At 35.9% G+C, this 72,089-nt stretch overlaps 1 protein-coding gene and 1 long non-coding RNA gene across 17 annotated transcripts; one reads left to right on the top strand and one right to left on the bottom strand.

The window, feature by feature from the left end:
- Nucleotides 1–23,437: 23,437 nt before the first annotated feature.
- LOC145114459 (uncharacterized) lies at nt 23,438–37,375 on the bottom strand. 16 transcript variants are annotated; one of them, XR_013711023.1, is made up of 53 exons: nt 37,018–37,375; nt 36,444–36,623; nt 36,142–36,186; nt 36,005–36,064; nt 35,740–35,791; nt 35,353–35,457; nt 35,122–35,269; nt 34,594–34,652; nt 34,397–34,478; nt 33,525–33,616; nt 32,599–32,678; nt 32,436–32,517; nt 32,265–32,346; nt 32,110–32,191; nt 31,820–31,899; nt 31,653–31,736; nt 31,487–31,568; nt 31,320–31,400; nt 31,021–31,093; nt 30,570–30,939; nt 29,927–29,999; nt 29,760–29,840; nt 29,596–29,677; nt 29,429–29,507; nt 29,269–29,350; nt 29,104–29,182; nt 28,937–28,994; nt 28,766–28,847; nt 28,265–28,322; nt 28,094–28,151; nt 27,927–28,008; nt 27,774–27,854; nt 27,628–27,670; nt 27,467–27,524; nt 27,300–27,381; nt 27,144–27,226; nt 26,999–27,041; nt 26,834–26,890; nt 26,668–26,749; nt 26,513–26,572; nt 26,215–26,294; nt 26,050–26,130; nt 25,574–25,653; nt 25,413–25,492; nt 25,253–25,324; nt 25,085–25,168; nt 24,927–24,999; nt 24,768–24,849; nt 24,598–24,657; nt 24,435–24,516; nt 24,267–24,347; nt 24,104–24,180; nt 23,438–23,903 (listed from the first exon to the last, which is right to left on the bottom strand). It is a non-coding gene; the product is annotated as an uncharacterized LOC145114459 (long non-coding RNA). The 16 variants fall into 16 exon arrangements; XR_013711032.1 differs by having other exon boundaries at nt 28,937–29,014; nt 32,599–33,616; XR_013711030.1 differs by having other exon boundaries at nt 28,265–28,339; nt 32,599–33,616.
- Nucleotides 37,376–45,291: 7,916 nt separating this feature from the next.
- LOC145114458 (photosystem II reaction center W protein, chloroplastic-like) lies at nt 45,292–46,455 on the top strand. The gene is made up of 2 exons (XM_079050471.1): nt 45,292–45,499; nt 46,005–46,455. Exons 1-2 carry the CDS (start codon nt 45,406–45,408, stop codon nt 46,325–46,327), a joined length of 417 nt encoding a protein of 138 aa, XP_078906597.1. The 5' UTR covers nt 45,292–45,405; the 3' UTR covers nt 46,328–46,455.
- Nucleotides 46,456–72,089: the final 25,634 nt, after the last annotated feature.

Raw genomic sequence — 72,089 nt, 5'->3', positions numbered from 1 at the left:
GGAATCATTCTAAGGTGGAGAGAATTGTAACGCCCGTGTTTCTGGGCTAATGTTGATGTAATAGTCTAGGTTAACCTTTGTAACTCATTTTGAAATAATAAGAATGTATTATTTGAGTATTATGTGATTTATGCCTAATTGTTGTGACTTAATTGAATTAAGGATAATTTAAGCGTTAAAAATAAAATGTTAGATAAACCCGATATCGATACATGAAGTTGTAGTGGTCGTGGCAAGGTTTCCGAATATATAAAGAATGCCGAAATCCGAGTTATACCGAAGAAGTTATGACATGTCGAAGTTTCGCGACAGAACCGGCACGACACTGTATGACGTAAAATACGAATTTAAGATAGAGCGATATCTAGCCTTAGTGATCTAAACATAAGTCGTAGAATTCGTTAAACCGAGAGCGTGCATAAAAAGAACGTCTAAATCTGACTTCGTATGAGGAAGTTATGATTTTTCTAAGTTTCGACTTAGCGGTATGCCCGAAACTCGAATATGAGATCAAGTGATTTTTGGCCGAAACAATCTAAACGAGAATCAAAAATCTCGTCGATATTAGTCCAACGGTGAAAAGACAGACGAAAACGGACGTCAGATGAAGAAGTTATGATTTTATAACGGAGTTTTCCTGTCCCGGCCTACTAAAAATAATATAATAAAAAAAATTCAAAATTTTCTGACGGAGTCTAAATGAAAGTTGTAGATCTTAGTCTCACCTACGCGTGGATATAAAGAACGTCGAAAACGGACCTCGTTTGAGGAAGATATGATTTTCTAAAGTTTTTAAATAATTAAAATATATAAATTTAATTATTTATTCGGATAATATCCGAAGAGCTGACTCACCTGATCTGATCTGAAGGGTACGCCCAGCGTACTAGGTGTACGCCCCGCGTACATGTCGACACCGAAGTACGCCCTGCGTACGAGGAAGTTACACGCAGCGTACGACTGTATTGTGCGGTCCGAAGAAGAGCCACGTTCCACCACCGAGACTTCGCCACCTGGCACCTTGTCCGAAGTACGCCCAACGTAGGGCCTCGGTACGCCCATCGTAGTCCGAGGTCTCACTGCTATAAATAGAAGGCCGAGGCTGCCGATCTTTTTTGCTCAAAACCTTTCTCGCTCTCTCTCTCTCCCATATTTCCTCGTTTTGCGTGCAAGAAATACCCCCGAAGCCCCGGTATCATCCCGAGACCCGAAGCAAGTCCCGAAGCCCCGAAGATCCCGAGAAGTAAAGTTTCCGAGCCGAAATTCTGCCCGCGAGAAGCCCGGTTTTCAAGAAAAGCATCCCGGTTTTATCGGAAACGATTGTTTTAAGAGACGAGGTGCTGTCCGATCATCGTCTTATCAAGTGAGTGTATATTCGTTTTCTTCTAACACATAGATATGAAGTATTCTTTATAAAATACGTGCTATGTGTTTATATATATTCTTTGTTTATTTGAACTAGTTGTTGAATGGATGTTTTGTACAGGTTTTAAGCTATATATAAATGTACATATTTTATCTACTAATATGTTGGGTATAACATGGGTAGACATTTGGTGTGTGATAAAATAAAATGATGAGAGGCCTCGATGTTGTTGTTGATCTAGTCATCTAGCAGAGTATGGATGACGACCACGGACTCTTTCTAGACAGTCCAGTGGAACGCTAGCAGGTTCATAACCTGTAGGTGTTGTGAATGATGTGTTCACCGGTGTACTCTATTCCCATCATGGTTGCCTTTAGGACATCTATTGTCAAGGAAACTCCTTTGCAGTAATGTACGTCCCGATGAAAATCCTAGATTAGGTCCATTGTAATAGTTGTTGTCATAGGGACGTAAAGTGAGGATAACGGGAATGGGTAATTGGGTTATTGTTGGTTGGTGAAATTAAATATAATTATTTATTGTGAGTTAAAAACCAATATGCTCACCAGGCTCCCAAGCCTGACCCACTCAGTTTTTCTTTGTATTACAGGTAGTGGCACGAGAGCATAAGTTGGATGACATTGTCAAGATATTTTTGGATTATAGACCAGTAGTTATATGTAACTGTTGTAAGGTCTATTTTGTATTGTTTATGCTTTTGGTCTGTATCGGAACATGACATCCCGAGGTTTTGCTATATAATGAAAATACATTTCTTTATGAAATGCTTTGATAAATTCTTATCATATTTTGTTTTGGGAACAAATTCCGCAACTCTTTTAATCAAGAGATTACTCTGATTTTATTTAAAAGCATAAATGAAACCGGTCTTTTCTGGCCGTGATTTTGGGGATGTCACAATAATTACACCTCTTTTAACATGTTACCTCTTAGCCAATGATGCAAATATTGGAGATGCTACAAGAAGTCCAACGATGAAAGCATATGAAATTACTCCATAATTTGACATCAATGTCAATTAAAATATCCAAATCAAGAAGAACATGAAAGTAAAGACTTGCTGAATTCCACTTCCATGAGAGCATACACCACTTTTTCGTACAAACTCTAGGACTTCCATCGATGCCATTGCTGGCAATGGGCACCTTGATCCACATAATTTATCATGTTGATCACACAGAATATCACAAGCAACCTGCACAAATACAATCAGTAAACTAGGGTTTTATTACAACTCTAATCGGAAGATGAAACCCTAATGGTTGCTTAGGAATCACAGAAACCCAACTATTAAGCATGATGAAATGTCAACAACACAAAGATTCGATTATAATCAATTTCGAATAAAAAATGGAAATTACATTGGTAACCTTGTGACTTTCCCTGATCCAAGTGTGAGTCATGTGAGTCTTGTGACTACCATTCACACCTACTCATACTCGTCCCAAGTATTGTCTCGCAGTTTTCCAAGTCACCATTCAAGAATTTCACATAATCATTTAACACATTAGATAACAAAACCAGGGTTTATATTATTTCTTAAAACGTTTACATAGGCGTTCAAGTTCACCCTATACTATGCCTCTAATAGGCTACACCACATGTTACTACGACTACTTCATATCTTGATCTTTGGATATGAAGTCCTCTTCCTCGCGTTGCCACCTTCTTTGTCAAGGATTTTCTGAGATGCTTTTTGGCTTTGGAGGTGCATTCGTTCTTGTTGCTTCATTTTTCTTCGGGCAGTCCCTAGATAAATGTCCTCCTTCCCTACATCCGTAACACACCCTCTTAGTAAATGTACATTCATCAGCGTAATGCCCAGTCTCTCCACACTTGAAACAAGTCACCTTCCTGACATATTTTCCAGAGTGTTTGTTTTTGCATTTCTCGCACCATTTTCCTTTACATCCTCCTTTGCTAGACTTTGAGAACATGTTACTCTTGTGGGACCTTGAAGACCCCTCAAATTTCTTCTTCTTTCCAATTTCAACCTTGTTGGCAGTCCTGTCATTGATCATTTCTTCAATAGACTTAGCAACCCAGATGGTCGCCTCAAGAGTAGGTGCCTGGCGTACTGGCACAGTAAGTTCGCTCTTATTTTGTTGAAGTAAACGCCTTGTCTCTTCCATCTGCTGATCCAACATCATCTGCATCATTGCTTGTAATCATGCCATCGTGATTGGCTCGGGTGCAGCTGCTACTTTTGGTGCATGCTCAATCACTTGTGGCTCAGGCTACGGGTTACCGTTTCCAAATCCGCTTTGAGTACTCATCATGTCGATCTATACAACAAATTCAGACGTTCGGTGTGCAGTGACAAGAATTTAGATAGGGGAATTAGACATATAAATTTCCTTATCACTCCGAAAAGTTATATGACAGTTCTAATATCGTAATTAAATGTTTAGAAATCTGAACACATAAAATTTTCAGATCCGGTCGGCAATAGACCATGGATCCGATCAAATAATAGCATCATAAAGCACATAAGGCTATAACATAAATCATTTAGCACATAAAAGCAATTTAGGCATCTAATCCTAAAGTAAGCTAGTGCTTGTGTCAATTTAGGTGTACTACCTAAAATATAATAGACACACTCCTCACGATCATCACTTAGCATTCTAAGTTTAAGTATAGAAATTTCATAAAATTCCTAGTTTGCTTAAACTAATGCTCTGATACCAACTGTGACATCCCCATTTTCACGGCCAGAAAAGACTGATTTGTTTATGCTTTTTTTTAAAATCGAAGTATTCATTTTTAAAAGAAAAATGTTGCGGAATTTGTTCCCAGAAAAACATGATAAATACATTATCAAATCATTTCCGAATAAATGTATTTTGTTCATTTTAAAACATTGGGATGTCATCGTCAATACAGAAACATAAGCATAAACAGACCTTACATTTATTTATACTAGTGATCTACATCTCTTTTAATCTCTCAGTGTAGTGTAGCTTCGTATCGATACCTGTGATACAAATAAGTTGAGTGGGTCGGGTTGGGAAACCTGGTGAGTACATAGGGTTTTCAACCCATAATAATATAATTATTATGTTTAATCATCAAACAATTAACCCAATTACCCATCCCCATTATCTTCTTTATTCTTAAGTATCGTCCCTAAGAATCATCTATCCCTTAACATTTATTCCTAAGGATTGACCTAAGGAATAGGCATGAAGTCCATCGTTGCCAGGGTTTATATAACAGACACTAAGTCCATAGTTGCCAGGGTTCATCCAACAGGCGCTAAGTCCATAGCTGCCAGAGTTTATCTCATTTATCGACAATATTATTTTAAGGAGTCCACCCACAATACATGTCAATGGGTTTTTAGAGTACACCGGGTGAACATATTGTTCACAACACCTACAAGTTGTGAACCTGCTAGTGTTCCACTGGACTGTCTAGAATAGTTTGTGGTTGTCATCCATACTCTGCTAGATGACGGAGCCAATGCTTGGGTCAAGGCTTCTCATCATTTTTCACCTCTCATCCTCATCTTTCATTTCTCATGATCTATATTATCTTTCATCAACCCATCTTTACCCATCGTAATTTATAGGTAGAAAATACATATACAGATTAAATTGAATAAAACATATACATTTTGTTCATCTAGCATAGATATCATAAACACAGAAAATATGCACACATAGCACGTAATTTATATGAAATACTTCATATATATGTGTAGGATGAAAGTAACTATGCACTCACTTGTAGCGTGCTTGATAGAATATAACTAGAAACAGTCAGCGGTTCGTGATCGTTGGCTCGAGACGTGGAACGCCTTCAACAAACGAGATAGAGGAAAAAAGGTTTGGTATAAGGAGAGAAAGGGTCGAGCTTGCTATTTATAAGTTGCCAAAAACATGTCCACGTCGTAGCGGATGGTTGAATCACTTCGTAGGCTTGCCATCTGCGTTCTAGCTTCGAAAGGTATCCGGATGACATTTCCACGTCGTGGCCTTTATGTCCACGTCGTGGAATCTTAACACATCACTTCCGTAGACTTAACACGTGTTTTTCTAGCCTCGATTAGTGTACTTGACTAATTTCACGTCGTGGACTTAATGTCCACGTCGTGGACTTGAGGCGGTTAGGGTTTCTGCCACGTGTCATGCCCTCAGACACCTACATCTTCGGAAGGTCATAACTATTGCATACGAGCTCCCTTTTTGACGTTATTTATATCCACGCGTAGGTGGAGACGTACTCTACAACTTTATTTTAGGTCACTAAGGCCAAAAAGAACTTTATCGTAAACTCACTTTTTACGATTCCCGGTGTCGTGCCGGTTTTGTTGCGAAACTTCGACTGGTCATAACTTCTTCGTTATAACTCGGATTTCAACGTTCTTTATATGTACGAAAACCTTGTGACATATAATACAACTTCGTTAAGATTATTTGTTCTAAATAATCCTCTATCAAAAAGTCATTTTTGACACTTATCGTCTCTAAATTGACTAGCCCGAATCTGCGGGCGTTACACATTTCGAGGACGAAATCTAATTTAAGTGGGGAAGAATTGTAACACCTTGTCCCGAATCATTTCCTTTTGGGTGCGGGTGGGGTAATTTAGATGATCCGGGCGTTCGATTGTGTTTTGGATCCAAAGGGTATTTTGGTAATATGTCAACTCGGGCTCTTATGGGAATGGGATGTTTGTTCATGAAATTGTAAGGAAAGTATGATTTGATTAAACCGTAGAGCATTTTATGACCTTTTCATGGATATAAGGATCGTCGAAATTGAATTTATAACTAAGAAGTTATGGCCTTCGGAGTTTTCAGGGTGTAATAAGAAACACTAGTATGCGGGGCGTACATTGTAACGCCCGAGTTTCGGGGCTAAGCATTATCAGATGATGTAAAGTCTAGATCAACTATTGTAACTCTTTTGAGATAATTAAGATGAAATATTTGAGTATTATATGAATTATGTGACTTTATATGCTTATTGCTTATTTATAAATGTGTAATAAATAAATAATAAAAATAAGCGTCAAAATTAAAGTGTGAGATAAACCCGATATCTCTACATAAAGTTGTAGTGGTCGAAACAAAGATTCCGAAAATATAAAGAACGCCGAAATCCGAGTTATAACGAAGAAGTTATGACCCGTCGAAGTTTCGCGACGGAACCGACACGGCACCGGTAAGCGTAAATAGTGAATTTATGATAGAGCGACTTTTAGCGTTAGAAATCTAAACGAAAGTCGTAGAAAATGTTAAACCAAGAGCGTCCATAAAAAAGAACGCCCAAATCTGACTTCGTATGAGGAAGTTATGATTTTTCGAAGTTTCGGCTTAGCAGTGTACAACCCGAAGTTTGAATATTAGATCAAGCGGTTTCTAGCCGACACAACCTAAACGAGAGTCGAAGATCTCGTTAATAGTAGCATAACGATAAAAAGACAGACTAAAACGGACGTCGGATGAAGAAGTTATGAATTTTTAACGGACCAATCCTGTCCCGGCCTGATAAAAATATAAATTTAAAATAAAGTCAAAATTAGCCGACGGAGTCTAAACGAAAGTTGTAGAGTACGTTCCCACCTACACATGGATATAAGGAACGTTGAAAACGGAGCTCTTATGCGAAAGTTATGAATTTTAGAAGTCGGGAAGCAAAATTGCGAATCTGCGAGAAGGGTGATGACGTGGCCGCATCTGAGCCGTTGCTTGTTGCCCAAGGCTTCGCTTCGGATTACAACACGTCGCCCCTCGCCTACGCCCAACGTCCGAGCTCGGGTACACGCTGCGTACAGCTGTTCTCCTCGGTCCAGAAGCGAACACGTCGCACCACCGAGACTCCGCCACCTGTCGACCTTATCCGAAGCTACGCCCAGCGTAGCATTTCCGAACGCGCCGCGTAGTCCGAGATCAGGCCCTATATAAAGGGTGCGAAGTTGCTCGGATTTCCACACCATTCTCACTTCTCTCTCTAACTTCTTTCTCTCTCTAACCCATTCCAACCCCCCTAAAGCCTAGGTAACCCCCCTAGCACCCGAAGGAAGCCCCGAGGCTCCCCGAGTCCCGAGAAAAAGGGTCTTTCGGTTCGGAAACGCTGCTCCAAGCAAAACCCGGTTTTCTATAAAACCCGCTGTAAGTGAGCTACGCCTACGCTATTTTTAATATAGCTTCTAATTAATTATAGTAACATTATTAGGACCTTAAAATAATTATTTGGGCTATTATTATGAGTTATATAGAGTGTTGTTTAACACTTATATAATAGTAATAATAACTAGACTATTAATTAGTCGCGGTTAACGTTAGACTAAACCCTAGTGGTATTGATACTAGGTTTTGTCGAGGGAAAATTATTTTGAGATAACGAAGCGCTGTCCGAGTTCGGAATCACCACCTTAACAGGTGAGTGCATAATTACTTTCATCTTACACATAGATATGAAATATTTTATATAAATTACGTGATGTGTGTGCATATTAACTGTATACTTGCTATCTATGCTGGATGAACGATTTTATACATGTTTTAAATGATTTAAACTGTATATGTATATTATATCTACAAAATGTGTTTGGTAAAACATGGGTAGATGTAATAGTTGATGTGTGACAAAATAAAATAATGAGAGGCCTCGTTATAGATGTTATTGATGATCCAGTCATCTAGCGGAGTATAGATGACAACCACAGACTATTCTAGACAGTCCAGTGGAACGCTAGCAGGCTCGCAACCTGTAGGTGTTTATTTGAACTGTGTGCTCACCAGCAGTACTCCATCCCCCACATGGTTGCCTTATTTGACATGAATTATTGAGGAACCCCCGAAGCATGTGTTGTCACCCCGATGAAAGTCCTTAGACTAGGTCCCTTGTGTTAGATGTTTTAGGGACGTAAAGTGAGGATAACGGGAAGGGGTAATCGGGTTTGATTGGTTTGATAAAGTTAATAAACTTATTTATTGTAGGTTGAAAACCCTATGTGCTCACCAGGCTCCCAAGCCTGACCCACTCAGTTTCTTGTATTACAGGTAGTGGCGCATGAGCATAGATGTTTGGATGAGAGATGAGGGATTTTAGGCCTGTAAATACGAAATAATGTAGTAAGGATTATGTTGTACTGTTTATGCTTTTGATCTGTATCGAACATGACATCCCGAGTCTTTTTAATGAAATACATTTCTATGGAAATGATTTGATAAATCTTTATCAAATTTTGTTTTGGGAACAAATTCCGCAACTCTTTTATTTAAAATTATTACTCTGATTTTTAAATAAAGCATAAACAAATCGGTCTTTTCTGGTCGTGAAAATTGGGGATGTCACAGTTGGTATCAGAGCATTAGTTTAAGCGAACTAGGAATTTGTAGGATTTCTAGACTTAAACTTAGAATGCTAAGCGATGATTGTAAGATGTGAGCACTAGCTTATTTTAGGAATTATGCCTAAAATGCTTTTATGTGCTAAATGCTTTGTGCCTGATATGCTGTTATTTGTTCGGATCTATGGTCTGTTGTCGACCGGATCTGGAAACCTTATGTGTTTAGGATTCTAAATTTACGACTACGATATTAGAACTAACATGTAAACGTTTCGGAGTGATAATGACGGTTTAAACGACTATCCTAAATAAATATCTAAATTCACCTTATTCGGTGTATAGATCGAAATGGCAAGAACCCGCAGTGGAGCCGGGAATGCAAATGGGAACAGAAACCAACCTCAAGTGATTGAGAAAATACCGATTGTGGTAGCCGCTCCTGAGCCAATAACGATGGCCGGAGTGCAAGCGATGATCCAGATGATGTTGGATCGTCAAATGGAGGAAACCAGACGTTTGCTCCAACAAAATCGAGAGGAAGCTACCATACCGATCGAAGAGCCCGAGTTGAACGAAGGGCAGTCTGAGGAGGGGAACTTATAGCAGGACCGTTGGTCAAGCTGATCCTCCAGTGAATAGGAGGAACAACCAAGATAACGGATTCGAGAGGAATGGATGCAAGTACAAGTATTTTCTGACTTGCAAGCCATCGACTTTCACTGGAAAGGAAGATCCGATCGGATTCATGGATTGGATCTCGGAGATGGAGCTAGCCTTCATGACGTGTGGTTGCAGAGGCAAGTTGTAAACCACGTTTGCAGTACGCCAGTTCAGAGGAGGCGCGGTGCATTGGTGGAACACCCTGGGGAAGACTTTAAGCCCCAATGAGCCCCTGCAACTAACATGGGCAGAATTTTTGGTGCAGTTCAAACGTAAGTATTGCTCAGCCCAAAACGTGCTTGAGCTAGAGAACCAATTCCTAACCCCGAAGAAAGGAAGCATATCCATTGATGAGTACACCAACAACTTCATAGAGAAGATGAAGTTCGCCTTGCGTCTTGTTCCAGATGAGCTGACGAAAATCGACAAGTACGCAAAGGGACTTCCATGGGAGTACGTGGTGCCAGTGCGTCAGGCACATACTCTGGAGGCAGCTATCTGGGCTGCCAAATCTGTGGAGGAAATGATCAAGGGAAGAGTCGCCAGCAAGGTTGAGGTTGGCGAGAAGAGGAAATTTGAAGGGTCTGCTAAACCCAACAATAAGAAGAGCAAGTTTGGTTTAAAGAAGTTCGGGGGAGGAGGAAATGAATCGAAATGGTGCGAGAAGTGTAAGAAGAAGCACTTCGGGAAATGTAGCGAGGAGGTGACCTGCTACAAGTGTGGGAAGACAGGGCATTACGCCAATGAGTGCACCGCCAGCAAAAGGGTGTGCTACGAGTGCCGTGAAGAAGGGCACATTGCTAAGGATTGCCCGAAGAAGAAAGATGCGGCAAGGCCCAACATTCCACCGAAGCCGAAGGTGAGAGCCTTCCAGATGACGCTCGAGGCTGCGAAGGAGGCAGCAGACGTCGCTTCAGGTACCTTTCTTGTAAATGGTTTGCTTGCCAATATACTGTTTGATTCCGGAGCCAACTACTCCTTTGTATCGCATAAATTTGGTGGGAAACTAGCATTGCCTGTAGAAAAACTTGATAATGCCCTGATTGTAGAAGTTGCCAGTGGCAAGTTCGTACCTGTTAGTAATCGTATTAAGAACGTCGTCATCGACTTAAACGAAAACGAATTCCACGAAGAGCTGTTGCCCATAGAGTTGAACGGTTTCGACATCGTTTTGGGAATGGACTGGCTTAGCGCCAACGATGCAGAGATTCTTTGCAGGAAGAAGATAGTAAGGGTAAATCCCCCTGGAAAAGAGTCATTCATGGTGTACGGGGACAAATACAGAGTAAATTCTGGAATCATCTCCCTAATGAAAGCCAGGAAATGTTTGTCCAATGGATGTGCATCGTACTTGGCATTTGTTATCGACGCTAAGAAGGAAAAGAAGGAGGTGCAGAGTATACCAGTGGTGTGTGATTATCCGGAAGTCTTTCCCGAAGATCTTCCCAGATTACCGCCTGATAGACAAGTGGAGTTTCGAATAGACTTGTTACCAGGGACGACACCAATAGCAAAATCACCATACCGATTAGCACCGACAGAGATGAAGGAGCTCATGACGCAACTTCAGGAGTTGTTGGACAACAGTTTTATCAGAACTAGTTCATCACCCTGGGGAGCTCCAGTGTTATTCGTGAAAAAGAAGGATGGAAGCATGAGAATGTGTATAGACTACCGAGAGCTGAACAAGGCAAAGGTAAAGAACAAGTATCCATTGCCAAGGATTGATGACCTATTCGATCAGCTGCAGGGTTCGAGCTATTTCTCCAAGATCGATCTCAGGTCAGGATATCATCAGCTAAAGGTAAGAGAGCAGTATATTGAGAAAACTGCATTCAGAACAAGATATGGACACTACGAGTTCTTGGTTATGTCATTCAGACTAACCAATGCTCCAGTAGCGTTCATGGATTAGATGAATAGGGTTTGTAAACCATTCCTTGATAAATCCGTGATAGTGTTCATAGATGACATTCTGATTTACTCAAGAAGCCAGGAAGAGCATGGCAAGCATCTACGAGAAGTGTTGGAAGTGTTAAAGAAGGAGAAGCTTTACGCTAAGTTCTCCAAATGCGATTTTTGGATCCGAGAAGTCCAATTCTTGGGTCATGTGGTTAACCAGGAGGGGATAATGGTTGACCCAACAAAGATCGAAGCTGTGATGAAGTGGGAACGACCAAAAAGTCCCACGGAGATTCGAAGCTTTCTAGGATTAGCTGGACGATTTATCCAAGGCTTTTCTTCGATAGCTGCTCCATTAACAACTTTGACCCACAAAGGAGCTACTTATACATGGAGTGAGAAGCACGAAGAAGCATTCGAGAAGCTGAAGAAGAAATTATGTGAAGCACCGATTCTTTCTCTACCCGACGGAGTTGAAGATTTCGCTGTGTATAGCGATGCGTCGGGAGTCGGGTTAGGATGTGTTCTAACTCAAAGAGAAAAGGTTATAACATACGCATCTCGACAATTAAAGGAGCATGAAAAGAACTACCCCACTCATGATCTGGAGTTGGCAGCGGTAGTATTTGCCCTAAAGATATGGAGGCATTACCTCTATGGCACGAAGTGCAAGCTTTTCACTGATCATAAGAGTCTCCAGTATCTCTTTAATCAGAAGGAATTGAACATGAGACAACAACGCTGGCTGGAGTTACTCAAGGACTATGACTGTGAGATACTTTACCACCCTGGTAAAGCAAATGTTGTCGCTGATGCTCTCAGTCGAAAAGTCAAACTTGAGAGAAAAAGGCCAAGAGCGTTGAGAATAGAAGTTGTCTCGACGATTGTGGAAAGTATCAGGAAAGATCAAGAAGAAGCTTCAGAGAAGAATGACCGAAAGGAAGAACGTTTGGGCAAAACTTTAGTGTTCGGTACAAACAGTCAAGGACTGAAGGTATTCCAAGATCGGATTTGGGTACCTAAGACAGGAGGAGTAAGAGAACTTTTGATGAAAGAAGCGCACAAGACCATGTACTCGATTCATCCTGGTAGCACAAAAATGTATAGGGACCTAAAACCCTACTACTGGTGGCCGACGATGAAACTCGATGTTGCGAAGTATGTCGTTGAGTGTGTGACATGTACAAGAGTTAAGGCACAACATCAGAAACCATCTGGGAGTTTAGAACCTTTACCTGTACCCATGGGTAAATGGGAAGACATCACCATGGATTTTGTGACTAAACTACCTAGAACGAAGAACGGTCACGACATGATTTGGGTGGTCGTGGATCGTTTCACTAAGAGTGCACACTTCATAGCAGCCAACGAGAGGTGGTCTATGGATAAGCTCACAAATGCTTACGTGAAGGAGATAGTAAGACTTCACGGTGTTCCTCTAACGATTGTATCAGATCGTGACAGTCGTTTCACATCAAGGTTCTGGAGAAGTCTACAAAAGGAATTGGGTACGAAGTTGTGTTTGAGTACAACTTACCATCCGCAGACTGATGGCCAGAGCGAAAGAACGATTCAAACGCTGGAAGATATGCTAAGAGCATGTACCCTGGAGTTCCAAGGGAACTGGGACGAGCACTTACCTCTAGTAGAGTTTTCCTATAACAATAATTTCCACTCGAGCATCAAGATGGAGCCTTATCAAGCTTTGTACGGACAGAAGTGTCGTATGCCGTCTTGTTGGCTTGAGGCTGGAGAAAAGCAGTTTATGGGCCCCGAGATAGTCCATGAAACTGCTGAGAAGCTGAAGGTGGTTAGGGAAAGAATGTTAGCAGCTCGTGATCGTCAGAAGAGCTATGCTGACAAGAAAAGACAACCGATGACTTTTGAAGTTGGGGATTCGGTTTTGCTTAAAGTCTCACCGTGGAAGGGACTTATAAGATTCGGGAAACGAGGAAAGTTGAGTCCGAGGTTTATTGGACCATTCAAATTTCTTCAGAAGATTGGGAACCAAACTTGCAAGCTCGAATTACCCGAAGAACTAGATGGTATTCATAACACCTTCTATGTGTGTTATTTGAGGAAGTTCACAGGAGAAGTTCCCGACATAATTTCGATCTCAGAGTTAAGAATGGATGAGAATAAGAGGCTAATCGAAGAGCCCGAGGCAATTGTTGACCGTAAGACTAAGAAGTTACGACGCAAGATGTTCGACTTAGTGCTAGTCCGATGGAAACATTCGAATGGGCCGAATCTCACTTGGGAAACAGAGGGTGACATGATGAGTCGCTATCCACATCTGTTTGCTGACGCATGATTCCGGGACGGAATCATCCTAAGGGGGAGAGAATTGTAACGCCCGGGTTTCGGGGCTAAGCATTATCAGATGATGTAATAGTCTAGGTCAACTATTGTAACTCTTTTGAGATAATAAAGATGAAATATTTGAGTATTATGTGAATTATGTGCCTTTATATGCTTATTGCTTATTTATAAATGTGTAATAAATAAAGAATAAAAATAAGCGTCAAAATTAAAGTGTGAGATAAACCCGATATCTCTACATAAAGTTGTAGTGGTCGAAACAAAGATTCTGGGGATATAAAGAACGCCGAAATCCGAGTTATAACGAAGAAGTTATGACCCGTCGAAGTTTCGCGACGGAACCGGCACGGCACCGGGAAGCGTAAATAGTGAATTTACGATAGAGCGATTTTTAGCCTTAGCAATCTAAATGAAAGTCATAGAAAACTTTAAACCAAGAGTGTCCCTAAAAAGAACGCCCAAATCTGACTTCGTATTAGGAAGTTATGATTTTTCGAAGTTTCGGCTTAGCAGTGTACAGCCCGAAGTTCGAATATTAGATCGAGCGGTTTGTAGTTGACACAACCTAAACGAGAGTCGAAGATCTCGTTAATAGTAGCATAACGATAAAAAGACAGACGAAAACGGACGTCGGATGAAGAGGTTATGAATTTTTAACGGACCAATCCTGTCCCGGCCTGATAAAAATATAAATTTAAAATAAAGTCAAAATTAGCCGAAGGAGTCTAAACGAAAGTTGTAGAGTACGTTCCCGCCTACACATGGATATAAGGAACGTCGAAAACGAAGCTCGTATGCGAAAGTTATGAATTTTAGAAGTCGGGAAGCAAAATTGTGAATCTGCGAGAAGGGTGATGACGTGGCCGCATCTGAGCCGTTGCTTGTTGCCCAAGGCTTCGCTTCGGATTACAACACGTCGCCCCTCACCTACGCCCAGCGTCCGAGCTCGGGTACACGCTGCGTACAGCTGTTCTCCTCGGCCCAGAAGCGAACACGTCGCACCACCGAGACTCCGCCACCTGTCGACCTTATCTGAAGCTACGCCCAGCGTAGCATTTCCGAACGCGCCGCATAGTCCGAGATCAGGCCTTATATAAAGGGTGCGAAGTTGCTCGGATTTCCACACCATTCTCATTTCTCTCTCTAACTTCTTTCTCTCTCTAACCCATTCCAACCCCCCTAAAGCCTAGGTAACCCCCTAGCACCCGAAGGAAGCCCCGAGGCTCCCCGAGTCCCGAGAAAAAGGGTCTTTCGGTTCGGAAACGCTGCTCCAAGCAAAGCCCGGTTTTCTATAAAACCCGCTGTAAGTGAGCTACGCCTACGCTATTTTTAATATAGCTTCTAATTAATTATAGTAACATTATTAGGACCTTAAAATAATTATTTGGGCTATTATTATGAGTTATATAGAGTGTTGTTTAACGCTTATATAATAGTAATAATAGCTAGATTATTAATTAGTCGCGGTTAACGTTAGACTAAACCCTAGTGGTATTGATACTAGGTTTTGTTGAGGGAAAATTGTTTTGAGATAACGAAGCGCTGTCCGAGTTCGGAATCACCCTAGTGGATTTAGACTTAGGGGGACTCGACGAGTTAGTTGTTCATCCGACTCGGCGAGTTGGGTCGTGGTCCCCCAACCTTTTCTGTTACTGAGCGAACTCGTTGAGTTTAGGAGATGACTCAGCGAGTTGGCCATGGTTTTTGGTTATGAAGATCAAGGAATTCGGCGAGTTGTGAGTGAAATGTCCCGACTATGCTATGAGGAGGAACTCGACGAGTTCATGAAAGAACTCGACGAGTTGGATCGAGATTTCCAGGGTTTTATGGATCATGGAACTCGACGAGTTGATGGACCAACTCAGCGAGTTGAGTCAACCAGGATGTTGACTTTGACCAGGATGTTGACTTTGACTTTGACCTTTGACCAGAGTTGACCCTTAAAGTAGTTATTAGTATGAAAGGGGAATTAAAGGAGATAATTATGTGTAGGAGTTTGAGAGAAGTTGATCCAGGAGCCGAAGACAATTCAGCTACTTCACGACATTGAGGCGAGTTACCTTCCAGTAGAAGTGGGTCTAAGGCACTAATGCCGGCCTACTAGTAGGAGATATAGTAGAGACGATTGTCTTTGTGATAATTGTATGGTATGCCACTATCTGTTATGCTTTATGTGCTAGTATGATATGATATTATGTGATAGTGGTAGGAGGGGTAGAGCAGACCCCGTTACCAGTCGAAAGGACCGAAAGGGTAGGCCAACACCCTGATATGCTAGGCGGTATGTGATTTATATGTTTATGTATTAGCATGATATATGGTAGTAGTAGGGGGTGAAATAGTCCCCGATACCGGTCGAAAGGACCGAAGGGGTAGGCCAGCACCCTGATATGCTAGGCAGTTACCGGTTGAAAGAGACCGAAGGGGTAGGCCAACACCCTGATATGCTAGGCGGTTACTGGTTGAAAGAGATCGAAGGGGTAGACCAACACCCGTATATTCTTGGCAGTATGTGTATTGTATGGTATGTAGTATGATGGGGGAACTCACTAAGCTTCGTGCTTATGGTTTACAGTTTTGGTTTCAGGCACCTCTTCTTCGAAGGGAAAGGAGCCGACATGACTGCAGCGCATCACACACTCGATTTTCCGCACATGAGACTCTTGGGATTTGTACTCTGACATTATTTTCTTATAATATGTTTTGAGAGATATTTGACTTATGGTTTTTATGATATGAGATAACACTGGTGGTATTTTTAGTAAATGTGTTTTATGAATCTTTAATTTAAAAATGAAATTTTTGGTATTGAATTTTGGGATGTTACAAAATATCAAAAAAGAGATGAATTCGAAGAGCTCCATTGTGGTATCAAAATTGTAATGTTTCTTTATAGATATTATGTATGCTTGGGAAGCTTAAACAAAAATACCTTGAGGTTAAGAAAGATTTTTGAGGATGGATTCGGAGGGTTGCAAAAATGAGTGTCGTATAAACTAAGGGGTGAATGTTCATAAGGATTGTGAGTATGTAGTATTGGGAAGTTTTTAGGAATTATAGACACAAATATATGCATTGCGGTCTTGGGATAATGACTGGGTTTAAAATGGATTGTTTTATGTGATATTATTAAGTTAAAAATCAGTTTGCTTGGGGGCAAGCAAAGGTTAAGTGTGGGGTATTTTGATTTGTGCATATATATATATATATATATATATATATATATATATATATATATATATATATATATATATATATATATATATTACATCATATCTTAATACTTTTAGCTATAATTATGCTTATTATAGAACAAAAGTTATTTAATCTATTATTAGTTGTTATGTAGCATAAAAGACATGCTCGGAAGCAATATGGAAGCTGGAGGCAAGAAAATGCGAGCTTCGGCAAGTCGAAGACACAAAAAGAATGTTGTTGGACAACTTGACCACTTGTCAGTATTTTGGCCATATCTCATGACTCGTAACTCCGATTGACGTGATTCAAAATGATCTGAAAAAAGACACAATTTCGGACAACTTTCATGTTTTGAGAAAATACTAATTCTCGATAACCACGACGTGGTGATCTCACCACGACATGGATAATACGGGATAAAGTTGAGGACCACGATGTAGTGCCATTATCACGACGTGGTGGCCAGATTTTAGGCAAGTATATATATCCGAACATTAGGACGAATTGGGAGACTTGGAGGTGACTTTCTGGAGAAGTATTACTACAAAAACCCTCTGGAAAACCTTTAGAAGAGGAGGAAACGATTGCAGAAACCGAAATACAAAAACCCTCTGGAAAACCTTTTCAGGTTCTGGGTTTTAGAACCCGTTGGGTTTAGTTTTTGTTCGGTTTCGGTTTTTGGGTTCTTAGGTCGATTTTATCAGTTTTTGGGTTCAACCCATGGGTTGATGGGTTTTGGGTTTAAACCTGTGAGTTTTAGGTTGTAACCCATTTTTCAACAAATCTTTATAACTTAAAAAATGAAACACATTTAGCAACCTATATTAAAGAAACTAAAAAAAAACAATTTCAACATCAACATAACCTCAAAAGTATGTTGCTAAAAGTTTACAACAACCATGTTTAACAAGTTTTTAGAAACAAAAACAAGTAACAAGCAACTAGCTAACTTGTAACATCCCAAAATCACAAAAAAATCATTTTTAATTAAAGATAAAACATTGTTTTCAATCAACCCAAGTCATAAAAACCCAAGATCAAGTACAAATGTTCCAAAATCAATGTATCATAACATCTCCCAAAAATATCACTAAATGATGTGTACGATCATGCATTTGCTTTCCCCCAATCATCTGAAGTACCTGAAACATAAAACTTAAACTGTAAGCTAAAGCTTAGTTAGTTCCCCTACAGTACCACACACAACCAAATAGATAAAAACATGCATAATATGAGGCTTCAGCCTGACTGGACCGCGTCGCAAGGCCTATTAGCATATATGGGCCGCTCTTCAGGCCTTAGGTCTGATTGGACCGCCTCGCAAGCCTTCAATTTATTCGGACTGCCCCGAGAATCTTGGCCTTCAACACAAAGTAGGACCGCCTCAACCCAACAGCCATAACATGTTGACATATACAATAATAACCAGCAACACAGGTAATCATACAGATCTACCAATCTATAACATACTCAGTGAACACATGTAATCATGCAGAATACCCAAAATGCCCCTAAGTCAAACTTGGTCAAAGTCAACAGTCCATGGTCAAAGTCAAAGTAAACTCCAGCTAGTCGCCACGCTGTGGCTGCTAGTCGACAGAACAGATGGGTCTCTACCCAGTCAGCATGCCGTGGCAACCTAAGCCACACCGTGGAGACTGGTCTGGACAACTCAAACCATTAAGTCATTTTTCCCCAACCTCACGAGCTCCAAAGCTCAGATATGCTCCTTCCCATGGTCTTGATGGATAAATTTTCCTACTTTATTCCTCAAGACCCCTCCATAAGTCAAGATCCCAAACCCTAACTCTTAAGGACAACATAATCTGTCTTGACTTTCCAACAAGCCAAGCACTTCACCACGTGCCATGTTATATCCCTCTTCATACATGGCCATCAATAATCATGTATGTATGTATGTATATATATATATACATACATACATAGGACGTAACTAATATGTAACTAACTTAATAAAATACCATGATATAATGTGTGTCAAAGTTCAAGGCTGAAGCCTGAAAGCTTGCAACTCTAAAATAATACGTGTTTGAAATTAGGTTCAAAACTTACAAATGAGACCTAATTTCAAACTGTAAGGAACAATGTAATACTGATCAAAGTAACAAAACAATGATTTAAACCTAATTTCAAACACTTATCATTTAAAGCTAACTTTCCTGTTGTAATTTCAAACCTAATCAAAGTAACACTTATCACTACCTTTGATGAACAAGCTTATGAGCAAGTTGATGAACAAGCTTGATCAGGCTTGTAGCCGTTGGGGGAAGGAAAGTAGGGTTTCCTTACAGGACTGGAGAAGGTAACATTCTGGGCGGGATGCCAGGTTTCGCCTATGTTACCTTTTCACGAACAAAGTGAAAATCGACCTCGACATGTTTGGTACGTGCATGAAATACTGGATTTGCTGAAAGATAGGTAACACCTAGATTATCACACCATAATGTAGGAATTGTTTTGAGGGAAACACGAAGTTCTCCCAGAAGTGCTTCAAGCCAAGTTAGCTCAGCCACTGTATCAGCAAGAGCTTTGTATTCAGATTCCGTTGATGACCGATAGACAGTGCGTTGTTTACGACCAGATTAGGAAACAAGGTTAGAACCAAGAGATATTGCATATCCCCCGGTAGATCGACGGTCATCAGGGCACCCAACCCAATCCACATCGGAATAAGCTGTTATGGAGGGATTAGTAGTGTTCGTGTATGCATGAAGTTTAAGATCAGAGTTACGATGTAGGCGTAACCCGTAAGAGACTGTACCCTACAGGTAGCGCAATATATGCTTGACGGCTGACCAATGATTTTTTTTGGAGAGTGCATGAATTGACAGACTTTATTTACCGCAAAAGTGATGACAAGCATAGAAAGCGTGACATAATGAAGAGCACCAACGATCTGTCTATATCCAATCGGGTTGTCAAAGGCCTTACTATCCCCAATGGACAGATTAGCAGTCGTTGTCATTGGAGATGACACGTCAATTCAAGACTAGCCCATTGCAACAATTCAAGAATGTATTTGTGTTGAGACAAAATGATAGAATCTGGTTGATAGTGTCTCTCAACACCCAAAAAATAGGACAAGGTGCCCATATCTTGAACCGCAAATGATTTGCTAAGGTTATGTACAACCTGATCAATGGACTGAGAATTATTACCTGTCAAAATGATGTCATCAAAGTAAACTAGCATGTACATGAGAACTCCCTGGGCCAAATAGATAAACAATGACGGGTCAGTCCAAGAGCCCCGAAAACCAAGAGCAAGAAGAGCGGTAGAAAGCCTATGAAACCAGTCCCCTTGGAGCTTGTTTTATGTCGTATAATGACTTGTGTAAAAGAAGGAATTTTGAACATCGAATTGTGGTAACGACTATTTTCGTGTGACAACTAGAGAAAGAACGACACGAATGGTGGTTGTGTTGGAAATCACGCAAAATGTTTCTTGATAATCGATGCCCGGTTGCTGTCGAAAACCCTTAACAAAAAGACACGCTTTGTATCGCTTCACCGCTCCTTACTGGTCTCTTTTTAGTTTATACACCCATTTGCAATCAACAACATTGATATTCTTGGTACGTGGGACTATGTTTCACATCAAGGCCAAATATTCCTAACACATAGTCGAGCGCCACTGTGGTTGTGTGTTAGCAATGGTAAATGTTGGAGATTCAGTATCAGAGTAGTTTGTCGTGGTATGAAAAGAGGAAGGATTGTATGGTTTGGTTTTTGTGGGATTAGGACGTAAATTGGATGGTCTCAGACGTGGGTGGGAGGTGGTGGGATGGGTGGTCATTTGGGGGATAAAGGGTCGTTGTGGTTCAGTTTCATGGGTAGAAGTAGTTGGCTGATTTAAAGTGGCATTGAAGGTTGAATGGCGTCGACGATGGTAAGTATTAATGATAAGAGGAGGAGACAAGTTTGAGGAAGATGTTTGTGTGGAAGTGGATGTATGGTCTTGTGGTGATGTATGGTCTGGTTCATGAAGGAGTGGTGATGTGGGTTGTGTTGGTGTAGTAGAAGGTGTAGAATGGTCTTGTGGTGGTATAAGAAGAGACATATGGTCCGGGAACGGGTTTTGGTGGATTGTTTGGTGGTGCTCGGAAAGGAAATGAAATGAGGTTTCATTAAAATGAACGTGTCTAACGACATAAATGCATTCGGAAGATGGGTCAAAATAACGATAACTATAATGATAAGTGTTGTAACCCAGAAAGACACAAGGAGTGGATCTAAAATCTATTTTTATGTTTGTTGTATGGACGGAGATGGGGATAAAACGTACATCCAAAAACCGAAGAAAAGAAAATTTGGGTTGGTGTAGAAGGGGATAGCACGTACACCTGAGATGGGGTAGCACGTACATGATTTCTGTGGTTTTGACAATGTAGAGTCCTACCTACTATGGCGAGGATAACCTCCATGTTGGCAGTGGTAAGACTTTACCCATCCTTCATATAGGCTCTTCTAAACTTTACTCACCAAATGAATTCTTCTCTCTTACACATATTCTTCATGTTCCTGATATCAAACAAAACCTTCTTTCTGTTAAAAAATTTTGTCTTGACAATTATGTCTTATTTTGAATTTCACTCTTCTTTTTTGCCATAACATAGCTACACACCGCACCCTCCTTATGGGTCCAAGTAACGGTGGACTCTATTAAATTCCTCTACTCAAGCTTCAATCACTACCAAAAATTGCGTTCTCTGCCGTCCATGCTTCTTCACAAACCGGGCATCAAAGACTTGGGCATCCACATCACCAGCTTTTACAATCTATGTTATCTAAATACAATTTACCTTTAACAAATAAATGTTCTATTTCTGTTTGCGACTCTTGTTCTATTGGAAAATCATCTAAATTACATTTGTTATCTTCCTGTTACAAAAGTTCACATATTTTAGATCTTGTTTTTGTGACGTGTGGGGCCCTGCACATGTTACCTCTATTGATGGTCATAATTATTTTCTATTATGTGTTGACTATTTTTCCAGTTTCATGTGGTTATTCCCCTTAAAATCAAAATATGATGTTTTCGCAACTTTTAAACTTTTCTTGGTCATGGCTGAGCAACGATTTCAAACAAAGATTAAATCTGTTTAAACTGATTGGGGTGGGGAATTCCGAAACCTCTCCAAGTTCTTCTCACCCCTCGATAACATTCTTCGGCTCTCTTGTCCACATACAAGTGGGAAAAACAGTTTTTTTTAGTCAAGACAGTGTCATGTGGTCGAAACCGGGCTTACTTTACTCGCCCAATCTCATGTTCCACAACATAACTTGCACTTTGCTTTTGAAACAACTATGTATCTTATCAACCGCATGCCTGCTCGTAACACTCATAATGTCTCACCCTTCGAACACATCTTTCGATTAAATTTGCCTTGTCCTCTTCTGTTATTCTGACCTAGTCCACGATGATTACCAGACTTGTTAGTGTAGAATGCTTGAGCACTTTGGTTGTTGGTTGGCTGAAGTTGAACACCAAGCCTAGAGAGAAGCTGTTGTAAAGCATGCAATTGATCTAGTGAGGTAGTAAGAGAGGCAGGTGGGGCTGTTGTGTTGAGGCTTGTTGTAGCTATAAATGCTTGAACGGGTGAGACCTCAGGTGTTGATTTTCGGACCATATAGTCGTGATCAGACAGAAGACCATGTAATTCGGAGAAAGCTGTAGGAGTTTGTCGAGTCAAGATGGTTCATTTGAGACTATTATACTTTTCCCTAAGTCCAGATATAACAAGCATGACTAGGTCTTTTTCTTTTACAGGTTCACCGATGTTAGCAAAAGCATCAGTACAGGCCTGAGCCCTATTAAGATAGGCGGAGGAGGATTCATCAGCTTTCATCTCAAGTTTCAAAAGTTGGGTCTTTAGGGTGTATTCCCTAGAAGACGTGTGCAAAGCGTATGCACCCTTGTACGTGTTGGAATGAGGCTTCAGAGACAGTCGAAAGAATCAACATGCGTACATGAGCATCATTTCCAGAATCAACATGCGTACATGAGCATCATTTCCGACCCATGCTAGGTACTAAGGGTTGGGTTGTGTAGTTTGCGTAACATATGAAGTGTCAGTTTCTTTCCCAATGGCCGAGGTTTGGACTGAGATTGTGTCGTCAACATAGCCAAACAGGCCATTTGTAACCAGAAACGGTTGAAGCATGGTTTTCCAATAGCCATAATAGGGTCCATGGAGGGAAAGAAAAAATGAGAGAGAGGTAGGGTAGGGTTACGAGATGTGCGAACCAGAGAGATGGGACAATCTTTGTTCGATGCCTGTTTCTTGTACGATGGAAGCTTTGTGGCGGTGGGGTTAGGTCTGTTTTGATCGGCTCTGATACCAAGCGAACCTTGGTAATTAGAATTTTGTTGTGAATTGTGTTAATCACGTATTACATCAGGCAGATATATAATTAAGACATTTACACTCTAGCCCCTATAATAATATTGATTACAAATATTGTCTAATAGCTCTTGACTGTCAAATCCTTCTAGAACTATGGAAGGGCTCTAGCACGTTGTACATCAGTACATGCAAGAGGTGGATAAGTCATTTAGCTATATCCCTCTTTCCGAATTAGTATGAATGTCACATGGATATTTGAATACACCAACTAGGTTATAAAAGCTCAACCTCAAAACTTAACAAAATTATGTTCGATAGATTATAGCTCAAGATAAGTTGAATACCCTAATGATCCAATTGGAACATTCCAAAGTTATACAATTCATAATTTGAATCAAGAATAAAAAATATAACCCAATGATCGGTCTAATCCATTTAATCTAACTTTAACTACTCATTACCGTCTTCCTACACTCCACCTTCCCTCTAAACATGAAATTCTCTCAAACTCTCTAGATTTCCAGCAACTTTAAGCCAAAATATCGAAATTTTGAAGCCTTGAAGTGTTCTTTGAAGCTTCAAAGTGGACTCTATATATTCCATCAACCTCTTCATCTTGATGCTAGTTTTTGCACTTTCTCTTCTTAAACTCGGATTATATGCCCTTTTAATGGATAGAATCTTTTCTTCCATCTTGGTGTCTGTAGATTTTCACCAAAACACATTGCATGTGTTAGCAATGGTGAAAATCTAGGATCAAACCTATGCAAAGATTGAAAGGAAACATGCATGTTCTTATGATTTAAAAAAAACAAGCTTCATAAATCATAAAAATTTATTTTCAAAGTCTAACAGGTGATATGAGGTTCGTGAAATTTTATTGTGAATTTTGGAGGTCATTTAATAAATAAATAAATAAAAAAAAAACAAACTAATCAGCAAAGTGAAGTTTGATTTTGTACCTTAGAGAATTAAAAATGGTCATTTTTTTTTTTCAAATTGCTTGAAACTCTCGACTGCTCCAGTTATCATTAATACCCTATCAGACATTTTGCATGTATATTAAATAAATAAATAAATTAAAAAAAAACAAACTAATCAACAAAGTGGAGTTTGGTTTTGTACCTTAGAGAATTATAAATGATCATTTGGCTTTTTTTTTCAAATTGTCAGAAACTCACGACTGCTCCAGTTATCATTAATACTCTGTCAACAATTTTTGCATGTCTATTAAATAAATAAATAAATTAAAAAGAAACAAACTAATCAGCAAAGTGAAGTTAGGTTTTGTACCTTAAAGAATTATAAATGGTCATTTGGCTTTTTTGTTTCAAATTGCTAGAAACTCTCGACTGCTGCAGTTATCATTAATAACCTATCAGACATTTTGCATGTATATTAAATAAATAAATTAATTAAAAAAAACTAATCAGCAAAGTGAAGTTTGGTTTTGTACCTTAGAGAATTATAAATAGTCATTTGTCTTTTTTTTTTTCATATTGCTAGAAACTCTCGACTGCTCCAGTTATCATTAAGACCCAATCAGACGTTTTGCATGTATATTAAATAAATTAATTAATTAAAACAAAAACAAACTAATCAGCAAAGTGAAGTTTGGTTTTGTACCTTAGAGAATTAAAAATGGTTATTTGGCTTTATTTTTTCAAATTGCTAGAAACTCTCGACTACTCCGGTTATCATTAATATCCTATCAGAAATTTTGCATGTATTCTAAATAAATCTATTAAAAAAAACTAATCAGCAAAGTGTAGTTTGGTTTTGTACCTTATAAATGGTCATTTGGTTTTTTTTTTCAAATTGCTAGAAACTCTCGACTGCTCCAGTTATCATTAATACCCTATCAGACATTTTGCATGTATATTCAATAAATAAATTAATTAAAAAAAACAAACTATTCAGCAAAGTGAAGTTTGGTTTTGTACTTTAGAGAATTAAAAATGGTCATTTGGCTTTTTTTTTTTTCAGATTGCTAGAAACTCTCGACTGCTCCATTTTTCATTAATACCCTATCAGACATTTTGCATGTATATTAATTAAATAAATAAATTAAAAAAACACACTAATCAGCAAAGTGAAGTTTGGTTTTGTACCTTATCAATGGTCATTTGTTTTTTTTTTCAAATTGTTAGACACTTTCGACTACTCCGGTTATTATTAATAACCTATTAGACATTTTGCTTGTATTAAATAAATAAATAAATTGAAAAATAAAAAACAAACTAACCAGCAAAGTGAAGTTTGGTTTTGTACCTTAGAGAATTATAAATGGTCATTTCGCTTTTTTTTCAAATTGCTAGAAACTCTCGACTGTTCCAGTTATCATTAATACCCTATCAGACATTTTGCATGTATATTAAATAAATAAATTAATTAAAAAAATCTAATCAGCAAAGTGAAGTTTGGTTTTGTACCTTAGAGAATTATAAATGGTCATTTGGCTTTTTTTTCAAATTGCTAAAAACTCTCGACTGTTCCAGTTATCATTAATACTCTGAAACATTTTGCATGTATATTAAATAAATAAATTAAAAAATAAAAATAAAACAAAACTAATCAGAGAATTATAAATGGTCATTTGCTTTTTTTTTTTCAAATTGCTAGAAACTCTCGACTGCTCCAGTTATAATTAATAACTTATCAGACATTTTGCATGTAGATTAAATAAATAAATAAATTAAAAAAAACAAAGTAATCAGTAAAGTGAAGTTTGGTTTTGTATCTTAGAGAATTATAAATGGTCATTTGACTTTTTTTTTTCAAATTGCTAGAAACTCTCGACTGCTCCAATTATCATTAATAACATATCATACATTTTGCATGTATATTAAATAAATAAATAAATTAAAAAAAAACAAACTACTAAAAAAAGTTAAGTTTGGTTTTGTACCATAGAGAATTATAAATGGTCACTTGGCTTTTTTTTTCAAATTGCAAGAAACTCTCCACTGCTTCAGTTATCACTAATACCCTATCAGACAGTTAGCATTTATATTAAATAAATAAATAAATTAAAAAAACAAACTAATCAGCAAAGTGAAGTTTGGTTTTGTACCTTAGAGAATTAAAAATGGTCATTTGCCTTTTTTTTCAAATTGCTAGAAACTCTCGACTGCTCCGGTTAATATTAATACCCTATGAGACATTTTGCATGTATATTAAATAAACAAATTAAAAGATAAAAAAAATTATCAAAGAATTATAAATGGTCATTTGGCTTTTTTCTTAAAATTGCTAGAGACATTCGACTGCGCCAGGCATCATTAATACCCTATCAGATATTTTACATGTATAATAATTAAATTAATTAATTAAAAAAAAACTAATCAACAAAGTGAAGTTTGGTTTTGTACCTTAGAGAATTATAAATAGTCATTTGGCTTTTTTTTTTCCAATTTGCTAGAAACTCTCGACTGTTCCAATTATCATTAATAACCTATCAGATATTTAATAAATAAATAAATTAAAAAAAACAAACTAATAAAAAAAGTGAAGTTTGGTTTTGTACCTTAGAAAATTACAAATGGTCATTTGACTTTTATTTTTCAAATTGCTAGAAACTCTCGACTGCTCCAATTATCATTAATAACCTATCAGACATTTTGCATGTATATTAAAAAATAAATAAATTAAAAAAAACAAACTAATCAAAAAAGTGAATTTTGGTTTTGTACCTTAAAGAATTATAAATGGTCATTTGGTTTTTTTTTCAAATTGCTAGAAACTCTCGACTGCTCCGGTTATCATTAATACAGTATCAGACATTTTGCACGTATATTAAATAAATAAATAATTTTAAAAAAACAAACTAATCAGCAGAGTGAAGTTTTGTTTTGTACCGTACAGAATTATAAACGTTCATTTGGCTTTTTTTTTAATAACCTATGAGACATCATTAATACCCTATCAGATATTTTACATGTATAATAATTAAATTAATTAATTAAAAAAAACTAATCAGCAAAGTGAAGTTTGGTTTTGTACCTTAGAGAATTATAAATAGTCATTTGGCTTTTTTTTTTCCAATTTGCTAGAAACTCTCGACTGTTCCAATTATCATTAATAACCTATCAGATATTTAATAAATAAATAAATTAAAAAAAAACAAACTAATAAAAAAAGTAAAGTTTGGTTTTGTACCTTAGAAAATTACAAATGGTCATTTGACTTTTATTTTTCAAATTGCTAGAAACTCTCGACTGCTCCAATTATCATTAATAACCTATCAGACATTTTGCATGTATATTAAAAAATAAATAAATTAAAAAAAAACAAACTAATCAAAAAAGTGAATTTTGGTTTTGTACCTTAAAGAATTATAAATGGTCATTTGGTTTTTTTTTTCAAATTGCTAGAAACTCTCAACTGCTCCGGTTATCATTAATACAGACATTTTGCACGTATATTAAATAAATAAATAATTTAAAAAAAAACAAACTAATCAGCAAAGTGAAGTTTTGTTTTGTACCGTACAGAATTATAAATGTTCATTTGGCTTTTTTTTTAATAACCTATGAGACATCATTAATACCCTATCAGATATTTTACATGTATAATAATTAAATTAATTAATTAAAAAAAAACTAATCAGCAAAGTGAAGTTTGGTTTTGTACCTTAGAGAATTATAAATAGTCATTTGGCTTTTTTTTCCAATTTGCTAGAAACTCTCGACTGTTCCAATTATCATTAATAACCTATCAGATATTTAATAAATAAATAAATTAAAAAAAACAAACTAATAAAAAAAGTGAAGTTTGGTTTTGTACCTTAGAAAATTACAAATGGTCATTTGACTTTTATTTTTCAAATTGCTAGAAACTCTCGACTGCTCCAATTATCATTAATAACCTATCAGACATTTTGCATGTATATTAAAAAATAAATAAATTAAAAAAAAACAAACTAATCAAAAAAGTGAATTTTGGTTTTGTACCTTAAAGAATTATAAATGGTCATTTGGTTTTTTTTTTCAAATTGCTAGAAACTCTCGACTGCTCCGGTTATCATTAATACAGTATCAGACATTTTGCACATATATTAAATAAATAAATAATTAAAAAAAAACAAACTCATCAGCAAAGTGAAGTTTTGTTTTGTACCGTACAGAATTATAAATGTTCATTTGGCTTTTTTTTTAAATTGGTAGAAACTCTCGACTGCTCCTGTTATCATTAATAACCTATGAGACATTTTGCATGTATATTAAATAAATAAATAAATTAAAAAATAAATAACAAAATAATCAGCAAAGTGAAGTTTGGTTTTGTATCTTAGAGAATTATAAATGGTCATTTGGCTTTTTTTTTTTCCAAATTACTATAACTCTCGACTGCTCCGGTTATAATTAATACCCTATCAGACATTTTGCACGTAGATTAAATAAATAAATAAATTAAAAAAAACAAACTAATCAGCAAAGTGAAGTTTGGTTTTGTACTTTAGAAAATAATAAATGGACATTTGGCTTTTTTTTTTCAAATTGGTAGAAACTCTCGACCACTCCAATTATCATTAATAACCTATCAGACATTTTGCATTTATATTAAATAAATTAATTAATTAAAAAAAAACAAACTAATCAAAAAAGTGAAGTTTGGTTTTGTACCTTAGAGAATTATAAATGGTCATTTGGCTTTTTTTTTCCAAATTGCGAGAAACTCTCGACTGCTCCGGTTATCATTAATACCCTATCAGACATTTTGCATGTATATTAAATAAATAAATAAATTAAAAAAAAAAAACAAACTAATCAGCAAAGTGAAGTTTGGTTTTGTACCTTAGAGAATTATAAATGGTCATTTGTTTTTTTTTCAAATTCTAGAAAGCCTCGACTACTGCAGTTATCATTAATACCCTATCAGACAGTTTGCATTTATATTAAATAAATAAATTAAAAAATAAAACAAAACAAACTAATCAGCAAAGTGAAGTTTGGTTTTGTACCTTAGAGAATTATAAATGGTCATTTGGTTTTTTTTTAAATTGCTAGAAATTCTCGACTGCTCCAATTATCAATAATACCCTATTAGACATTTTGCATGTATATTAAATAAATAAATAAATTAAAAAAAAACAAGCTAATCAGCAAAGTGAAGTTTGGTTTTGTACCTTAGAGAATTATAAATGGTCATTTGGCTTTTTTTTCCCAAATAGCTTGAAACTCTCGACTGCTCCAGTTATCATTAATAACCTATCAGACATTTTACATGTATATTAAATAAATAAATAAATAACAAACTAATGAGGAAAGTGAAGTTTGGTTTTGTACCTTAGAGAATTATAAATGGTGATTTGGCTTTTTTTTCAAATTGCTAGAACTCTCGACTGCTCCAGTTATCATTATAACCCTATCAAACATTTTGTATGTATATTAATTAAATAATTTAATTAAAAAAAAAAACAAACTAATCAGCAAAGTGAAGTTTAGTTTTGTACCATAGAGAATTATTAATGGTCATTTCGCTTTTTTTTTTCAATTTGCTAGATACTCTCGACTGCTCCAGTTATCATTAATAACCTATCACACATTTTGCATGTATATTAAATAAATAAATAATTTTAAAAAAAGCTAATCAGCAAAGTGAAGTTTGGTTTTGTACCTTAGAGAATTATTAATGGCCATTTGGCTTTTTTTTTCAAATTGGTAGAGACTTTCGACTGCTTCGGTTATCATTAATACCCTATCAGACATTTTGCATATATATTAAAAAAATAATAATAAATTAAAATAACACACTAATCAGCAAAGTGAAGTTTGGTTTTGTACCTTAAAAATGATCATTTGTTATTTTTTTTCAAATTGCTAGATACTCTCGATTGCTCCAGTTATCATTAATAACCTATCAGACATTTTGCATGTATATTATATAAACAAATAACTTAAAAAAAACAAACTAATCAGCAAATTGAAGTTTGGTTTTGTTCCTTAGAGAATCATTAATGGCCATTTGGCTTTGTTTTTCAAATTGGTAGAAACTCTCGACTGCTTCGGTTATCATTAATACCCTATCACACATTTTGCATATATTTAAAAAAAATTAAAAAAAACACACTAATCAGCAAAGTGAAGTTTTGTTTTGTACGTTATAAATGGTCATTTGCTTTTTTTTTTCTAATTGATAGATACTCTCGACTGCTCCAGTTATTATTAATAACCTATCAAACATTTTGCATGTATATTAAATAAATAAATTAATTAAAAAATAAGAAACAAATTAATCAGCAAAGTGAAGTTTGGTTTTGTACCTTAGAAATTTATAAATGGACATTTGGCTTTTTTTTTTCAAATTGCTAGAAACTCTCGACTGTTCCAATTATCATTAATACCCTATCAGACATTTTGCATGTATATTAAATAAATTAATGAATTAAAAAAAAACTAATCAGTAAAGTGAAGTTTGGTTTTTTACCTTAGAGAATTATAAATGGTCATTTGTTTTTTTTTTTCAAATTGCTAGAAACTCTCGACTGCTCCAGTTATCATTAATACCCTATCAGACATTTTGCATGTATACTAAATAAATAAATTAATTAAAAAAGCACACTAATCAGCAAAGTAAAGTTTGGTTTTGTACCTTATCAATGGTCATTTGTTTTTTTTTAAATTGCTAGACACTTTCGACTACTCCGGTTATTATTAATAAATAAAGTAAAAAATAAAAAACTAACTAACCAGCAAAGTGAAGTTTGGTTTTGTACCTTAGAGAATTATAAATGGTCATTTCGCTTTTTTTTTCAAATTGATAGAAACTCTCGACTGTTCCAGTTATCATTAATACCCTATCAGACATTTTGCATGTATATTAAATAAATAAATTAATTTAAAAAAACTAATCAGCAAAGTGAAGTTTGGTTTTGTACCTTAGAGAATTATAAATGGTCACTTGGCTTTTTTTTTTCAAAATTGCTAAAAACTCTCGACTGTTCCAGTACTCTGAGACATTTTGCATGTATATTAAATAAATAAATTAAAAAATAAAAATAAAACAAAACTAATCAGAGAATTATAAATGGTCATTTGGCTTTTTTTTTAAATTGCTAGAAACTTTCGACTGCTTCAGGCATCATTAATACCCTATCAAACATTTTGCATGTTTAATAAATAAATAAATAAATTAAAAAAAATAAACTAATCAGCATAGTGAGGTTTGGTTTTATACCTTAGAGAATTATAAATGGTCATTTGCTTTTTTTTCCCAAATTGCTAGAGACTCTCGACTGCTCCGGTTATCATTAATAACCTATCAGACATTTTGCATGTAGATTAAATAAATAAAAAAATTAAAAAAAAACAAAGTAATCAGCAAAGTGAAGTTTGGTTTTGTACCTTAGAGAATTATAAATGGTCATTTGACTTTTTTTTTTCATATTGCTAGAAACTCTCGTCTGCTCCAATTATCATTAATAACCTATCAGAAATTTTGCATGTATATTAAATAAATAAATTAATTAAAAAAACAAACTAATAAAAAAAGTTAAGTTTGGTTTTGTACCTTAGAGAATTATAAATGGTCACTTGGCTTTTTTTTTTTTCAAATTGCAAGAAACTCTCCACTGCTTCAGTTATCATTAATACCCTATCAGACATTTAGCATTTATATTAAATAAATAAATAAATTAAAAAAACAAACTAATCAGCAAAGTGAAGTTTGGTTTGTACCTTAGAGAATTAAAAACGGTCATTTGGCTTTTTTTTCAAATTGTTAGAAACTCTCGACTGCTCCAGTTATCATTAATACCCTATGAGACATTTTGCATGTATATTAAATAAACAAATTAAAAGATAAAAAAAATTATCAGAGAATTATAAATGGTCATTTGGCTTTTTTCTTAAAATTGCTAGAGACATTCGACTGCGCCAGGCATCATTAATACCCTATCAGATATTTTACATGTATAATAAATAAATTAGAGAATTATAAATAGTCAGCAAAGTGAGTGGTTTTGTACCTTAGAGAATTATAAATAGTCATTTGGCTTTTTTTTTCCAAATTGCTAGAAACTCTCGACTGTTCCAATTATCATTAATAACCTATCAGATATTTAATAAATAAATAAATTAAAAAAATACAAACTAATAAAAAAAGTGAAGTTTGGTTTTGTACCTTAGAGAATTACAAATGGTCATTTGACTTTTATTTTTCAAATAGCTAGAAACTCTCGACTGCTCCAATTATCATTAATAACCTATCAGACATTTTGCATGTATATTAAAAAATAAATAAATTAAAAAATAAAAAACAAACTAATCAAAAAAGTGAATTTTGGTTTTGTACCTTTGATAATTATAAATGGTCATTTGGTTTTTCTTTTTCAAATTGCTAGAAACTCTCGACTGCTCCAGTTATCATTAATACCCTATCAGACATTTTGCATGTATATAAAATAAATAAATTAAAAAAAACAAACTAATCAGCAAAGTGAAGTTTGGTTTTTTACCTTAAAGAATTATAAATCGTCATTTGGCTTTTTTTTCAAATTGCTAGATACTCTCGACTGCTCTAGTTATCATTAATACCCTATCAGACATTTTGCATGTATATTAAATAAAGTAGCTTTTTTTAAAAATTACCTCGAGAGGGTCAGAGGGTATTTTTAAGGAAAGAGAGGAATTCCGTTGAAAATGGAAATGAAAGAGTTGACAAAATTGTCATTTTCATTAAATTAACATCTAGGCAATGTTTTAAAACCCGGTTTGAACCGGTCGGTCGAACCAGTTGGACTGGAAATCGGGGAATGGAGCGGTTCAACTATCACCGGTTTTTTGTCTATTTCTGAACCGGATCGAACCGGCTGGTTTTTACAAAAATCCGGTTGAACCGGTTCAATTAAACCGGTTAAACCGGTCAAATTGAATAAAAACACATGAAATTGAAACATTTTGCATAATAAACTTTGTTAATTTTTTCACATTTATTAAAAATTTTCTGAATAAAAGCACATGATAAATGTTATGAAGTTTTTTGATGTGTTTATATTCATCTAGGACTTTATTTTCTTTTTAATTCACATGGATTGATGTCAAACTTATGGTTATGAGTTAATTTAATGTATTTGGATTGATCTACAACTTGTTTTCATATGTATTTTAATGTTTGAACTAGTGGACATCAAATTCTTGATTTGTGTATGTATGTATGTGTAGGAAAATACGAAAAAATATGAAAATAATAGAAACCTGTTTACTCAGCGGTAGAACCGGTTAAACCGGTTGAACTGGAAACCGGTCACCATACGGGTTCAACTAAAAAACCGGTTTTTAAAACATTGCATCTAGGTTGTTAGAGTTTGATGACCCAGGTACTAAAAAGCACTATGAAACAATGAAAAAAGGACCAAAATTGCAAAAAGATTCTATTTTGGACCTAAACCACCAACATGACAATAAGGACAGGTTTAGCTATAGCAAGAAGCTCTCTAACTCCACTATAGATGTAAAGAGGAGAGAATGCTAGACCTGAAATTAAGCAGATAACATTTCTAAAATCATGAATATAATTTGCCTTATGGAAACTTGAGAGATGTGATTAACAAATAAAATAGATCAAATTTCAGCACAAAAGAATGTAACAGCATAGCTGAGGCTAATGATTTGAGGTTTGGTATCCAAATAGGAATATATAATAAACAATCTAATAGAACATACATTACAAAAAACATATCGAAAACAGATAGAACCTAAAGATACTAAATAAATGCAACATGTGAACTGATGATTAAAAAACATAGACTACTATCTGTTATTAATTATAAGCTCCATTTTTGTACCCAAAAATTTCAGCATGCGAATATCAACTACCGAACCACATTTACATATGCACATAGGGGAACTCAAAAAAGGCCAGATATAAACACAAATCCAGAAAATTCAAGACATCATTATCTAGGTAACAATTTATCAGTGAAAAACAAAAAAAGAGGTTATATGCTGCCCATTCCCCCACCAATCCATGTAAAAACTATTAAAATTAAGTTACCAAATATAGCAATGCCAAAAAATAGGAAACTTGGAATACTTGTTTGTCATAGTAGCATTGTCATGTTTTAAAGTTGAACAAATTATGGAACACTGACTGTATATATCTGTAAAAGACATTGTGGTGCAAACATCATCATGTATGTGCAAGGTAAACTTAGCAAGTGAAGTGCTTGCTAATATTAAGATAATGATACATATCACAATTCCCTATTATATCAACAAGCCATTTTGATTGAAAAATAAATAAATTTATCATACCCATCATATCATATACTCTGTTATATATACAGTAGGTTCAACTCATTTCTGCCATGTCATCCAACAATTTCAAGTTATTGACCTGTAATTAAGTCAAAAAGAAACAGCAGTTTTGTCATGATGTGACTAAGTACAATAAAGAAATCATTTTATCATGAACTTAATTTGGAAAGATTCATAAACTGGAAGTTTCTTACTCCTTTGTTGATAAAATCCAACTGAGCCACCATAGCACGCCAATATGATCTGACTGGACCTTTCATTTACTCACATAATAATGAAAGATTAACTCAAATCAAAGAAACTCATGTTATTATATATAGATAGATGTTTAAGTCTGTTATTATGAATGATAACATGACAGAGTAGATTTTGAAATTACAAATTTTCTAACAAAGTAGGATGCTATAATAAATAAATCAACAAAAGTATGTTGCAAAATAAATCAAAAACACAATCAACTTTCTTGAGAAATCTGAGTGTCATACTCCTCTACACATGTATACATTGAACCATGATCATGGAATTTTATTTCCTTAAAAAGCATGCTACTGAAACACTAACTGGAAAATGGAAACATTTTACAAAAAAAGAGGTGAAAGACATAAAACATGAGAAAAGAGACTTGAGTTGTACACATACCATAACCTTTTTTTTATTTTCAAAGAGACTCTTAAACAATGAAAAAAGAGTAATTACATTTCTTAAATTTTGAATTAATTTACCTCATCAGGAGTTTCCTCATGTCTATCAGAGTATGCAATCATCAACAAAATTCTTGCATTGGCTTTGATTGATGATTACAAGCCACAATGTCCAACATATGCTTCATTTCCACATCAAACCCTTCCAAGAAAAGCATACCACATGTGTCTGAAGAGGGTAATAACGTAATTTCAGCCAATTCAGCGTGTTATAACAAACTTTAATAACTAATTCATTTAGAACGAACTTACTGCCCTGATTCCTATATGAAAATGGACATGATCCTGAATATGAATCCATGTTGTTCCTTTAAAAACATAAAGAGCGTTTCTGTATGCACGAATCACATGTTTTATCTGATACAAAAAGGCAGAAATTGTCAGAAGCACACAAACTTAGAAAGAAGAGTAAAATACAACTTTGGTCCCTGATTATAGCTAATTTATGAATTTGGGTCCTTATTTGAGGTTCTTATAACATTTATGGTTCCTGTTCCAAGTAAAGTGGCTACTTTTGGTCACCAAATACCACTGATTTTTGCAATTTTGGTCCCAAAACTATTGTCATTGTACTTTGGAACAAGGATCAAAAATATTACAAACCTCAAAAAAGGACCAAAACTGAAAACTACATGATACCATCTCTGTGGGTCAAAATCTGCCTACTGTCCAGCATCTTCAATTCCATGTCCTATTTCAATAATAAAAAAAGGTTATTTGGAGGATCATTAAATTAAAGGAAAACTTCATGTTTTTCATGCATTTAGCCCAATCATGGGTTTTATGCATGAAATAGCAATATACTTTCATTTTATTGTCTATTATAGCATCTTACTTTGATTTCTATTTCTTAATATGTAAAGTACATTGCTATTAAGAGTAAAAAACAGAGTAAATTACCCACATTAATTTAGTAAATTCCCCTTGATAAGGTTAAAACTACATCATCACTGCATGGGTGGCACTGTATTTTGAAAGAAGATCAAAGACATTGGTGAGAAATTTAAATATGACCCCTCATTAATCAACTCACTAACTAACCTAAATAAGCACCTTCTCACCATAGTTCTTCACAACAGCATATTCCTAACAAACAAAAGCACTATTTAGTTAAATAATTTATAACTTTTGTAGAATTAGGGAGAAAAATAACAATCCCACTTGCCAATTCGCTCTCTTTTGCCTTGGACCAAAGAAATACACCACTTCATTCATTAATATAGTACATCGTATCAAACACTACTTACACCATTGAAGGAAGCATAAATTGATCATCAAAACTTCAAAATTGGCATTTTTATAAATGGAATAGGTTTATTGTAGCCTAAAGGTTATATAACTACCTCTAATAGGGAAAGCCTTCTCTCCTTGGCATTTTGCATTAAGCCGTTCTTTTTGCATTAAGTAAAAAGAAACAGCCTTACTAAATTAAGTCTTGTTCAGTTGTTCTGATTAAGTCCATTCAGTGAAAACTGATAGAGTGCAAAATTATCCATGAGTCCAATGTAAGTTTCTTATCAATCCTATATAAGATAACATGAAACATTTATCAGTAACAAATACATACCGAATTTTACAAATAAATTAGTTTTACACATCAAACAATTTCTTATTTGGATATATCCTGACTCCTGAGCCCTGTTCTTCATCACACAAACGCATACACCAGATAACAAGGCTAAATGCAATAAATATAAACTTTGTTCCGTTAATTTGTTTGTACTAAAATATCAATCAGTCACGAATTAGTAAAACATAAGCAAATCGGAGTGGGTTTTACTAGAAAGTAGAAACCCCAACGAGCAGAGAGAAAAAAAAATAGCAATTAACCTTTGGTTCTTTCTTATTCAAACAACAACTTAATATTTAAATGGAAATTAGAATGTCTTAATCACAAAAAACCCTAGGAAAACTTACAACGATCTTGATAATTTCTTGGACTAGAGAGATGAATGAGAGTCTCCTGTGAAGGTTGTGGGTGTTTACGTCGCCGGCAGTGTAGTTACACAGATCGCTATGGGTCTGGGTGTGTGTTTGGGTTTGTTGGGAGCGGAATGACTGAATAACGTATACATAACGGTCGACTACAAACCATTCCTTTCGAATTCCAAGGGTTTCTTAGATCTCCGGCGTAGGAAGGTGATGCTTTGGTCTCCGTGGAGCGGAGGAGTTAAAGATATCGCCATCGGTTCCCCCGGGGTTTTTTGGGTCAGTTGAGAGCGCGATATCTGAAGAACGTATATATTGCGGGAATACGAAGCCAGCCCTTTCGACTTCTAACGGTCAAAAAGCTTTCCAAAATTAACATTTTCTTAATTACAACTTATAAAAGCAACATATTAAATCTAAACTTTTTAATATTTTTAATTCTTTTTTGGAATATGAAAACTTCAATCTATTGAAATGTTTATTTATTAATGGTTTGAACATACATAAATTTATGTTATTTGTACCTAAAATTGACGGAACCAATTTTTTGTTAAGTCATAAGTTAAAATGTTATTCGGATACAAGTGCGTGCTCTCTCTCTCTCTCTCTCTCTCTCTCTCTCTCTCTCTATATATATATATATATATATATATATATATATATATATATATATATATATATATAGGCTTAGATTATTCTATTCAAAGTAATTATTGTGTTATTGTATGCATAAATGTTGGCCAATCAAATTTACTTATTTTAAGAAAGTGATTAATATATATTATTGAATTAAATATAATTGAAAAATATCATCTTAATTAATTACAAGGGTAATTTAGTCAATTAATATAGATTTAATAAAGAAAAATTGCATTTTTTAAGGGATCATAGATTCTATTAATTTTAAAAATCCGATTTTACGAATTATAATTCTTTTAATTCGGACATTCTGACAGAAATTGTTTATGAGTATATTCAAAAATAAAAATATTCTTGAACCATAAATAATAAAAATATTTTTGAACCTATTTCTTGATCATGACTTTAAAAACTTCTTGTAGAATAACAATTCTTGAACAATCAATTGAAGAATAAAAAAAAATACATTATTTCTTATAGAATACGGGTAACAATTGTTAACAATTACATTTATTGTTATAGAATAAAACTAAAAAAACTTTCAAAACGGGAAAGAAAACATCAAAATCTAACAACGACACTAATACATTTTAAAAGAATAATATTGCTTAGAATCACTTTCAATTTTGTGGTCCGTTCTTCAAACATCAACTTCTGTGATTCCAACAGAATTGGAATTCGTTATTCCATTCCAACAGAATTGGAATTCGTGAAATGTCTGTCAATTTCCACATGCTTAGTTCTATCATGTTGAACTGGATTATTAGCAATCTTCACCGCTGATTCATTATCGCAATACAACTTCATTGGAGCCCTTAGAGATACTCCTAGATCCCTTAAGATGCGTTTAATCCACAAAAGTTCACAAGTGCCATGAACCATTCCTCTGAACTCAGCTTCTGCACTAGACCTAGAGACAACCTTTTGTTTCTTACTTCTCCAGGTAACTAAATTTCCTCCAACGAATGTAAAATATCCGGAAGTGGACTTTCCATCACTACGATCGCCAGCCCAATCAGCATCTGTAAAACCACTTACATTATGGTCTTGATGTTTTCCAAAGAATAACCCCCTACCAGGAGATGACTTTAGGTATCTTAAGATTCGAAAAACAGCCTGCATATGTTTCTCACTTGGCGCATGCATAAACCTGCTTACAACTGACACCGCATAAGCTATGTCAGGTCGTGTGTGAGATAGGTAGATCAACTTCCCTACCAGCTTTTGATAACGGTCTTTGTTAGCAGGCACTTGATCAGGAACCATCTCTAAGTGATGATTCACTTCAATAGGCGTATCAATGGGTTTACAATCCAACATACCGGTTTCTGTTAAAAGATCCAAAATAAACTTCCTTTGATTCATCGATATTCCATTTTTAGACCTTGCTACTTCAATACCTAAGAAGTATTTCAAACTTCCAAGGTCCTTTAGTTCAAATTCAGTGGCCAAGATCTTCTGAAGCCTTTTAATTTCTTCTTTATCATTTCCTGTTACTACCATATCGTCCACGTAAACGATTAGGGCCGTCACTTTCCCGGACTTGGTCTTTATAAACAAAGTGTGATCTGCATCACTTTGTCTATAACCTATCTTCTTCATAAAGGTAGAGAACCGTCCGAACCATGCTCGCGGTGATTGCTTTAACCCATACAAGGCCTTCTTCAGCTTACACACCTTTCCATGACTATCAACACCCGGAGGAGGGTCCATGTAAACTTCTTCTTCAAGATAGCCATTTAAGAAGGCGTTCTTTACATCAAACTGCTTTAACGGCCAATCTTCATTTACAGCAAGTGAAATGAGAATTCTAATTGTGTTCATCTTTGCCACCGGTGCAAACGTATCTCCATAATCGATTCCAGACTTCTGTGTATACCCTTTCGCCACCAACCTAGCTTTGAGTTTTACCACATTCCCATTCGAGTCCAATTTCACAGTGAAAACCCATCTACACCCCACCGTCTTTTTTCCATGAGGAAGAGTTACTAGATCCCATGTTTGGTTCATTTGAAGTGCTTTCATCTCTTCATTCACTGCTTGTCTCCACCCCTCATCCTTTAAAGCTTCTTCAATATTTTCAGGAATAGTGGTGCTTGCCAAATTATCTACCAAACCAGCATGTGCTTCCGTGAGCCTATGTTGAGAAACATAATTTGAGATCGGGTATTTCTTTTTCGCCTTTGGGTCTGGTTCGTACATTTTCTTTGGTTTTCCACGTGTACTTCGTGCTGGGAGTCTTTGAGTGTTGTCGCCGTCTCCATCAGGTATTACACTCGCCTCCGGTTCTTGCTCATGTGCCTCCGGTTCTTGCTCATGTGCCTGTAAAACAGAACCCATTATATTATTGTTACCATTGTTTGTATCGCTGGCTATATCTGTAAAAACGGCATCATCGGTATCATTCCCTTCCTCCGTCTCTGTCTCACAACCTTCATCGAATCCTTGAAAAGGATTCGTTTCCACAACTGATTCATCAAACATTTGTGTCGGTGGTATCTGTTCAGTTACACATACAACTTCGTCATCATCATTACTAGAATTAGAGTTTTGTGTCTTATTCGGGATCACTTCATCACTATTTCTCTCCCCCTGAAGTGATACCTCATTCGAGAAATACGGTACCGTCTCGTGGAATGAGACATCACGGGTCACATACACTTTCCCATTGTCGGGATCAAGGCATCTATAACCTTTCTTGTATTCCGCATATCCGATGAACATGCATCGAGCAGCTCGTGGTTCAAGCTTACCGGAGTTTTGATGAACAAATGCAGTACACCCAAAGATACGTGGCTCCAAATTCAGCTTTGGTTCCGTTTCTAGCAGATTATGAAGCCTTTTAAGAGGGGTATCGAATTGGATCACCCTCGAGGGTGTGCGGTTCATAATGTAGGCAGCAGATCGGACCGCCTCCCCCCAAAAATTCCTAGGGACTTTCATGTCAAAGAGTGAGGCACGTACTATCTCTAGTATAGATTTGTTTCGCCGTTCAGCTAACCCGTTTTGTTGTGGTGTTTTTGCACATGAAGTTTGATGGCGGATTGAGTTTTGTTTGCAAAAGTTTTTCATATCAAGGCTCACGTATTACCCACCATTATCCGATTGGAGAGTTTGAATATCCCTCTTGTACTCCGTTTTCACATGATTATATAATTCTACAAATGCATTAAAAACTTCTTCTTTGTGTTTGAGAAGTGATACCCATATCATACGTGTGCATTCATCTATGAAAGTAACAAAATAGCGTGCACCATTAGGAGTAGCAATTGGTGCCGGCCCCCACACATCAAAGTGAATTACCATAAAAGGCATTGTAACTTTATGAGTACTAGGACTATAGGATATTCTTTTATTTTTTGAAAGTTCACATATATCACAATTAAAACAATTGTTCGATACATTCAAAAACAAATTGGGTTTTAATTTCCTAAGATACTCAAAAGAAAGATGTCCAAGGCGGCGGTGCCATAGCACAATCATGGACTTATTTGCTTCTACTACTCCCACGTGATTCACTTGACTCCTACAATCTTCTTCCAAATAATAGAGTCTCCCCCTCCTAGTACCATAGCCACGAATCTGATGTGTCACCATGTCCTGAAACACACAATCATTTGGCCAGAATATAACATAGCAGTTTAGAGCTTCAGTAACTTGACCAACTGAAAGTAAATTGGTTGATAGGGAGGGAACAACAAGTACGGAGTCTAATTCCATGGATTTAGAGACCTTTACTGTTCCTTCAGCAGTTACACTTTCGACATCTCCATTAGCTGTATAAATTTTTGATTGTTTTGGTGTACAAGATGTGGTTAAGATACTAGGATCGTTTATCATATGATCGGTGGCTCCCGTATCGATTATCCAACTACTAGTTTTCGTGTGGTTAGGATAAGACTTACCAGAATTTGTGAAAGTATGGGCTGCCACCGAAGCACCTTCACTATTGGAAGAGGAAGGTGCAGCCGCCGCTAGTCCTTGCCCGACCTTCTTCCTTGGTTTCTTCGAAAAATCCCACCAGTCGGGATAACCGATGATCTCGTAACACCTTAATTTTGAGTGGCCTGTCTCTCCACAGTGAGTGCAAGTGAAATTGTTTCCGCCTTTTTCGTTTGGACCTTTATTCTTGAAGGGTCTGTTACGGGTTGCAGCATGGACCATGCTATCGGGTTCAACGGGTACAGCCTCCATTGCACTCCTTTGATTCTGATCCTTCTGAATATATGCATAGCAAGACTCAAGGCTAAGAGGAGGGTCCTTTCTAAGAGATTCGCTCCGAACCTGGTTAAACTCGGGATCCAAGCCGGCAAGAAAGATGTGGACCCTGAATCTTGACAGCGCCTTGTTTACCGCCACCGCTGCCTCAACATTATCAGATTCATCATTCATACGTGTGTCAATCTCTTGAAAGAGACTAACCAATTCATTGTAGTAAGTTGCTAAAGGTCTTCCGTTCTGGCGAGTGCTGAAGGATTTACGGTTTAGTTCAAAGAGTTGGGTCTCATCTGTCCCGTCATAAAAGGTTTTCGATACAGCACTCCACATTTCAGCCGCCGTTTTCAGTCGGATGAATCTTCGCATTAGGGTTGGACTCATTGAATCAATGAGCCAACTTTTCACTTTGTTGTTATCCGTGGTCCATGATTCGATAAGTTTCTCATTCGTTGTTGGTTTAACCGAGGATCCAGTGAGAAAACCGGATTTGTTACGAGCTCCTATGCGCATCTCCATTAACTGAGACCACAAAGGATAATTATTTTCGTCAAGAATGACACCAGAAGGGAACAGTGCATCTTGAATGTTTTGTACAACGACTGGTGCATTCAAACCAGATCCACCTCCAGTTTCAGATTCCACCATTGCTTCGATCTGTTACAAGACTTTCAAAGGATTTGCTCTGATACCATGAGAGCTTGAGAGAATACGTATGGAAGAAAGGGATTTCCAGATTTTCGATATATGATAAATAAACAGAGTACAAGGATTTATACAGATACAAAATAACAAACTTCTAATCTATATGCTACAAACAAGGAAATACAACCGGTTGATAATTATCTAGAAAATTAGAGCTTATCCAGCTCTCGCCAACAACTACGTCGTGGCAAATGGGTTTCAGTTGCATTTTGCAGAAAGTGATCATGATAAGATATTAGTAGTTTGTGGGAAAGAAACCGACCAAAAAAAGTGCCCGTATAGGTTGTATGCTTCTTGGATTGGAAGTGAAACAAATTTCCAAATTAAATCTTTAAATGATAATCATAGATGTTCTCAAAATTTTTGACTTTGGGGCTCTTGTTACTCTATCCTGGATTGCTAAACACTATGTGGATGAGATGATAAGAAATCCCATGATGAAAATAAAGGAATTGAAAGCTGACATTCGAACGACGTTTTCTTACATGGTAAGTACTCCATAATGTCAAAGGACACGGACTAAGGCATTACTTTTAATAGATGGGAAATTGTCAGACCATTAAGCAAGAGTTTGAGATTATGGCTATGAAATTTTGAGGTCAAATCCGGGTAGTACCATAAATATTATAGTGAAAAGTAACTCGGATAGCAATTATTTTCAAAGTATCTACATTTGCTTTGAAGCCTTAAAAGATGGTTGGAATAACGGTTGTCGTCGGGTAATTGAATTGGATGGTTGTTTCTTGATTGGACACGACAAAGGAGAGCTATTATCTGCAATCAGACGAGATGTAAACAACCAAATTTATCCAATAGCTTGGGACGTTGTAGACGTTGAAAATAACGACAATTGGAAGTGGTTTGTGTAACAGTTAGGTGCGGACATTAGTTCAAGGAAGATGTCTTACTTTGATTTTTGACCAACAATGTATTTTTTTTTTTTTACAAACTTTAAATTTTTGTCAAAAAAGTACTTCAAAGCTATAAAAAAACATTGACAACAGAAAAAAGCACAAAACAGTAAAAAGAACGGGAAAAAAAATCTTTCTAAGACAATAAAATACAAGAAAAAAACAATTTTTTTTAATATGTCCAAAACAGGAAAAAAAAAAAAAACAGAAAAGTACTTAAATATTTTTTAATATGTCCAAAAACATGGGCTTGTAGAAAGTGTGAAGGAAGTAATGTCATATGTTGTACACATACAATGGGCGCAACATATTTATGCGTATTTTAGGAAGAAAACGTCAACAGTGAGACGCATAGGAACATGTTTTGGCGATCTTGCATGTCAACCACGGAAGAAGGCTTTAAGAGTAACATGGAAGAATTGAGAAAGTTTAGCCAAGAAGCTTATGATCATTTGATAAAAAGGGATCCTAATACATGGTCTACATGTCTAGCGAATTCTTTGAAGTTTATTGTAACGTCCCAAATTTCCCCGCAAGAATATCCACAACAATTACGATTTTGCAAGATAGGGTAATTGATGCTTCAAAAAGCTCGTCATGTTGCAATAAAAACAAATAAATTAATCTTAAGGTAATCCATAAGTTTAAACTGTGGTTTGAAACGAAATGTGATGAACATTCCAAACTTGGTCTTCGCATTTCGGAATAGTTCCTCGCATTTCAGACATTCCGAAGGTGTTCCGGAACTTTTTTTTTTGTTAAGGTATACCAAATTCCGATGTATAAATAAGTAAACAACTTTTGGGTTGGTCCTAAATCTAATTTAAACATCTACAACAAGTCCTGAAACCTGTTTTTTGTGTTCCGAACTAAGTTACTAAAAACAAAATTCTTAAAATCAAACTACTGAAAGTGTAAGAGTAAATTACTTACCGGTAAAACAATCAGATGATCAAGATCGTGTTCCATATATTCTTTGGTTCTTAACTTTGAAATGTGTAATAGTGGTCGGAATGTGTCAGAATGGCTCAAAATGAGTTCGTAGTTACTTTTCTGGAATGTGTTGAAATAAAATCTGTAATCCAATATTATAACCACAGAGCGTCTAGACCAACGGTATCCAATGTTGACCTCCCTCTTTGAGGTTGAGAGTTCAAGTACCGCAGTTGACATGATTGGAATTAAGAAATAGTTTAGAAAAAGTATAGATTTGCCGTTTTAAAAAAAAAAACCTCAATATTATAAATCGAGATCCGGAACAAGACGGATTAGTCCGGAATGGTCATTCCGGAATATCTTCAATGGGCTGGGCTGGATACACCGTCCAAACTGGTCTATGGAATGACCCATTTTGGAGATGATGATTATTTTATAAAAACGATTTATAGTGGTTATTGTTTTTTAAAATAAACACAACAAAATGGTTATATTAATCAATTTCCCACATCTATATTGTTATTCAACATGATTTAGCCACGTAAAATATTATCTACTACTATATTCGGAAAATGATTCTTTTTAACTCATCTGAACATATCTTTTCTCGTGAAAATAAAATAAAGTTCAATTCAACAATTCTGGCTTAAAAATTTTAACAACCCTTTTGCGATCCCTGCACCCTGTATCATGTACCACTATAGAGAATTAGATACAAAGCATTTCACATTTTGTGTAAACCGTAAGGATGGCATTACACGTGGAGCAAAACCAGTGGTCCACTAAAGATGAGGTTCAATCCATGTAATCCATTTTATGTGGTTGCATCGCATATAATTCAATAAACCTATCAAAAATCATATATACTTTTATATAAAAACACAAACTGAAACCCTCAATTTTTGAATTGAGGTCTCCATTTCCGAACCTTGAAGTTCCTGCAAATCAAGAGAAGAAGAAGAATACGAAGATGGCATCCATTTCCGCTTCCATTTCTACCTCCTCACCTTCATTCTCTCTTCTCCAAAAACCTTCAATCACTACCCGCAGTTCCCCCATCCTCGGTACGTTCTAAATTAAGTGAGTTTTATCATCAAGCACCATCAGAATCCAATGCTAATTGTGAATTAATTGTCTTATAAGTGATAGATGGATGAATCTTATTAATGATTAACCACTCATAGTTTCTGATTCTCGTTATGTTTTAGATCTGATGCTATTCGTGTACAAGTGATTGTGAAATTGATAGACATGTAGGTATTAACATTGGAGGTGAAATACCAAGAAACTAATTAGTTGATGATCTGGAACTATCAGAAAAATTGTCATTGAGCGTAGTAGTAGCTTATAGAGTTATAGTAACATATTACTTGTTTTGTTCAAATCCGATTAATTTGACACCTAATAATCTAAAAATCCTTGAAAAGATTCGAGTTTTCTCGAACACTAAAAAAATGCTTATTGAGATAAGAAAATAGAAAATAGAGTAAACTACACAAGTTGTCCTTGTAGTTTAGGGTAAATTGCAAGTTTAGTACCTGACTAATAAAAGTTGTTAATATCGATTAGGGTTGCCATCAATGAGCAAGATGGGAAAAGTGAGGTGCTCCATGGAAGGAAAGGCAACTGTCGCATCCAATGATGTTCCACACAAATTGAGTATGGGTGCATCATCATTGATGGTTGCAGCAGTAGCTGCAACCATGTCGAGCCCAGCTGCCATGGCGCTAGTGGACGAGAGAATGAGCACAGAAGGAACTGGACTACCCTTTGGTCTAAGCAACAACCTTCTCGGGTGGATCCTTTTTGGTGTCTTTGGTTTGATTTGGACACTTTACTTTGTGTACACCGGTAGCCTTGACGAGGATGAGGAGTCTGGTTTATCCCTTTAAACTTTCTTCCCTAAATTGACAATGTGCGTATTGTGATGGACTTATGTGTAATATTATTCATGTATCCTCTCTGTACACTTTGATTGTGGAGTATTTGTGTTTATGAAAATTGCACTTTTGTCCTTGTAGATTTGAACCTTGACATATTTCTTGTAAAGTTTAATTTCGTTTTCTTTATGCAGATATTCTGGAAGAAAATATTTTATTTCAGACATTTTGTTAAATATTTCATTTAATCATAAGATAACCATGCTTTAAAATCCAGACCGTAAATTGTTTCAAAAAGGTTAGCGGTGTTTTTTTAAGAAAAAATTTCCCTAATAAATGAAAATAATTTTGCCACATGCCACTTTCTTATTAACTTGGACACATGTTATTTTTTGGTATTTTTGATTAAATATTTTTTCCATTTGTCATTTTCTTATTTTTTTTATCTTTTTTTAATTAACACATTATATTTACACCTCAATTAATAATTGCCTTAATTGAAAATAACAAATAAATTACAATATTAGTACTCATATAGTATTTAATATGTTTCCTTTTAAATTCAAATTTTAAATTTTAAATTTCAAATCTAAAATTTCAAATTTAAATAAATTTTTGTTTAAACTTTCATATTTAATTTTTTGTTTTATCAAACACGTATAACATACGAGTCTCACACCTAGTATTTTATATAGTGTATTGTAATTATGTCATTACTTAGTTGAATAATGCTCACGAATGAGTCAGCGAATTTGGAGTATTCTCTAATTAGCGGAAAATATTAGCTAGTATTTTTATAATGAAATGTATTTGTGTGAGAAATAACAATGTTGGAACCCTAACCCACCACTATAAAGTTGTCTTCATGAAAATTTAATAACATATGTATGTTAGCTTAGTTGTTTAATCTGTTAACTTTCTATTGTGTAAGTTTGACTTTCTTCCCCAAGTGTTTTCTTGCACAATTCTTTTATAATGGTTTAATAATAAAAATATGGTTTAGTGGAGTCATGTGTTTCCTGTAAAGAGCATCACCTTTCCCAAATGGATCTAAGTTTAATTTGCATAATAAATAAATAAATACAACCTCTATGAATATTAATAAACGAACGAGGTATTGTATCAAATATAGTAAAATCTTTTGTGAGTAGACCTATTCACCAATTTAGCGAACCCATTTATTTGATGGTATATATTTATATTTGAAAAACATGGTATTTGGAAAAATAAATAATCTCAAATATTGTCATTTATAGTGAATAACTATTGTTCTATTTAGCAATTTAAAGTATTGTTTTGATATTAATACTTTTATTACTCAATATAATAAATATTTTTAAAATTAACAAAAAATAAAATGGCATTCTACTCGATACAATCACCAGCCTTCTTTTGACTCTTTCTCTTACACAATTCAAAAGGTAGATCAGTCAACTTGGTCACAAGTTCTTGTACCATTTTAGTAATACATGAATGTGAAACTCAATACTTTCTAGATAGTAACCCAACACATATTTATATAGAGACATGGAACTATATACAATGATAGCAAAACCTAAAAATGATTATAATGTTTATTTTGGGGGGAAATCTTCAACTTTTGATACTTTATTAAAATTTTCAAACAACCTTTATAACATACAAAAACCGAAAACATGACGATTACACATACCATCCACATCATCATTGTAGTCAGCATTTATTATATGACTTGACAAACTTTTTAAGACTAGTTTAGACGATGAAAATGAAAAGGACATTCATGTCTTTTACACATACAAGAAATCACGAGTGATTATTTGTCACACCTTTTTCCAATTTCTCGAATTTATGAAGCAAATGATGGTTGATGTAGTTGCATAAAGAGACTTGTCTACCTGCTTGTGAAACAATGGGTTCAACCACTGTTATATGCATCGTTAAAACAGTATATGTCGTGGACATGGAGAAACTGAAACGAAGTTGCACTGTTCTTCATCTTGAGACTGTACAACTTCGTTTCAGAACCTCCATGTCCACCACATAACTATTTTATCGGTGCATATAACAGCGGTTGAACCCATGGTCCCACAAGCAGGTAGACAATTCCCTTATCACAATTCACTCATCATCTCCTTCATAAAACAAGTGCCCCACCACCATCAAAATTGTGAAGGATCCCCCGGAATTTGCCTTTAATCAAATCGGTCACCATGAATAAAGCCGATACTACCATCTCATAACTGAAAACTATACTAAGCTTTTTGGGAATGTGGGTAATTGGTTTGCAGAATGTTTTGGTGGGAAATGGAATTCGTAAATGAGTAGGAATCTTTTAGGAATTGAATCTTGTCACGTGATTGAATAGAATTCAATTCATTCCCTATGTGTATGTTTCTGTTTGGTTTGTAAATCTGTCAATTTCATGCACTTTTAACAACCAAACGTGGGAATTAATGGAATTGAACAAATCCCGCAGAATCTAACGAACCAAACACACCCAAAATGTTGTTGCGCTTATGTTATCTAGCAATATGTAGCTCTAATGTCACATTGTGACTGGTTTTTTTGGGAAGTTTTCTTTACAGATTTAGAAAACCAGAAGAGAGAGAGATATGCTAAAAGAAGGCCGAGTTTAGAGAGATTTTTTTTTAGAGAGATGAAATGAAAGTTTATACTCGAAATGAATCCTCTTTACATCCTTTTATAGCTCTCAATAAGTCTTAATGAAGTTGCCTAGAAGTTGCTCCCAGATTAGTATATAACTCTAGTCTATACATCTCTGTTAAATACTTTATTTTATGAGTTGATTACCACTCGAATGAATGATTTAGGAAACAGGCAGGAACTTACTCTCATCATATCATATTTTTGTACACAAAATAGCATATAATGACACTACTTATTGACCCCAAATACAAAAAGTCAATGGCCCGAAAAGTCATTAATTCAACTTGAATTCATCTCCATGTTAGAAGACCTCCAAAACCATAATAATTGGGATAATAGTTGTTATAACAAAATCCAATCAAAAGGCTTACAATAATCGAAGCCGTTAGAATAAGAAAAAGTCAAATCGTATAAACGAAATCGAATTAAAACCATTGAATTCAACATCTACGATTTTATTGGACGAATCGTGCTGTTAGTTATTAGGCAATGAATTTCATGCATGTAAATTAAAGAAGCGACCTTGTGGTTTACATGATATTGATGTGGAGGAATTAGGGTTGAGGCAGGATCGACGAAAGAGGGATCTGAGATTGTTTTTATTGAGGGCTTTCCACGTGTGACCTTTCCCAAATCGCTATAATCATCAACGGCGGCTCCTCTTTCATTAATTTACCACATTGGAGTTTCTTTGAGTTTTTGACAAAATAGGTGTTTTTGAAAAAAAATATTTATCAAATAGGAGTGATTTCAAACATAAGTGTATTTTCAAATATATTTACTAATACATATTTATTAATATTTTAGATAAAAAGTTTCTGATTTTATAATATAACTTTTAACCTTTTTTTTAACTCTTTGTTATTAATTTTTGTCAAAAAAAATTACATACATCTTATATCTCTCATCATCACATCATTTTATCATCCAATGCAATATTTAAGTTTTTTTCTAATAAAAGCAATCACAAACTGCAATAAACGGTTGAAAACATGGAAACAACAGTTTTCCAACATCTATCCTAAGAATTCCATAAAGAACTTGAAATTCTCATAAACTAATCCACCAACTTTACAGAAAAGTAAGAACATATTCATCTTCTGCTTCTCAAACAGAGCAAATGGAGAATGTAAGTAGATTCACATCAAGTTCTTCATGTTTTCTGGGTTCAAAAGCTGCAGTTGAAATATTAGAACATCAGAGGCTATTTCCATTCAAAATAACATGCTTCGTTCTAGGATTTTGATTTTTATGCTGCAGTGTTGTGATCAAAACATAAAACTGAACAAAGACATTTGTAACAAACGAAATTTCATCATTTGTTGATGAACAAACACGTTACTATAATTGCAATTTATGGTTGATGAGATGAAGTTGTTTAAAATGCATAAAGTTGCTTCCAAAATCTGAATGTTGAAGCAAATAACAGTTGGTTGCAGTCGAAAATCAAAGTAGGAATCAGACTTACAATAGGAATCAGACTTACATGAATGTAGTGCTTGTCGGGTGTCTGCTGTGATGGAGGCGGACTGGCTGGCGTCTTCTGTAGCCGGAATCGGACTCACCGGCGTCGCCTGTGGCCGACATCGAAAAACAGTTACAAGAAATTAGGGCTCGCTGGCGTCTGCAATGGTGGAGGTAGACTCGTCGGCGTCTTCTGTGGTGGAGGCGGACTCGCCAGCATCTGTTGTGGCTGAAACCAGACTCGCCACAGTCGGTTATGGCTGGAGTCGAAGAAGGTGATTGGGGTGTCGGGGGAGCCTTGGTGTGGCCGTTCCATTCCGTTTGCTTTGTTAGTCGGTAACTTTAACCCTAAAAGGTAAATATGTTTAAAACTACACTTGTTTGGTAATTATGTTTTTAAAAAACACCACATTGGTAAAAAAACTCGAGTTTCTTTCGACATCAATATATTTAGAGTAAATTATAAAAATGGTCCCTTTTGTTTGGTCAAATTCAAAGTTTTAGTCCCTAGTCAAAAATTGATATGTGGAGGTTTGGAGAAATTACACAATATAAAAAGATTATTTTACATTCCTTTCTTATATATTTGAGAAAATGTCATTGTAACACAATAAACTTATGTCTATGATTCGATTGAGACACTAACTTTTTTTTAGGTAATAGGTCATTAAATTTATAACTTACATGTCCATTAAATCATTTTCATTAGTTTTTAATAGATCACATGTTAACCAGTTATTCTTAATTACACGAATAGTCCTTATGACTTATTTTTTGTGTGCAATAAGTCACTTTCGTCCATATCTCCTCTCAATCTTCTGCCACCAGTGGCGCCACCTCATCTACACACCTTACTTTCCTCCCTTTTAACTCTTTTCGCCATCGTTGCCAATAACAAAGACCGAAGCCTCTCGGATTCCACCGCTTCTCTACTAAAATCTTACATCTTTAAGCCCCACCACCTCCCCCCACCGCACTCCTCCCTCTGTTACCCACATCCCACGTCTCCCTCATCCTCCCCACGTACTAGCCGGGAGAAAGTTATGGCTTGAAACATCCCAAAAGTACAGACCAAAAATTTCGTTTTTAATTATTAATAAAACCATAGTTGTGCAAAACACATGGCATATTATCTCAAACATCATATCAATGTATATCAAAATATCAGAGTATAAACATCCCAGGCTGAACAAATGGTGTGTGCACTGCAATCATCCCGAGCCCTTCCCCTTGCTACCAGAAGTACCTGAAACCAAAACTGAAAACTGTAAGCACGAAGCTTAGTGAGTCTCCCCAAACTACCACATACCATACACATAACATGCAACTAGGAGATTCGGGCCCCGCCCACTCTCATGGAGATTCGGACCCCGCCTACACTCCACTGTCTACGAGATTCGGGCCCCGCCCACACTCCGTTGTCTACGAGATTCGGGTCTCGCCCACACTCCGTTATCTAACATGCATACAAGTATCACACAGACAACATGTATATCTATTCCTATCAAGCAGTCACATAACTATACTCAAATAATACTACGAGATTCGGGCCCCGTCCACTCTCGGCTACTATGAGATTCGGGCCCTGCCCACACTCAACTACTATCATATCACATATACAGGCCGACCTTGGTGCCGTAGACTCGTTCCTACTGAAGGAAACTCACCTCGCAAGGCTGACTACGGAAATCTCGAGTGAGGAATCTCTGATGGCTGCTCCCACGACTCCCCAACTATCATTATCACAATAACACTTAGTCAAAACCTTATAAAAATGAATAATTTGTAAATAAATGCGTACCAGAAACCGGGCGTTACATGGCTGGTGGCTGCAATGAGTACTAGCTGGTCGAATACGGTTAAAGCTTGTATCATGAGGTTGCAGGAAATGAAAGATGGATGGTGGTGAAGGAAACGGGGTGGTCGGTCGATCGTTAGAGGTGGTAAAGTTATCCATATAGAGGAGACATAATCAAAGGTGAAGAAAGCGCCATAATCTTAGAGACTTCGACATTGTTATTGACGACAATGGCGTAAAGAGTTAAAAGGGGAGGGAAGTAAGGTGTGTAGATGAGGCGGCGCCACTGGTGGTATACGATGAAGAGTAGATACGAATGAAAGTGACTTATTACGCAAAAAAGTCACAGGGACCATTCGTGTAATTTAGAATAACTGGTTAGCAGAGGATCTGTTAAAAACTAACGGAGTGACTTAATAGACAGGTAAGTTGTAAGTTTAATGACCTATTTGTTTTGGTCAAAAATCAATCAAATGAATATCAACCAAGGTGAATGAGAGGTTGTAATGTTATGGTTGAAATGATTATCGAATTGAGAACAAAATTGCACAGATGATTTACAAGGAAAGCCCTTGATCCTTGCTAGGATCTCCAACATAAAACATTGGGAGGTGATAATGATCACTTGCCTTGTTTTATTATATTGATTGAAATGTGAGTTACAGAAATGAAAGTATGTAAACGAGTACAAGTATTACAGTGAGTCTAGTTGTGTGTAGTGTGCGTAGTACATGCGTATTTATAGTCTAGTCTAAGTAACTAAAAGTCCTATATTACCAGGATCTTCTTGAATAAGTATAGCACGCTGGTTTAACTTGGTATTTCTGGGTCTTAAGCCTGGTTGAAATGTTTCTTTGTTGAGAATGAGTCTTATGTTGACTATTTCTGCACATGTGAGAAATAAGCAAGATATATAGCCGTTAAATTATATTAAGAAATAATAATAATAATAATAGTCAGGATCCTGGCATATGTTTAGGGATCCTTAGATATCTTTGAGATCCGGGATCCTGAATAGGATTGAGGATCTTGGCCCTAGCAATTGCCCCCAAATTATACTTACACAGTATTTAAGTTAATTTCGATTATTTAAAAGTATAATTTTATTTAAACGGAGATAAGGTTTTTGAAAATCAAACCCTAACAGAATTTTATCTGTTTGATGCTCATGATGACACGGTCAAATCAATCCTCTTTCTTCTGTTACCAATATAAATAGGGGTAAATAGTGAGAGATTTCTTCTTTAATTGCTCATGTTTCCTTCCGATCATCACGCGTTATCTCCAAATGTATCCTTCTTCTTCATTATCTTTAGTTTTTGCAATCTTTCGACCATGGGAAAAAAGCTCGCTCACTCTCGTGCAAGTATCACCGCCCCTTCTGATGGTGACTTCACAAATCAAAAACTCCTCACTTATAGTGAGGCTTGCTCTTTTGATGATGAGGATAGCAGGTCCCTGAAAGCCAATTGGGATTTTCCCACAGATACATGATGGGGTTGGATACAAAATATAAGTTTTTTTTTTCACAAAAACCGCAACGGAAGACTTTAAAAAATAACAAGTTTATTTTTAGTTCATAACAAAACCAAACCATCAAGGATCCATTTATAGAGGTTAGAATGAAATAAAAACAACCAAAGAGTTTTTAGAATGATAGCCTTTGAATCCTTTGAACCCACTTGGTTTTACGGTGTTGATGAAGATAGCAAAAACCAAAGAATATGATTTCTCCATGTGTATCCACCAGCAAGAGTAAGACACCTGGAATGCTAGTTCTTTCTTGTATTCTTGAGTGTGTCAAGACTTTAAATGATTAAATCAAATAAGCACTAAAGGAGACAACTCAAGAAGGCTTCTAAACCACCAAACTAACTTCAAAAGAGAGGGAGGAGGAGGGATAGAGAACTTTCGGCCATGAGGTTCTTTTTTAGAGAAATTGTGAAAGACTAAAACAACTTGCTTCAAACTCATGCATAAGGCTTCCTTTTATATTCTCATGTAAGACATGCCTTTACATTAAAATAATATAAAACAACTCTATCCTTTTAAGAAGCACGGGGGACAATGTATGGAGGTTTGACAAGCAACCTCCATGCCTTAAAAAATTCAGCCATACCTTGATAAAGAGAATGATTCTTTTATTTTTTATAAACTTAAAGTTTATAAAATATAAACTCAAAGTTTATAAAATATAAACTTTGTCTTTAGGTAAAAGAAAAAAAGATCCAACTAGTCCAAAAGGTTGTACATGACTTATTAATTCATACCATATGAAATAATAACTATTTATGCTTTCTTGTAATTATTAATTTCACAAAACAATAATTATTCTCTAATTAAATACAAGAATTGATATTATTTATTAATAATAAATATACAAAATGTGCGAACTTGATAAAGGTTTGACCCTATAGGATCATACATTATTAGCAATGTCACTCAATAATGATTCTTGGGCATATAGATTCAATAATCTCCCACTTGCACAAGATTCATTACAGACTGACATAGACAGTAGTTGACGTCTAGCAACGGGCTACTGCCCCTAACAATATATGAAGGGTGTCATCTCATCAACATCCAATTCCAGGAGCTCTAAGCTACAACTATAACTAAAGGTGTGATATCAATTATTCATTTGTCTCAGACATTATGTCGAACATGAAATATGGATCGCCATCAATCTCATTTAGTGTTCAACTTTTAGTAAGGCCTTAGATGTCTAACTCTCAATGAATAAGAGGGACAAATCCCATCTCGACTACGTATGCCCATCAATGTAGTTCATGTCATACCCAACAATGGCCCTTATGGATGCATTTTACGGAACAACGTTAAACCATGTCAAAGCACAACAATTCCTACATTCAAGTCCTAAATATGTATCTTAGGTCTAATAATACAAAGATATAACCTTGATCAAAACATCACTCTTGAATACGATCCATAAATTGATTTTGATGCGGGTAGAATCCAATACTTATTCTCCTAATCAAGTACCTATGAAGTTGGTAGCAGCTCTTGCTATTATCATCTCCATGAGAATCCACCAATACACTCATATTAGTCTTACCTCATAGATACTCCCACAACTATGAACGACTATGGATATTTAGAATAACCTAGTTATTCAAGGATTTAAACATGCTAATATAGAACACAACAATCATTCAATGAAAGACTCATATCCAATATATCAACTCATTACAGTATATGTTGCTTTTATTGTTCCAATATCCAAATACTAAATTTCAATCAAATACATCTACTTATATCAACATGGCCCTATAGCAGTAGCTTGACTTTCATGCTTTAGCTAATGAAGGAGCTTTGTTAAGTAGATCTGACAAATTTGATTTGTATAAACTTTGTGAACACAAATATATATATATATATATATATATATATATATATATATATATATAACTCATATATAAAGAAAACTATCGAGAATGTATTAGATGGTTAAATTTGACTTAGATACCAATACTTGCGTAATGGGGTTACTCCTAGTCATAATGAATTATACATTAAGCATCTTTGTATGTGGTTCTCTAAACCACAATGTACTCTAACTCTGATGTGTATTTGTAATAAAATTCTACATGAAAACTGTTTTGGTCAAAAATTACACAAGTATTAATCAACCAAATTGAATGAGAGGTTGTGATGTTCGAATTGTGCAATAGAAAATGATAAAGAGAATGAGACAATGGTTTACAAGGAAATCCATTGATCCTTGTTAGGATCTCCGGCACAAAACCTTGGGAAGTGACAATGATCACCTGCCTTGATGATTTTATTAATGCAAAACGATGATTACAGAGAGTATTCTTGTGACATTCCCATTTTCACGGCCAGAAAAGACCGATTTTGTTTATGCTTTATAAAAATCAGAGTACCTCTTTTAATAAAAATATTGCGGAATTTGTTCCCAGTAAAACATGATAAATACGTTATCAAAGCATTTCCGAAGAAAAGTATTTTTATTCATTTTAAAACATTTGGGATGTCATCGTCAATACATAAACATAAGCATAAACAGAACTTACATTCATTATCACTAGTGATTTATATCTCCTTAATCTCTCAGTGTAATGTGACTTCATATCAACACCTGTGATATAAATAAACTGAGTGGGTCAGGTTGGGAAACTTGGTGAGTACATGGGGTTTTCAACCCATAATAAATAAGTTTATTAACTTTATCAAACCAAACAAACCCGATTACCCGTTCCCGTTATCCTCACTTTACGGCCCTAAAACATCTAACACAAGGGACCTAGTCTAAGGACTTTCATCGGGGTGACAACACATGCTTCGGAGGTTCCTCAGTAATTCATGTCAAATAAGGTAACCATGTGGTGGATGGAGTACTGCTGGTGAGCACACAGTTCAAATAAACACCTACAGGTTGCGAACCTGCTAGCGTTCCACTGGACTGTCTAGAATAGTCCGTGGTCGTCATCTATACTCCGCTAGACGACTGGATCATCAATAACATCTATATCGAGGCCTCTCATTATTTTATTTGTCACACAGCAACTATTCATCTACCCATGTTTTACCCAACACATTTTGTAGATATAAAATACATATACAGTTTAAATCATTTAAAACATGTATAAAATCGTTCATCCAGCATAGATAGCAAGTATACAGATAATATGCACACACAGCACGTAATTTATATAAAATACTTCATATCTATGTGTAAGCTGAAAGGGACCATGCACTCACTTGAAAAGGTGGTGATTCCGAACTCAGACAGCACTTCGCTTCTTAAAAAAGAATTTCCTTCGACGAAACCTAGTATTATTACCACTAGAGTTTAGTCTATTATTCGCCGAGATTAATTAATAGTCTATCTATTATTACTATTATATAAGCGTTAAACAATACTTATATAACCCATAATAATAGCCCAAGTACTTATTATAAGTTCATAATAACGTTACTATAATTAAATAAAAGTTATATTAAAAATAGCGTAGGCGTAGCTCACTTACAGCGGGTTTTATAGAAAACTGGGATTTGCTTGGAGCAGCGTTCCCGAGCCGAAAAGCTCTTCTTCTCGGAGCCGTCGAGCACTCCGGGGCTTCCGCCTCGTGCTAGGGAGGTTCCCTAGGCTTTTCGGGGGGTTTCGGGGCTAGAGAGAGGTTCTAGAGAGAGAGAGAGAGTAAAGAGAAGAAAGAATGAGAAAGGTGTGAAGAAAATGAGGGTGGGAGAGGTTCTATTTATAGGGTGAAAAATGGCTGAACTTGGTGCCACATGTCACGATCTAGTGGCAAGACTTGGGGAGAAAGCAATGGCCAAGATTGTGCCACATCACCCATTTTCGCACAGCACACTTCCGACTTCTAAAATCCGTAACTTTCACATACGACCTCCGTTTTTTACGTTCTTTATATCCATGCGTAGGTAAAAATAAGATCTACAACTTTTATTTTTGACTCCGTCAGCTAATTCTTGACCGATCTTAAATTTAGCAGTACGAGGAGATTATACTGTTAAATGTCCGCGTAAAATTCATAACTTCTACATACGGACTTTGTTTTCGTCTGTCTTTTTACCGTTGAGTTCCTATTAATGAGATCTTCAATTATCATTTAGGTCGCGTAGACCAAAAACCGCTCGATCTAAAATTCGAGTTTCGGGTTGTGCACTGTTAAGCCAAATCTTAGAAAATTCATAACTTCCTCATACGAAGTCAGATTTGGGCGTTCGTTTTTTGTATGTTCTCGGTTTAACGTATACTACAACTTTTTTTAAGATTTATAAGGCTAAAAAGTCCTCCATCGTAAATTCACTATTTACGTCTCCCGGTGTCGTGCCGGTTTTGCCGTAAAACTTCGACGGACCATAACTTCTTCGTTATAACTCGGATTTCAACGTTCTTTATATGTACAGAACCCTTGAGACGTATTCTACAACTTGGTTAAGATTATTTATTCTAAATAATCTTTTGTAAAAAAATCGTTTTCGACCCCTATTATCTCTAAATTGACTAGCCTAGATCTACGGGCGTTACAATTCTCATAAGAACAAGTGAATAATTTCGTAGATTAAGCTTCTAGCCTAAAAACGGTGTGTTGTGTGCGAGATACAAGTGTCAATTTATAGTCTAAACTAGCCAACAAGATGTCCAATATTTTCGGGATCCTCTATGACCAGCTTCACGAACGTTATTTCACCAAATATTTCGGGTCTTTAGCATAGTTGAAATGATTCTTCGTTGAGAATTGGTCTTCCCTTGAAAACTTCTGCATTTATATTAATTATGAACAAAATATAACCGTTATAAATGTTAGTAAAAATAATAGCGGTGATAGTCAGGATCCTGAGGTAGCTGGGATCCTGGCCCTAACAATTGCCCCCAAGTTATTCCTGAAAATGTAAGAGTTAATTTCGAAAATGTTGAAGGAATAACTTAAATTAGTTTTAAAAAAAGGAATTTAAAATTATTCCTTAATGGATAGGTTTTATCTTTATCGAGATAATCGAGAAGCAGTCAAATCCTCAATGTTATCTTTTCCTGGCTATAAATGTGGACTTTTGGTAACTTCCTCTCCACTTTCTTCAGTCGTCATCATCTTACTGTGAAGGTAAATTTTCTTACTACAAGTTTCCTTTCGTCCCTTCAATTCCTCTCGTCATGACCAAGAAAGATATTATTTCTCGAGGTAGTGTTGTTACCTCTCCCGATAATGATTTCAGTGATCAAGAAATTTTAACCTATGATGAGGTTTTCTCCTTTGACGATGAGGATATAGAACCATTGAAAACTATTGGGGCTTTTTCTTCCGACGTAGTTTTTCGTCCTTTCGAAGCTACCGTCCAACCTGATTTTGTGTCTCCGACGTGGGTCTAATTTCTTGAATATCTGTTTACTCTAGGGTTAACCTATCCTTTTACTGGCATCGTTTGCGATTTCTTTCTGACTACCCAGATTTCTTATATCCAAACTATGCCTGTGGTCTGGAGGATCCTATTTTGGATCGACTGCTTAAATCAGTCCAAAAATATGGACATTGGATCATCTGAGTTGGCTCTCATTTATGATCTTTCTACTTTTGGTTCTTCTCGTTTCCTGCTAAGAGTCAAGACAAACAAACCCCACCTCATTTTGAAATCTAAACAAAATGACGGTGCTTGGAAGGAAAAATACTTCTTTGTGAGATGTGACTCGATTCCCGAAGGGGATTCCCTGCCAAAAACATGGATTAAAAAGGATAGGATTTAATTTAGACTTTTAAGGATCTTGAAATTTACTTCCCTTATTTTGTTTGTTTTGATGCAACGTTCAAATTTGAGGAGCTCGCTCCTGCTGCTGACGATTCTGAGGACAAGATTTCCAAGTTTCTTGCGCTTCCTGCACTCGAGAGGTCGTTCAAGCTCGAACATTCCAGTCTCCAAGAGGGTTCCTCCACCACTGCCTCTATGGCTACTGGTAACATTATTTTTCTCGGATGTGTCTTTTAGAGGATCCTGATTTGATAGGGATCTCTGGCAGGTTCTAAGACTACCCTGCCCAAGGCCCGTTTTGGTTTGGTAGATCTTAAAGGTGATATGACCAGCGGTTCGATCAAGGTCAAGCAGGAAAAAGGTGTCATTCTTCCTCTTCCCAAGAGATCTCATATAGATCTTACGGTTAAGGCTTCAGGATCCTGAAAACGAAAGACCTCTGAGGCTATAGACTTCATCCTAGAGAACCTTAGCATCGAGGATGCTCTTGGGAAGTTATCCTCATTTTCCTAAGCTGTAAGTATTCTGCGCATAGGCATTATTTATATTAATTTATCATAACTGTTCTTTCTAATGCTGATGTTATGTTTCTTCCAGGTCTCCGCTCACGTTTCCCACGTTACCAATGACCTCATGGTCCGTGTCGATAAAGCCGAGTTTGTTCTAAAAGAGCAGGAGAAGACATGAAGGGTCACCAATGAGGATCTTCTCCAGAGGGTGGAGTTGTTGAGTAAACAGAAAGTCGAAAAGGAGGAAGAGGATCTCAGATCATACATGGGAAACTTCTTCTTAGGATAACCTGTTTAGGTTATAGACTTTGACAAAATTCTTGTGTAACACCATAGGTTCAATGGATAACACGTTAATGTTGGATTAATGTCTAAGTCCATAACTATATTTGGTATGTACTTGACCCGACCCGGCATGGTCCATTTGGGTTGCACTTCACCGGCACAATTTATATGGATAGTCTTTTGAGAATAGTATATTTATGATTTATATTAATATATTATAAGTTCTAATATATTAATATGGAATCATATTATTTAATTAGTATTGATCAAGAATTAATTTAGAATTAATTAAGTGATCAAAAAGAACTAATTAAATATGGACTCTTATATATATGGAATGGGCCAAGTTCATTTAGGTTGGGCTAAGCTTTCATGGATGGTCCATGGAGCTTTTAACCCATGGATCCTATGTAAATGAAAGGTCATGGGTATTAGGGTTTACATGGATGTAACCCTAATCCTCCATAATATATAAAGGGGTCCTGGGCTCACAAAATTGGCACAAGTGTGTGAAAATAAGAGTGGGCCGATTTTAGTGTGCATACATATTCTCTCAAGTTCTTCCAAGGTGTTTTGGTGATTTGTGATTCCATTTGAGGCTTCCACACTATTGGGGCTAAGCTCTTAAAGCTTGAAGACATCAAGCTACATCAAAAGGTATGTCATCTAACTAGAACTTTGTAGTATAGGTGCTTCATAATATGCTAGTTAGGATGAAACCTTGAAATAGTTAATATTTGCATGTATAATAGAGAAAACATAGATCCAAGGTTTATAGGGTTGCATGTACACCATAGGAGTGTTAGAATGCTCAAAACCCAACAGTGGTATCAGAGCCATGGGTTGTTTTCTGTTATATTGATGCAAATGTTTTATTTTCAAGTTGGAAAAAAAAAGAAAAAAAAAACATGACGTTTGTCAAATTTTACGATAATTACTTGTATTGTGAAACACGAATTATTTGTAAAATTTGAATCATTTGTTATATGAGTTGAATTAGGTCAAATTTAGTAAAAGATAAAATGATATGATTATTTTATTAGTTTTAAAAGTTTGATCTAAATGTTTTAAGGAGTTACATATTTTGTCATAAAATTTTGGAGCTCAAAAGTTTTTTTTTAAAGTTGTGATCTTAAGGGTTTTTCAAACTTCCATAAGTTATGGATATGAAAGTTTTTTTTAAAAAAAAAAAATTTTGATTCAAAGTTTTTATGGAGTTACAAAATTTGGTGTTAATGTTTTAAAGAATTCAATAACTTGTTCTTAAGTTATAGAACATGGAAAGTTTCATCATAAAACACCATTAATTCCATAAGTTATGGAATCCAAAGGTTTTCAAGAATTACAAAACTTGCCCTCAAGTTTTGGAATTTGAGAAAAGTTTTTTATGAAAAAAAGAATTGAATTCTAAAACTCTTGGGTTCATAACTTAAACAATTAATTAAATGGTTTTAATTTTGAGTTTAATAATTGGAATTATGATGTTTTGTTGAATAGTTCAAATTAACTCTTATGGATTTTATTAATAGTTAATTAAAGCGTTTAATTAAAAAAGTATTATTAAATCCATAAATATATGGTTTGAGTTTAATTAAATTAAAAGTCTAGTTTAATTAATAGATTAAACCACCAAGTATTTTAAATGTCTAAAATACACCCTTATACTATTATAATATTAAAAGTTTAATATATTATATGTATAAGAGCAAGTCGTCTTACCATTAGTAGGCCTCATTCACGAAGCCGGTCTATAAGGAGGTATAAGGTTACTGCCTATAAAATGGCAGTTTAATGGGTGTCCACTCTCACTCACCGCTTCCTTGACCGGTGGAGGGTCGTTAGCCGAACAGGTAGGACAAGGACTATAATTCTCCCTTCATTATAAGTATAATGATAAATACTAAGTAACTAAACACTTAAAAATTATCAATCTTAGTTACTTAGGAAAATGTGAATAAGGTGCTAATCCATGAAATTACACTTTGCACTTTGTTTAAGCTGTTAGTGGAGCGTGTGTGGTTAACCGGCACACTAACCTGGACTTAACAAGGTAGGCAAAGGGTAACTTAATGTTTATCATAGTATCGTTGGAGCGTGTGTGGTTAACCGACACATCGATTGAGGGGTAAATATTAAGGGTACCAAGTATATTTGCATGGTTACTTCACACCTTGTTTTGTGATCCTCGGCATCCCAGTCACAAAACCTGAATGGCAAACTCGAGATTGAAACATGTCATTGAAAAGTTCAATGAATCTCAAAAGAATCTAGGAGTTTCAAAACCAATTAAAACCTAATATTACATTTCATTTATCTTGGTGGAAATTGGTGAATCGTCATTCACCTACCTTCAAATATTTTATAGCTTGGATTACGGCATCCCTCTTCCAAGTTATAAAATAGTTTGTTGGGTCCTAGCCTTAATATATCATATTGGGTGTTATATTAAGGACTTAAATCAACTTAACGTGAATTTCTCCCATTGTTGATGTCTGGTTTAGACAACAATGATCTTCCCAAACCAAGCTTTCCTAATGAATATGACTTCCCGAGTTTGGCTCATGGAAGTCATACTTCTCTTCCTCCACCTCCTCCAATTATTCTCCCTAACCCACAAGTTCAAGGTCACTCAAGCCCTAATGGCAATCAAGGTCTATGTGTGATCACATCTTAGAGATGAAGTCACATATTGACAAGCCGGGAGAGTTGGGTGTCAAAGTCTTGAGAAAGTTGGATGTTCAATCACTTTGTAAGTCACATAGTGAGTTCCTTTGGGACTACTATGAAACAAACTATGACATGAACCTTAATGATCATATCTATTTGCTTGGTGCTGCTGAATCAGCAATGATTTGGAACGATAGTAAAGCAAATTTGATTAGAAGATCAACTTCCCAAAAACTTTATGGACAGTGACAATGGTGACACTGGAAATCCAGAAAAAGCATTCTCTTCCCAATGGAAAGGGATTGGCCATAGTCAACCCGATTGACCAAATGGTAAAGAGAAAGGCTAAGTCTGAGATAGTCCCATTACCAAAGGGCCCATATGTTTATTTTGCCAAAGGAAGGGGCGTTGATTGCAAAGCTGCCAAATTTACCTAAGGATGTTAAAGTCAATAAGTTTGACTCTACATCAGGTAGAGCCAATTATCTAACTATGTTAAGTTCTATTCTGAGATCCTCATTACATGATGTGACTGGGTCACATGTTGATGTTTTAAGAATAGAGAGAAATCTTAAAGGAAGTATATGCTGATTCTGATCGCGAAGGTGGATTTCGATCGCATCAGAATTTTGAGCAGTTGCTTAAGAAGTTATGATATATTGCTAAGGAATAGATAACAACACTTTTCCATGTGGATTGTAAGGATAAGATTTTCCGCAAAGTTTTAAAATAAAAGAAAATTGTTTAATTTTATTTATTTGAAGTATCCTTACAATGAAATTTGTGGAAAATTGTTGCTTATATGATTCCACTGACAACAATATTGGAAAATGGATTTGATTCTTTCATTTGTGGTAGTGTCTAAATTTACCAAATCAGGAAAGTTCCTCATCACCCAAGTTTCAATTGGACCGAAACTTGGAATCATGCAAGTTGAATAGTATGATGAATGAGAACTTTCAAGCATTGGAAAATCAAGACTAATTACTTGTTCACATGGATGTGTGAGTCAAGTGAAGGACTAAAGGGATCGAGTACACATTCTTGTGCACTGGTCATGTCCACCACAAAGCTCGTTAAGACTATTTGATTTACTAAAGTTTAGTAAATATGGTTATACTTACAAGTTTAAGTATAATTCTGAAACATTGGAAAAGTCTCAATGTATGGCAGAACGAATGGGAAGAATCAAATTAGGCAGAAAGATAAAAGTTTCTCAAATCTGAAGAGGAGTCATGAATTGTTATGACTAAGAAGAGGAGTCATGAATTGTTGAAATGGTTAGATCAGGAAGATGAGTCATACTTCGTTCCAAAACAATTCTTAGAGTCATACAAGATTGTAACTTGAGTGACATATCTTAAAGAAAGGTTTAAAACACTTGTCAAATGTAAGAGTAAAAGTGTCCTACTCTTGTACATTTGAAATTGATAAGTTGTGATGTTTTGGATAAAACAAAGACCAACTAAGGCCAATTATGTGAAGTGTTTGTCTTGATAAAGAATCCACACTATCTCTTGAATATTTGCCAAGATAGTCTTATATGTCAAGAGGATAGTGGGAGTCTTAAAGATCCTAAAAAGAATTTCAAGAACTAATCATGAATAAAACCCGAGGTTCTTCACTAGCACACGACTTGAGGTTTATAACCTATCGTGTTGACATATTCTGTGCCCATTCCAGTTAAAGTTGGCTTTGCATAGGAGTTCTGAAAGTTCTCAATTGGTTGCATAACAACTTGGAAGCAATGGCAGGCCTTGTACTGCCAGGTGGCAAGAAGTTAAGATTGCATAAGTTCAGTCCATATGAGTTTGGATTTGTCATTATCCTTGTCTTGTGACTATGGTTTTGACGATTCACATGGATAAGAACACATACACCATAAAATCTAAGGGTCATAAGGTTTCTCTCCGATTCATGAAAATGATGGTGAGGAAACACTTCCACCAAGTAGATTTGAAGCAGATGGCAAAAGGTCTAAACAATTGAGACTATGATTACGACTTCCCTTTACATAGTTCTGAAATTGTTTAGACACACATGCATGCTATCTAAGGAAAGCTGTATGATTTTGATAAAGTTTTATCAAAGCATCTCGTATCAGAAATCTGAACTTTGGTAAGAAAGTCAATAAAGTATTGATTTCTAGAAGTCCAGCTGATTTCTGAGTACATGTCAAAGCTAGTGGGAGCATAAGTGTTATACTAATAATCATCATGTTAGTGGGAGCATGATAATTATTGTTAGTGTTGCAAGTTAGCAATGTTAATTATAGAAAACAAAAGTTTCAATTCGTGAGGCTGCAGAGATTGAAAAAGTTGTTTTGCTATAATTAAGGGAGAGGATATACTTCATTTCAGTTCTAAAGGCTTAGATTGAGACCTTAATCATCTTTAGTCAAGAATATATATATGAATTTCATGTTGGATTGGTTCAACTTAAGGAAATTCTATATATTGCGTTTTCAAAATTCGATTATGATTACAGCATCCCTCTTCATAGTCAAATTTTGAAAACATGGCAAATAAAAATATTGTAGCAAAAGACTGGTCTAGAATCATGTATTTATGTGAGACATCATGAATCGTGTACCATTTGCTTTGGGTACAGGATCGATTGCATGTGCTATAATAATTGTCATTTCTAAATTTTTCCAAATGCCCAGAGGCATTAAGAAGGGAAAAGGTCTAGAATTGGATATGACTAAAATGATTAAGCAATTGTCGAGGACAATCTGAGGTTTACCAAAGATTGGTTGCTCAGGGACAGTTGGAAGTATAGTGCTAATTTTGGAAGGACCATATTGACATATTCTGAAAAGAGGCATCTCTTATTCAGAAGTGATAGTCAAAATGAGAATATGGAGTTGTCTCCATAGGTGGAAGTTATCTGTGTAAGATTAGAAAACTTAATGCAAGAAGCATGTCCAAAGCAATGTACTTTGAATATGAGACTTAGTTTCCATGGAGTTGATCTCCATTGGAATACCTTATAATGACTGTTGACAAGTCTTTGTGACTTTGTACATATTCATTACAGGAGGGTCAGTGCATATAAGTTTAAAATCTAAACAGATTTCGATAAATGATAGGAATTTGAAATTCTCACATTTTTCGATAAGGATTTGGGAGTGTGAAATTAGAATCATTGAAATTATGTTCAATTGGTTTATTTCACAAAGTAAGGATCATAGACAAACATATAGTGCATACTTGGTGTATGGCAAAGCTATTGTTTAAGAAAAACATAGTGTACATGCTTGGAGCATGGGACAACTAGTGTTTTTAATTCAAGTATAAAGTTGATAAAACCGAAACAATGAATAATGAGTAATCAGTATGGTGATAAATAAAAGTGTTTATTTATATTCATAGGGTTTGATACCATATTTGATTCATTTATTCTTGTGTTTCACTTTGCATGTTTTGACTTCCAGAATAACTAAGTCGCTCTTCCTGAATGATTAAGTTATTCAAACCATCCACAGTCGGTCATATGTTGGAAGTAGATATGAATCAAGACTGTCATGTGTTGGTTTGTAGAGGTCCAAGTTGGTGGACAAAGTGGTGCTACAACACTCATGAGTGCTCATAAGTTCGGAGTATTGGATTCAACCCGCGCTCATTTGAATCACTTCATGGATTTTATCACGAGTGATCATGAGACGATAATATCTTATATTCTTCAAACCTAGAGATATGAGTTGTTACTATGAGTTGGTTGTACATTGATTGCACGAAAACGCATTCGGTAACTCGATGTTATAAAACGTGCATTTGTGTATGATTCAACAAGTAGTAGAACAAGCCATATGAGTCGAAGTTTATCCATTCCTTTTACCTTCGGGATAAAAGTGATATCTGTGGTCCCCTCGATGATTTAAAGATGATACATGTGAGTGCTTGGCCAAGCCAGGACTGATTTGATTTGTTCAATCAGTCAGTCATCATGAATCGGAAATCGGGAAACAACAAATGGACAGAGAGAATGATTGATAATCCATGTCTCGGTCCATATGATATCTAGAATGGAGGAATATATGATCCCTTATCTAATGGACAAGTCATTGACAAAGGTCAGAGTTCATCGACGAGGTCAGAGTTCGACAGAAGCTTTTGAGAGCTACGATTGCTGATCGGTTCCTGAAGTCATACGCAATAATAGTTTTAGACTTATCCAAGTGGGAGACTGTTGGATTAATGTCTAAGTCCATAACTATAATTGGTAAGACTTGACCCGACCCGGCATGGTCCATTTGGGTTGCATGGCATCATGCATTTGGATAGACTATAATGAGAGAAATAACACTTAAGGTTGGTTAATATATTATAAGCTCTAATATATTAATAAGGTTATTTAATTAGTATTGATCAAGAATTAATTTGGAATTAATTAAGTGATCAAAAGGATGTGGGCTTGTGATCCAAGATTCCTTATGTTGGACTAAGTCCATGGGGTGACCCATGGATACTCCATGGAGGTTAAAATCCATGGAGCATAAGGAATGGGTAAATTTATGAGTTACATGGTGTAACCCTAATAGCCACCATATAAAAGAATCCCATGGCTCAAGAAATCGTGCACTAATGTGTGAATATGAGGGCTAGACGATTTCAAGGAGTGTTCCATTTCTCTCAAGTCATTCCATGTGTATTTGGTGTTGTGTGAACCATTTGAGGTGTCACACTTGGGGCACTAGGCACTCAAGCTTCATGGAGACAAGCTACATCAAACAAAGGTATGTATTCTATCCATTTGATTACCCAAGTATCAAGTATTGTATGCTAGATAGGGTAATACCTTGGAAAGTTCATAATTGCATGTATAATAGAGAAAACATAGATCCAAGGTATTTAGGGTTGCATGTACACTTAGGAGTGTTAGAATGCGCAAAACCCATCAATATCTTCATGTTTCCATGCGAATGTCTTGCTTCTGGTTCTTAGGAATTTTAACAGATCTTGTTCAATTTTCTCAGGCATTGAGGATCCTATGAGGACTTTAGCTTTAGGATCCTCAATGCCCAAGGGCACTTCCTTCACATCTTGTTCCTTTGTTTCCAGGACGTGTTGTGCCCCCTGCCTTAATTGTTATGCTTGCTGAGGTTTGGTCGTAGATTTCATAGAGGTTTTATAACATTATTTTGATTCGTGTTGATCTCCCATGATCTTCATTGTTCCCCATGGAGTAGGCAATTTTACACACTGATGATATGTTGATGGGACCGCTTTCATCTCGTGGATCCATGGTCTACCTAGTATCACATTATAAGAAGATAAGGTGTCAATAACGCAGAAATTTTGTATAGAGTTTACCCCTTCTATGTATATTGGTAGCTTTATTTCCCCAATCGTGTGTTGCGTTTCCCCGCTAAATCCTATGAGGACCGAGGATCTCTTGATTATTTCTGCTTCTGGGATGTTCATCCTTTTTAGTGCGTCTAGGAGTATGATGTTGACCGAGGATCCTCCGTCAACAACGATCCTTCTCACGAAATGGTTGGCCATGTACAGTGTTATCATGAGTCCGTCATGGTGAGGATCCTGAATCCCTTCCCTGTTCGTCTCGTCAAATGTGATTTCTTTTTCATTGCTAATCATGGTATTATTCCGTGATCTATCTTCCTTTTCTATTTTAGAGACCTTGGCATGTCTTTTAGCCTAAGAATAAGAAGTACCACAGATGTTAGATCCGACTGAGATAACGTTAATTATCTTAGCGTCGGAGGGTGGAGATCCTGGTTTCTCTGGCATCCTATGACCACCCTGACTGTTTTCCTTGGATTTTTCTCTTTTTCTCCTAAGGATCTCTTTGAGGTGTCCCTTACTGAGGAGGTAGTTGATTTCTTTTCTTAGGGCTATGCAGTCCTCTGTCATGTGACCAAAGTCTTCATGTTAAGCACACCATTTGGACTTGTCTTTCCAACTGGTGGACTTGTTATCTCTCTTTGGCCATCTTGCTTAGTCTCCAAGATCCTGCATAGCATGAATTATACCTGAAACATCCACAAAAAACAATAGTCAGTGATCTTAAGATGTTCCTCTTCTTCTCATTCATCTTCGAGGGCATTAACCCTGTGATGATCCGGTTTGGAATAGGGCTTCGATTTGTAGGATCTTGGGGTCGAGGATTCGGCCTTCATGTTGGGGTTCTCATATTTACTTGAAGGGTTGTTTCTCTTTTGCATTTCTTTGTCCTCTTCAAGCCTTATGAACCTTGACGCTCGGCACCTTACTTCGTCTAATCTTTTGCATGGGGTCATCACAAGGTCTTCGTAGAAGGGTGAATCCTTCCTTAGTCCCATCTTGAAGGCCTCTACAGCAGTAGCCATGTCAATATTGGGGATGCTATGAGCTTCCCTTCCGAACCTGTTAATGAAATCCCTAAGTCTTTCCTTAGGATACTGGACCACTCGATAGAGATCACTAAAGGTTCTGTTGCAAGAAAATTGGTTATTGAAAATATTGACTAAGTGTGCAAAAGAAGTAATAGAGTATGGGGGAACGTTTAGCAGCCATTTGAGAGCTGATCCTGTAAAGGTTGAGCTAAAGCCTTTGCATATGCAAGCCATTTGAGAGCTGATCATGTAAGGGTTGAGCTAGGAGTTTGGAAGCGTTTAGGAACTTCGGTATCGACTATCTCGGGAGCGAATATTGAGATCCTGTGACTTGTTGGTGACGTTTCTGGTATGGGTTGGACCACCCCGGGTACGCTTGAGATCATTTGTCTCAACTGCTGAAGTTCCCTGGCCATGTTTGGGTTTATTCTTGCATCAACGTTAGTATAGTTAGTATTAATAGTATTGATGTTTAAGAAGTTACTAGAATCAAGGTTTCTAGGAGTGTTGAAAGGCTCATTGAGATCATTGATCATAGATGCTCGGTTGTCCATAGTTGTCCCCCAGGGTGACGCCACAGTGGTAGGAACCATGTTCTTCTGGCGATTTTCTGAGGATCCTGCATTATCGAAGTCCAGGATCCTTGGTTGCACAACTGTGGGAGTTGTTTCCTGGGATTTCTGAAATTTTGCCTTCATCATCTCCACTTATTTGAGCAGTGCTCTATTCTCCTCCTGTTGTTGGGTCACCTGTTGCGTCATTTTCCTCATCATATCGAAAAGTTCTGCAGTAGTGACCGAGGCAGTCGGATCCTGGAGTCTTGAGGATCCCAAACTTCCTTGATTAGCGATCGAGGGGTTGCTTTCTCTTGGAAGTGTCAGGCATTTTCCTCTGAGTAGGGGGCCCACTCGGAGAGGTGGTAGGTTTTTAGTTGGAATGGAAGGAATAGAGGACGAAGAAAGGATCGGTTGTGTAGACATGATTTTTTTCGAGGATTTTGAATACCACGACCCCACGGTGGGCGCCAAATTGTTTTGGTTAAAAATTACACAAGTATTAATCAAACACATTGAATGAGAGGTTGTGATGTTCGAATTGTGCAATAGCAAATGATAAAGAGAATGAGACAATGGTTTACAAGGAAAGCCCTTGATCCTTGTTAGGATCTCCAACTCAAAACCTTGGGAGGTGACAATGATCACCTGCCTTGATGATTTTATTAATGTAAAACGATGATTACAGAGAGTATTCTCGTAATAACAAGTGAATAATTTTGTAGAGTAAGCTTCTAGTACAAAAACGGTGTGTTGTGTGCCAGATACAAGTGTCAATTTATAGTCTAAACTAGCCAACAAGATGTCCGATATTTCTGGGATCCTCTATGACCAGCTTCACGAACGTTATTTGACCAAGTATTCCGTGTCTTTATCATAGTTGAGATGATTCTTCGTTGAGAATTGGTCTTCCCTTGACTACTTTTGCATTTATATTAATTATGAACATAATATAACCGTTATAAACTTTAATAAAAATAATAATGGTGATAGTCGGGATCCTGAGGTAGCTGAGGATCCTGGATATTTGAGGATCCTGAATATTTCGAGGATCCTGGACCTAATAGAAACACTATCCATGTAACTTTCTCTTCATTCATAATGAGGACACACATGATTGTGATTAAGAATCATCTCAATTTATTTGGAAGTTTAGCACATGTGTAACAACTTTAAACATAGCTTTCTTTCAAATACTCTAAATATTAGGAATATTTCTATAGTTCTTGAAAGTAATTTATAATGTTCCTATATGTCACACAATGACTTGTTCTCAGATTATACCGGTATCAATCAACATGCTCTAAGCAGACGACTTATTTGGCCTTTATGCATAATCATGACATATATGATTAATCCAATTGCAACAACATATGGAATACAATCATATTATCTTGTTCAAAAACATTTTCACTAGGATTTTGTTCAAAATCATGTCATGTGGTGTTTGACAAGATAACTCTCTCAGAGTCCTTTATCTTAAGCTCTTTAAGATCCTTGACAATTAATGCAATTTTACTTAATCCTTTAAGTTGCCATGATCTATCTATATAGATCCTTATTCCAGTCATTAGTATCTACATATAAGACAAGGAATGTTACTGCACTCCCACTAGCTTTGTATAAAACACAAGAGTCTTTTTGATTTATAATTAAAGTACACTATGTAATTATCTTATAAGAAAGAAGATTCTTACTTAGCTTAAATCTGAAAAAAAAAATATTCATGTATGTTTTCTCCTTTGAAAACTCACTTACTCTTAATATTCGTATTATATCGAGGAAGATTAATCAAGCCTATACTTGATAATCATACATGAATGCATATCTATGTGTTTTATTAGTTTCTGATCAACTATTGAGCATATTCAACAATAGTTGAAAACTTGCTAGTTCCAAACTATGATGCATTTATTTTATGGTTCTTTAGCTCTTATAGTTCCATATTGCTCCCACTTAGAAAAAGAAATTTCTAAGCCTATGTCTTCTGGAATGACAATTTTTGGGATTAGTAGAGACTTCATCTTAAACAATCATTTAGGATAGTCTACTTAAATGCAATTAGTAGATGCTAGAGTGGTTAAGCTTATTCTCTAACCTAAGCTCTATAACTCTATACCTTTTAGATAATGATAGACCATTACATCCTTAGTCTAATGAAAGTATTTAATCTACTTGTTTGGTTGGAAATATATATTCAATATATATTTGTTGCAATGAGCATAATTCCAAAATTTTATAAAGTAAATAGTTCATTTAAAAC

This window comes from Lactuca virosa, chromosome 5 (genome assembly GCF_052849685.1).
Source record: "Lactuca virosa cultivar CGN04683 chromosome 5, Lactuca_virosa_CGN04683_v6, whole genome shotgun sequence".
Taxonomy (NCBI): domain Eukaryota; kingdom Viridiplantae; phylum Streptophyta; class Magnoliopsida; order Asterales; family Asteraceae; genus Lactuca; species Lactuca virosa.
Note: the sequence above shows the minus strand (reverse complement) of the source record. Positions and strands in the feature narration are given on the sequence as shown.

Excerpts from the sequence above, each read along its gene's own strand:
- LOC145114458 (XM_079050471.1), top strand. The coding sequence starts at position 45,406 with ATGGCATCCATTTCCGCTTCCATTTCTACCTCCTCACCTTCATTCTCT. Across the intron at positions 45,500-46,004 it reads CCGCAGTTCCCCCATCCTCG|GGTTGCCATCAATGAGCAAG; the intron begins GTACGTTCTAAA and ends AATATCGATTAG.